At 44.8% G+C, this 53,539-nt stretch overlaps 1 protein-coding gene across 1 annotated transcript; it reads left to right on the top strand.

The window, feature by feature from the left end:
• Positions 1-25,032: 25,032 nt before the first annotated feature.
• TNFSF11 (TNF superfamily member 11) lies at positions 25,033-49,762 on the top strand. Its single transcript, XM_035103479.3, has 5 exons — positions 25,033-25,288; positions 33,720-33,887; positions 42,440-42,488; positions 42,576-42,674; positions 45,217-49,762. Exons 1-5 carry the CDS (start codon positions 25,076-25,078, stop codon positions 45,636-45,638), a joined length of 951 nt encoding a protein of 316 aa, XP_034959370.1. The 5' UTR covers positions 25,033-25,075; the 3' UTR covers positions 45,639-49,762.
• The last annotated feature ends 3,777 nt before the right edge of the window (positions 49,763-53,539 follow it).

The raw sequence follows: 53,539 nt of genomic DNA, 5'->3' as shown, positions 1-53,539 counted from the left end.
TTTAATTCTATTAGAGTTTCATTACTTTTTAATTATTATCTGTGTTTTATCTGTATTGTTGTAATTTGTATAAGTTGCTGTGAGTCCCAGTCTGGGGGAAAGCTGGGATTTAGATGACAACAACTGAGAGACGCCCCTAGCGTCATCAAAACCAACTAAAATTACAAGGGGGAAATGAATGAACCCTGTATACAATCCCTCCCAATAGTTTACCAAACAGAGAACCTGCAAGATAAGAATCATTTTCTTGTTAGCGTACATTAAGAATGTAAAAGGGAGCCAGAATTTCCATTCTGGTGGGTATTCATCATAATCAAGGCTGTTTCTGTCCCACTGCAATTCCTCTCCCCCCCCTTCAGATTCTTCAATGGCATTTCCCCCCACAGCATCTTCACTCCCTAGCTTTCTCAAAAATCACAGTTAAAGCTAAAAAGCACACTATTCAGGCTATTTCCATGTTGACTGCTGTTAAAATGCATGCATACTAAATTTGTCTGAACCATGACAGATATATTTGCAGCGTCTGTATGTTAAAGTGTGTGTTCTTGGAAAAGTATTAGCATACGTTTAATTTATAATTTTAAGTGTTTTGTTCTCATGGGGGTACACCCAGAGGACTCCTGTTTTGAGAGGTGATTTCATGCACTTAATATATTAACCTCACTTACCCTCCATTGAATTCAATAGAATTCAGAGTGGACATGGCACCAGGTCCAACAGAATTGGCTTGTCCCTGGGGCTACTTTCCCTTGACCAGCGTGCTCTGCCTTGAACCAATTAAAACAAATGAGTCCGACTTCCTTTCATGGCATTTATGATTGTCCTCTTCCACATTTTAACATAGGCCAAGGAAGCGGTGATTTTAACCCTGGTTTCCTACACTTTGTTAATTTCATATCCCTCCACATTATGGAAAGAAGGCACAGAAAAGTGAGTAAGTTGTGCCAGGGGTTGGGTTGGGTGGAATAATCTTTTTCCATAGGTCTGAAAAGGTTAGGGGGAGGAGCTTGTTAACTGTTCTGTGTGACGCCTTTAAAGACTAATAAATTCAGGCTCCAGTTGTATCTGGGACCCATCCCCGAGGAATTTAGTGGGGCTTGCTTCTGAGTAATGTATGGTTTTTGCAACATTAACCCATACCAGAAATTGAAACAGCAGCAACCAAGGTTAGACACTTTTCATGTTTAATTAGGTGCTAAGTAGGTGCTAAGGGACGCGGGTGGCGCTGTGGTCTAAACCACTGAGCCCAGGGCTTGCCGATTGGAAGGTCGGCGGTTCGAATCCCCGCGATTGGGTGGGCTCCCGTTGCTTGGTCCCAGCTCCTGCTCACCTAGCAGTCGAAAGCACGTCAAAGGTAAACGGCGTTTCCATGCGCTGCTCTGGTTTCGCCAGAAGCGGCTTAGTCATGTTGGCCACATGACCCGGAAAAACTGTCTGTGGACAAATGCCGGCTCCCTCGGCCAGTAAAGCGAGATGAGCGTCGCAACCCCAGAGTCGTTGGTGACTGGACTTAACGGTCAGGGGTCCTTTACCTTTTTAAGTACTTAAAGGAGAGTAATACCAGTGGCGATTCTGCATTCACTTTATTGTCTCCCTTGTGGCACATTTGTCAATGTAGAACTGAAGTTTTTTTGCGCCTTTGATTTCCCCCTTCTGTTCATTAAACTGCAGCCCCAGGTTGCATCCCTCATTCTTCAAAGGATGCAAAGGAAAGACCACATTGTTCTGTGGTCTACCAGGAATTCGTGTCCATGGCTACTTTCAGCTAACAGAAATGCTGCCCAAAGTCCAGAACAACAAAAGTGAATCAGCCCCTCTTATCGCATTAACCTACAGGTAAGTGCTAACAACTGTATAGCACATGGGTAAGCAAACTAAGGCCCGGGGGCCGGATCTGGCCCAAAGACCTTCTAAATCTGGCCTGTGGGCGGTCCGGGAATGAGCTGCCAAGTCTCCCGTATTCCCTGGGAAATCCCTGTTTTTCCAGCTGTTCCTAGCTGAAAAAACGGATCTTTTTGTTTCCCCCCGGTTTATTCTGGCGTGGCGGCCATTTTGGAACTGGGCGGAGCATGCTCAGAAGCGACTTTTGATGGTGCTCTGCCCAGTTCCAAAATGGCTGCAGTGCGACTTCTGGCGCGGCGGCCATTTTGGAACTGGGCAGAGCAGCATCAAAAGTCACTTCTGAGCATGTTCCGCCCAGTTCCAAAATGGCGGCAGCGCTACTTCCGGTCTGCTACTTCCGCCCGGTCCCTTATTTCTCCGACAGCAACTTGGCAGGTATGGAGTAGAATGTGTCCTTTATTTTAAAATGCATCTCTGGGTTATTTATGGGGCATAGGAATTCATTCATTTCCCCCCTTCAAAATATAGTCCGGTCCCCCACAAGGTCTGAAGGACAGTGGACCAGCACCCTGCTTAAAAAGTTTGCTGACCCCTGGTATACCGTAGCATGTTGCAGTGCCTGTTGGTTACCTCTTGATTTTCCTAACTCTTTGTGATTTAAAATTAGATCGCTCAACCTACTTTTTAGCAATGGAATGTTTCTCTTGGAAACCTTGTTCTTTTGGACTGCTGGCATTTTATAATTCCAAGCCGCATGCCTGCTTGGAGGTAGAGTACATAAACATTTTTTTAAATGTATATTTCCATTGCACTGGTTAAAAGAAATTGAGGAATTGTCGGAAGGAGTTGTATCAATTAAGTTCCCCCCACCTCTCTCCAGCTGATAATCAACATGAATTTTCAGCCATGTCTGCCAGGAGGGAGGATGCAGAGAGACTCCTAGTAGTTGTCTCCCACATTATTCCCATTAAATTCCAGTAGCAGCCTAAGTGCACAGGAAGGCACATAAGGAGAAGTTCCACCCACTGACTCCCTTCCAGCTGGCATTTACTATCCATTTGCTGCCTCCAGATCTAGCTCCCTGGTCTTCAGCCAGTGGATCAGGGCCTTCTGCTGAGTCTCAGCCTCACCCCAAGGTCCATCACAGCAGCAGCAGCCCCATACAAAATGAAAAGTGGCTCCCCAAGGCGTGTTTGGGTGAAAGCTATGCCTAAGCTTCGAAAGGTTTAAGATAACTGATGGAGCTGAGAGCCAGTAATTCCCAGCTGTGAGGAAGAAGCTGGCTGAGAGTTTGCTCCCAAACTTTCAAAAGTGGCACTTGGCTAATTTAGGGAGCACCCCAAACCAAGTACAGTGGTGCCTCGCAAGACGAATTTAATTCGTTCTGTGAGTCAATTCGTTTTGCGAAAAATTCATCTTGTGAATCGCGGTTTCCCATAGGAATGCATTGAAATTTACTTTTTTGCCCATAAAGGTAAAGGTAAAGGGACCCCTGACCATTAGGTCCAGTTGTGACTGACTCTGGGGTTGCGCGCTCATCTCGCATTATTGGCCGAGGGAGCCGGCGTATAGCTTCCAGGTCATGTGGCCAGCATGACAAAGCCGCTTCTGGCAAACCAGAGCAGCACACGGAAACGCCGTTTACCTTCCCGCTGTAGTGGTTCCTATTTATCTACTTGCATTTTGATGTGCTTTCGAACTGCTAGGTTGGCAGGAGCTGGGACCGAGCAACGGAAGCTCACCCTGTCACAGGGATTCGAACCGCTGACCTTCTGATCAGCAAGCCCTAGGCTGGGCTCAGTGGTTTATACCAACAAGCTCAGAACTGGACTTGTATTTAATTGCACTGAAAACCTGAAAAAAAAAACAGATTTAATTTAATAATGCTGTATACATTAATTATCATAAAAAAGAACCTGAGGGGATATATGATTTACTTAAGATATATAAAACTAATTACATAATTAATTGTGCGTGGAATTCTTTATATTGCAAGGTAATCAACAGTCGTGAGATTAAGTAATTGGAAATCTTATCAGCTCATTAGAAACTTGAATTGTGTGTTAAAAGTCTCCATTAAAAATGTGCCCGCAATTTCAAATTGACATAATTAATTGAATCTCCTGGCATTCCTGCAACACATAGCATAGATTTTGGGATGGGCTTACATTGTTCAGTGTGTCGTCCTGTAACCGCAGGACTTGCTGGGCCATTTCAGAGGTGTATAGCTTGTTGGAACCTGGGATGGAAAGCCAGCTGGCTTGGCCCCAGCCGGAACATCTCCCTTTTCAGCCTTCCCGCTGCGGAGATCCATCAGTCATCCTCCTCTGACGTACGTCTACGACTCAAGCTGCAGAGTAAACACACAACAGATCAGGCTCGAGGCGTGGATACTAAACTACACATTTATTATACATAAATCAGGACCAAGAAAAACATGGCCTCTCTCCTTGTTGTTCTTCTCGGGGAGAGAGAAAACAAAAGCAATACAGAGCGGAGGTTCTGCTCACAGGACTCCAGCAATCTGTGCTGGAATGTCAACAGACATGAGACATGTAACAATCCACATATCTGCAGCAAAGGGTGGAATGGCATTCCCAACATGGCTGACAATGCATGCCGATCATGCGACTGGAGTTACTTTATTTTAATATCCTGTTGTATAAAGCTTCACATGCCTATTTTGACAAGGCGATGATTAATACGTTCAGGTTGGCCCCTGCGAGAACAGGATGCTGCAGTAGAGCTTATCTATATTTCAGATTGCCCCTTTGCTTTCCTCCAGGCAAAGCTGAGTCGGAACAAATGTTTCTTCTGATTTATCGCTCAAGAGCAGGTTTTGGGGGCAAAAGCGGAAGGACAAAGGCAAAAACCATGTGGACTTTTGCCTAGAAAGCATGAGGAAAGTGGGAAGGGCTCGGACCCAGAAGTGTGGAGGAGTCCTCTGTTGGGCCCCTGTCTTGATCCAGAAGGCAAAGCTGCCAAGTCTCCCGTTTTCCCCGGGAAAACCCCTTTTTTACTTACCTTTTTCCGGTGGTCCCCCGTATCACTTAATCTCCCGTTTTTCTCCATTATTTTCTCCTGCCGGCAGCCATTTTTTTTCTTTCCGATTTGCCCTTCTATGGGCACCAAAAATGGCCGCCGCCAGCTTCAAAAGTCGCATCTACGCATATCCGGAAGTGCATAGACGTGACTTCCGGTGTTGGCGGCGGCCATTTTGGTGCCCATAGATGGGCGAAGCAACACCAGAAGTTGCGTCGGCACACTTCCTGACATGCGTACAAGCGACTTTTGAAGCCGGCGGTGGCCATTTTGGGTGCCCATAGAAGGGCAAAGCAACACCATCCGGTGTTGCAACTTCCGGTGTAAAATGGCTGCCGGTCCCAGATTCTGCAGTCCGGAACTTGGAAGGTATGCCAGAAGGCTCTTTTTTGTTCCTATTTTAAACTGTGTGGGGAATAGCCAAAGAATCGTCTTGTCTGTCATGATGCTGCCTCTCCCCAGATCTTAGGGGGAACTTGCTCTGTCCCACCACCGTCAGTCATGAGGCTTGGTAGGTAGGCAAGACGAGGCCTTATCTATCCCCATGCCCAAGGCATGTCACTCTGGACTTTTCTCTGCTGGGTTTAAAATTTGGTAAAAACAGCATCATTTCACCACACTTTTTCTGTATATATAAATGCATATTGCTCTCTTTTGTCTTGTTCCTTGAGGTTTCGTCGTTTATGTTTTAACTTTCCCCTACTGTGGCTATTCTTATGTTGTTGCTTATGTACATTTTTTTTTACCTAGCTATTATTTTAGCACTGTGCTTTTTAATTGCTGTTCAGAACTGCCTTGACACAGTGAGGGTCATAAATAAAGAAATATAAGCAATGGATATAAGCATCTTCTCCTTCACAATACCCTGAGCCTGAAATCCTCCCACCGAGCCCCCCTCCACATCTGTATTAAAAAAACTTAGCCCCCCCCCGGTAGGCATGGACATTAATCTTTCCATCAAAGTAATGAGATAATTACTTGGTCTGTCTTTTCAGTCTTACAGAAGATGGATGGAAACTAATGTGTGGGCTGAGTCTTTAGTTTGCAGCTTGTTTTTCTCCACTGAGTCACCCAAAGTTTCCAGTGTCTACCACACCTTTGGTCTTAGCTCATCCAAATTCTCAGTCAGTTCTCTATTAGATCCTGTTTATTTGGGTTAGTGTTTGGTTGAATTTTGTGTGTGTGTGTGTGTGCATGTGCACGCAAAATTGCTTGAGGCATTCAGAATTATCTTTTAACAGAGTTGGTTCCCTTTGTCTCTACATTCCATTGTTTTTAGCAACTGGTGTGATTTATTAATATTTTTTTGAAGGAAAGTCTAAGTTATCATTGAATTGTGAGTGCAGGCTGTCATTTGAATGGGGAAAACATTGTGTGAACAATGTGAGAAACTTGCACACATGAGAACTGTGGGAATGTTCAGGGTGGCAGGAGAGGATACATTGTTTAGTAATATCCTTCCTAACTTGCGGTAGCAAGTTCCTTTACTTAGCAGAATTTACATTCCCCTTTTACACGCACAGCAGATAGCTGGTTGCAGGCTCGTGTAAGCCTCTCACTATTATACAAAATAATAGTATAAAAAACTTAGTTGGTCTTTAAGGTGCTGCTGGAAGGAATTTTTTTATTTTGTTTCGACTACATCAGACCAACACGGCTACCTACCTGTAACTAGAACTATTATACAATTCAGTCTGTCTAAGATTGAATTGTACGTTCCTAGTAAGTTTCCTTGAATCCCTCTTAAAAGAATAAACAATCTTATTAATAGGTCAATAAAAGAAGTTTACTTACATCAGGCAGAGCACAGTGTGATTCCTGAAGGCAGTCTTAGTTACAAATATATACATGTAGATCTACCCCATAGCAAGGAATGATCCCAGTGCCTCTGTTAGCTGAGAAGCTAGCAGGGCAGAACTAGCTAGAAACTGGTTGAATGAAGAAGGAAGTGAAAAAGAGAGAGAGAGATGCGTGACTCGTCCTTTTGTTACCTGAACAGGTTAGGTCACGCCCAGCTTCTATCACATGCAACAGGAAGGAAACAGGAAGTTTTGACTGGCTGGACCAAACATCCCCTTGCATTTCCACTCTACCATTACAAGGAATGTTGTACTTGACTGCTCCCAGTGGATTACATCCCACAGGAATGATGCACCAAATCCACTTTAAAATGCTCTGTGTGTGCACTTTCTCTTACCAACTAGCAATCGGCACTTTTCATAATAGTTTCTGCTTTGTGTTCTTTTTCCCCCTTTTTCCCCTTCAAATTTTTATTAAGGATTTTCTTGGTTTACAAAGGTGGTACAATGTCTCTTATTTTTCCCATGTATCGTTTTTACACATTGTGAGGGACAGGAGCTACAGACAGCCCCCTCCCATCTTGAACACGAGTTCCTCACCCAGCGAAAGTGGGGGAGGGAGGGGGATAGTTCCAGCGGGGATTCAGGAAGTAGAAGCATGAGCTCAAGTAGGATAGCGGAGCCCAAGCACCGCCTGGGAACGGAAAGGGGAAGCAAAGAGACTGTGGGGAAAAGGCCGATCCCAGCCACCCCGGAATTGCGTAAAAAGTGCAGAGGGAGGAGATTCAGTATGCCAAGATTACTTTGCTGGAGGAAAACGCGGGAATCGCCATTCGGAGGTTCTGCGCCCGACTGAGAACATGTACCGACAACCTGTATAGAGCACTGATTCAGCACTGTAAATAGATTGCACCAATAAAAGAATAAAGTGCAGACCTGTGAGGCGTTGTTACTCTAGAGTAGCCACTCCGGACCCTGTGACACACATTAATCTTGATTGTTGAGACGTTAGGAAGAAAGGGGGGAGGGGTGGGTGGGCTGGGGAGGTGGGTAGGGTGGGGTGTCGATGTTTCTCTCTTTTTTCCTGGTATGCGTAGAGGTTCAGTATCAGCATTGGTCGTGCAGGTTCTCTGTTCGCTTGGCTCCTTTGTTGGTGAGAGAGGTCGGGGGTTGGCGTAGGATGCGCTTGTTCATTTGTGTTTGGCTGTGGTGGTCTTTGGTTTCTTGTGTGAGTGGGGTGGGTGGGTGTTTTGCTTAGGTTAGCCATATTGATTTGTATGCTGATGGTAGGTTTTTGTCGTTGCCTTGTTGGGCTGTGTAGGTGATGAAAGGGAACCATATTGGGGTGAAGGTGTCTTCTTCTGTTTGTCCCCGTGTCAGTTTTAGCTTACTGGTTAGTTTTTCTAGCAGGGCTGTTTCCCATACTACTTGATACCATTGGTTCATGTTTACCCCCTGACAGGTCTTTCCAATGTCTGGTTATGATGTTTCTGGTTGCTGACAGTAGGTGGGTCATGAGTTCTTTGTATTCTGAGTGGGCATTGTTGTCTTGGAAGATGTTTAATAAGGCCAGTTCGGGGGTGAGTTCTAGCACTTGCTTAGTTAGCAGAAAGGAAGTATCAAGTGTGCCCTGTTCCCCAACGAAAAAAAAAATAAGATGAGATCAAGGTCATAGTGGGAGAATGGGTGATTACTTTAGCGAAAGATGTGCATTTAGAGATTCCTTATCTAAATGTGATGGCGGATTTAGCGTGTGTGTGTGTGTGTGTGTGTGTGTGTGTGTGCTAGTTCCTGAAACAGATCCTCCATCAGTTGTAGCTGTGGCACAAATTTCAGGAACCAGACTGACCACTGCTTAAGTGGTTTGACAAAGACCTCGGGGCAGCCGGTATTCTGAATAAGTTGAACAAACAAGTGTGTGTGTGTGTGTACTTTACCCCATGGCAGCCTTGTCAGCTGGGCCTCCGGCAGCTGAGGGAAGACACTCTGTTTAATGAAATGGTGTGGCAATGGCAGTTGTGCACTTCCTGCTTGACTCGATGCCTGAATCACATCATGTACGAATTTCCACAGGCTGAGAGGTGCAAGGAAAACAGTCTCTTGTCAGCTGTGGTCACTTCAGAAATTCCATGACTGCTGAAAGGAAGATGATGGGAACCTGGAGCAGAAAGAAGGTTGTGACTGAGGGAAAGAGCTAAAACGGAAGCTGGGATGACAGGGAAGGGTGCAAAACACAGCAAAGAAACACCTTCATGGCAGAGGGGGATTTTGCATGGCTTAAAAAACCGCCTGGGGGAACAGCCAGGAAAAAAACACGCAACCTAACAAAGCAACAGTTTTTTGACCAAACTGCGGGATGCAGCGGAAGACGAGAGTGCCTGGCGTGCTCTGGTCCATGGGGTCACGAAGAGTCGGACACAACTAAACGACACAACAACAACAACAACAACAACAACAACAACAACAACAACAACAACGCAACAGCAGAGCAGCCTGTTTCATTTCTGCTGAAATCAATGGGAATACTTCTGACTTTTCTGTCTATTCTGCCCTTCCCTGTGATTTCATTGTGGTTGAGTCCCCACCTGGGCATTACCAGCTCATCATAAACAATCACCTGAACTTTCATAATTTGAAATTCTAATAATTTAGAGACTGTGCTTTCTGTACCATCCGCTGCTGTTCCCTCTTTCCACGCCATCTCACATTGCCTTTAGACATTTGTGTGGAAGGTGACAGATAACTAAACAAATGGGAAAAAATAAACAATACCACAACATGTAGGGAGGGGCCCTATTTTGGAAACTGCACCAGCCCCCCCCCCATGTACCTTAATCCAGTTTTGCTAAGCAGAACAGCCAGCCTGATTCCCACCTGAAATAACAAAAGGGCACCTCTGTTTCTGGGACACGGTGTCAGGAGGATGACAACTATTTGGTTATGCACATCTTAAGAATTTGACTCTCAAAATGCATATTCTTACTTGAAATTTTCAGCTAAGTCATTTTGATGGTAAGCAAAATACCCCGGCTCCTATTGAGTTTCTGTCTCTGTGCTACACACAGCTTTTGTGTCACAGAGTCTCAAATATTATTTTGGGAACTTCACATATGTAATGTTATCCATCCCACTTCCTGGAGAAACTCCAGATGAAGAAAATGTGTGTGCAAGCAAAAATAATAACAAAATGGAACAAGAGCATGCAATGCAATCGGTTGCCATAATCCTGCGTTGTTTGTTTAATTATGGTTTCCCTGCATTGTGGTCTTTGTGATTTCCTTGCTGGAACATCTCCAAGATAAATAGATGCTTTCTACAATGCAGTCACTCCCACATCTGGCTCTTCTGTATGGAGGTTTTATACATCACCCGCAGTTAGGTCATCGCCGCAGCTTTACATAAATAAATAATTATTATTATGATCCAATACCGTAACTTTCCAGAAACCCCAGTATTTCATCAGATTGCTTTATCTAAACTGATGGGGTTAAAGGTAAAGGTAAAGGGGCCCCTGACCATCCGGTCCAGTCGTGTCCGACTCTGGGGTTGTGGCGCTCATCTCGCTCTATAGGCCGAGGGAGCCGCCATTTTTCCGCAGACAGCTTCCGGGTCATGTGGCCAGCATGACTAAGCTGCTTCTGGCGAACCAGAGCAGCGCATGGAAACGCCGTTTGCCTTCCCCTATTTATCTACTTGCACTTTGATGTGCTTTCGAACTGCTAGGTGGGCAGGAGCTGGGACCGAGCAACGGGAGCTCACCCCGTCGCAGGGATTCGAACCGCTGACCTTCTGACCGGCAACCCCTAGATTCTGTGGTTTAACCCACAGCGCTGGGCCCATTTTCCTCTCCAAATATCATACTTTTATATATAAAAGAATTGGAGTGACACAGAGAAATATTGATTACTGTCGCTGGAGTTTTCCTGCCATCAGGCAGAGTAAGGCCGGCTAAGGCAGCCACCCCAGGTGGCAGATGACTCTCAGGGGTAATATATTTTTTTTTCTTCTCCCCTGTGTTGCCACCTGAACCTTATTCTCCCATTGAAATAAATTGACACATGGAAGATGCAACAAACTTCTTTTCTTCTGCAGGTAGGACTTGAACCAATGGCTTTGAGTTAAAGAAAGGGAGATTCAGACAAACTAAACAACAGTGGAACGGACAGCCTCAGTAGGTGGTGGACTCTCCTTCCTTGGAGGTTTTAAAGCAGAGGTTAGATGGCCATCTGTCTCAGATGCTTTAGCCGAGATTCCTGCATTGCAAGGGGTTGGACTAAATGACCCTCGGGGGTCCCTGCCAACTCTACAATTCTATGATTCTACGACTTAAAATCTCTATGTTTAGCAAGATTAGTTCACAAATAAGAATATATCTGAATCACTAAATGAACTTTTACTAAGAAATAAGTATGTTGTTGTTGTTGTTTAGTCGTTTAGTCGTGTCCGACTCACCATGAACGCCTCACTCGTTCTCTTATAATGGCAATGGCGCCCACCTGAGAAGTTCTGGAACTGAGTTCCGACTGCAAAAAAGCCCTGTCTCTATCTATCTATAAATATTAGTGAATGGATAGATAGATAGATGATAGATAGATAGATAGATAGATAGATAGATAGATAGATAGATAGATGATAGATAGATAGATAGATGATATAGATAGATAGATAGATTGTTGTTGTTGTTTAGTCGTGTCCGACTCTTCGTGACCCCATGGACCAGAGCACGCCAGGCACTCCTGTCTTGCACTGCCTCCCGCAGTTTGGTCAAACTCATGTTCGTAGCTTCGAGAACACTGTCCAACCATCTCGTCCTCTGTCATCTGCTTCTCCTTGTGCCCTCCATCTTTCCCAACATCAGGGTCTCTTCCAAGGATTCTTCTCTTCTCATGAGGTGGCCAAAGTATTGGAGCCTCAGCTTCAGGATCTGTCCTTCCAGTGAGCACACAGGGCTGATTTCCTTAAGAATGGATAGGTTCGATCTTCTTGCAGTCCATGGGACTCTCAAGAGTCTCCTCCAGCACCATAATTCAAAAGCATCAATTCTTCGGCGATCAGCCTTCTTTATGGTCCAGCTCTCACTTCCATACATCACTACTGGGAAAACCATAGCCAAATAAGTATGTAGAATTTAGCTTTTTTTTTTTAACTTGACTGCAAAATCTGTTACATGAGCGGTAACTGATCTTTGGAACATTTTATAAATTGTAATAATCACACCTTAAATTGCAAATTCACATTCCAGATTAAAAAAGGTGATTTAAGGTTTCGTATTGGATCTTCAATTCTCCCCATCTCTACCTCACAAAATATTAGGCAATGTATTAGAAGCGGCCAGGGAACACCTGCCTGCTCCCCTCATCTCTATTCCGCATTAACAATATATAAAGATGCTGTTTGGTGGTGTTGGGAAGTGTTTATTTACTAGAGCTACATCATCATGTACAAGTCATTTACAATTTAGATTAATGGCTTAACAAGGGTTGATAATCTGTTGGGTGGTTCTCCAGATGTTGATAAACTACCACTCTCTTTGTCTCTGGCAAAGCCAGATGTGGCTGATAGCATAGAAAAAGATAGAAGAATTGGGTGGGGGAGTGATTCAATACGTCCTTACATAATATTAAAAACACCCTTGAAGCAAACAGCCTCGAAAACTAAGCCCATCTCAAATTAATTAAAGTAATTAATAAAGCATTAACAAAAGGAGGGAAATTCTCCTAGGTTTCAGATGTATGCAAAAACCTTTATAGATCTCTTAGTTGTTTGACATGCAGTCTGCAGAGTAATAATGTTATTATCCATATAGACATCTATGTTGACTTGTTTCAATACAGTTTCTCACAGTTCTAAAGAAAACAGAAAAATAGCAGAGGCATCCTGAGTTTTTCCACCTACAGACAAGCCTGAGAAGATGCTATTTCTCAGACTTGTTCATTTTTGAGTCTGGGAACATTTTCATTCCCTTGGAAGATAAACTATATGAAACAGCCTTGAACAACTTTTTTTTTATAATGAAAACAAATCTTGATTTCCCCTTGCTAGAAATATATTGTCCTGGCAACAAGACTCTCTCTCTCTCTCTCTCTCTCTCTCTCTCTCTCTCTCTCTCTCTCTCTCTCTCTCTCTCTCTCTCTCTCTCTCTCTCTCTCTCTCTCACACACACACACACACACACACTTTTTTAGTAAATCAAATAATGGTTATGTTGCCTTCACAAGGGAGTGAAAACTTGCTGCATTCAATAGCTGAGCAGAAGTACTGAGAGGGTATTTCTTAAAAGCAAATGTTCAAGAATTTCCCTTTTTTAACAGTGCAATAATATTGATTAATTCTTGCAACAACAAAAGCCTCCTCTGAGTTGCACACAGTATGGTGGAGGGGGCACAAAATATTTTGTGTTCTGCCCTGTGCTTGCACATCACTGCCCTTCATTTCAGAATACATGGCCTGAGAAGTCGGGGGCACAATCCTGTGGGACGTTTTCCTGTGCAAACCCCATGGAAATGAGAAGTGTTCTTGCACAGGAGAACTTCCAGGTGGATTACGACCATGGTCATTTGATTCACTCCTTGCAACTCTACATCTTTTTTCTCTCACTATTGCTTGGAGTGGAGCTATTCAGATGCTGCATAACAGCCCACTGAAAAGCAATTTTCTTTCCCTCTTCAAGCCCCCTGCGCTAACTCTGAGGGCTGGCAAACATAGTCTCCCTCAGACTCTAAAACCCACATCCTCTTCTTCGTGGTGAAACTTTGAGTCATGCAGAATTATGTAAAAGAAAATAGAATTAGCTCGTTAACTTCTATAGAGGCTAGAAGTGATAGATGAAGACAAATCTTTTTGGAAATGTTGTGTGTCTCTTTCTGTAAAATATCCTAAGTTGTCCCAGTCATACTGGGAAAGAGTGTGTAGAGAGAGATCATTTCACATGTAGCATTTTTTCTTCTCTGGTTTTCATCCAAGACCTTTTACCAAGTTCCTTGCTGGGACAGCATGGGCTGTCTGACCACTTCCCCTTTGCAATTAAGGAGAGAAACCACTTGCTTACGCACAATGAGACCATCATGCTTCTAACCCAAAGCAGGACAGAGAATCCAAGAACACTGTTATTCCTAGTCCAGGACAGAAGGAACGCAAGTCCAGGATATTGGACACCGAATGTGGTTGATAGGTAATGTGTGCAAGGTTTAAATTAAGCTTACTTGTCTATGTATTTAAAACATTTTGATGCTTTCTATCTATCTACCCAGTATTTCAAAACAAACAAACCCAGAGTTCAGTTGTTAGTGCTTCAGTGCAAAACCTTACATCTAGAAATCAGAGGCAATTATATTCATTGATTGCATTTAAATAGCAAGTCGGCACCACCTTTAAATGTGAATAAGGGTTCTCGGATTTTGTACTTGAATACGGTCTGCATTTGATGCAGAAGACTGGAGCTTACAAAAGACGGGTGCTTGGAGTGTAGAGCACCTCCCCCTTTTCTACATTCCAGACCCCTGTCCCAAACATCTTGTTCAAAATAGCAAAAAAATTCCTGGATTTTCATTAATGTTTTAAATGGCAGTTGGAAAGGAGGCACGGTATGGAGGCTGGGGGGGGGGCAACAGAGACAAAAAAGGGGGGGGACATGAAGCCAAAATTTATTGTGCACTGGAGACATTTTATTTTATGTTCCATTTTGGTTTATTTGTCTTGGTTCTTCTCTGTATTGAAAGACTGACCCGCACAGACATAAAAAAAGACATCCTCTAGCTGCATCTGTCTGACCATCATTTGTGGTCCAAACATTTGTGGGAAGGGCACTTCCCCAGTCTGGAGGATGCTGCCAAAAGCAGTGATGGGATGTTGTGTTTTTTTAAAAAACAGGGCTTATTTAAGATAAGCTCACGTGACAGCATAAAAAGAGAAAAGTTGTGTAGGCATTACTGTGTTTGTGTGTGTGTGTTTGTATGTGCATGATTCCAAAGTGAATAGTAGATACCTATCTGGAATAGACTGTGGATCTGAAAAATCTGGCACAATATACTTGGAAAATCTGCCCGCCCTGAGACTGTGGTAAATAGTGTGGAGACAAGCTAGCCAACCTTGTTTTCCTAAGCTATTGACTAATCACTGAGTTTGTGTTCAGGATAACTGTGGCAAGCTAGTTCATGACCTTCATGAACTCTTTTGCATCCTATCGCCGAATGGTACGCAATGCTTAAGCAATGCGTTTAGACTGCGCATATACACAGACGTACAAGAACTTACTGCACTGAACAGTGCAAAAGACACATGTAGAATTGCACCGTTCAATGACGAGTGAATAAATGGAAGCACACTCAGTTGGCTTACCAAATGACTTGCCAGCTCAGAAGCATCCCAAACGCTGAGTTTGCAGGCCTCTGGTGATGTCCCTCAGCGTGATACATTAAGTCTTGCATACCCTCCAAGTGTCCCAATTTTCCGGGGATAGTCCTGGAGTTACAGAAGCCATCCCGCTCCCAGAATGTCACACTTTTCCTTTTCCCTCCCCCCCACATCTCGGAGAAGAATGGAAAGTGGCATGTTGTGGACTGTTTCACAGGATGAACACATTGGCTCTGCTCAGCTGCCCTCCCTCCCTGCAGTTTACAGGCAGCCCCCTCGTAGCTGGCACTCGGCTACAACTCCACCAGACAGCAAAAGGGCTTTGGAGAGGCAGCCCAGGGGTCCCCAGGCATCTGGCCCTGCCCCTGCCCTCAGGACCTCTCTGGTGACCAAGCAGTCCTTCCCAGCCCGAAGTCCACGAGCCGCCACTGGGGCCCCCTTCCAAGTCTTCTACTAACATTCAGAACTGCCTTCTATTGATTCACACCACAGTCTGTTGAGCCCAAGATTGTCTAACTGGCAGCAGCTCTCCAAAGGCCAAGTCCCAAAGGCAAAAAGCCTTCCCCAGCCTTGTTGTCAAAGCTTATTGAGTCAGAGAAAGCTGAACCCAAGATGGCTTGCCTGTGCCCTACAGCCCTTCCCTTCGCCCAAAGGTGAACTCCCTCAACCCTCCGGACAGAAGTGAAACCTTTGTAGCTGGCACTGAGCAGCAAGAGGTCATGCCATGATTTTATCTGTCCCTCTTTTGCATTTAAGCACACGTTTATTTGCACTATGGCACCATGCCAGCACCGTACTTTCACTTTTGCCGTTTCAGTGCTCAGGCCGCGATTGCTGTGCTAAACGTTGCAATGGGGGAAATGACATCAACAGGAAGTACGTGGGAGTAGCTACATCACAAAAGAAGTGACTTCCATTAGACACCTTGCCATGGTGCCCTGGTGTATCAAAGGAGGTAGCAAAAACAAACAAACAAACTTTAAAAAGAGGAACATTTCTGGTACCAAATGTTTCTGGATATTTGCTAGAAGATATTTGCTGTGGTTAAACCACTGAGCCTAGGGCTTGCTGATCAGAAGGTTGGCGGTTCGAATCCCTGTGATGGGGTGAGCTCCCGTTGCTTGGTCCCAGCTCCTGCCAACCTAGCAGTTCGAAAGCACATCAAAATGCATGTAGATAAATAGGAACCGCTACAGCGGGAAGGTAAACGGTGTTTCCATGTGCTACTCTGGTTTGCCAGAAGCGGCTTTGTCATGCTGGCCACATGACCTGGAAGCTATACGCCGGCTCCCTCGGCCAATAATGCGAGATGAGCGTGCAACCCCAGAGTCAGTCACGACTGGACCTAATGGTCAGGGATCCCTTTACCCTTTTTACAGACCACACATGAATGACTACTTCTGACATGTGATCACCCCAAACATTTTGAGGGTGAAAATCCACTAGAATGCAGGAATGGGCGTGGACACCTCCCCCAATACTATTAAGAGTACAAAACCAACTATCCTAAATGCACAAGAAAAAGGTTTCTGGAGGGCCTCAAAGAGTGAGTTTGGTTCCACCAATTGGCTTGGCACTCTCAACCTTAACAGGTTTGTTGTGAGGAACAAATGGGATATGTGCATGGGCGTAGCAGAGTGCTGCGGGGTTAGGGTTAGGGTCAGGGTTAAGATAACCAGAATATTTGAAATTGAAATTCTCGCTGATGTCATATGGATAATGTTGTGGTGCATTCCAGTGATGTAACTGGTAACCTGACTGAGCAGTAGACAGCCAGACAGAAGGCAGGTGGGTATTCTGCCCCCCGCCCCCAAAAACATAGATCCTGGCCACACCCCATAGACGAATGCCAGGCATCCTCAGTCTGCAAAAACACAGATCCCCATTCAAATTAATGGAGTTAACTTTAGTTATGATTAACTTGTTCCACTGATTTCACTATCAACTTTATTTGCAACAGGGCCAATATATAAAAAAACACAAGTTAAGATAACATTTTAAATGGCTTAACTATAATAATAATAATAATAATAATAATAATAATAATAATAATAATAATAATAATAATAATTTATTATTTATACCCCGCCCACCTGGCTGGGTTTCCCCAGCCACTCTGGGCGGCTTCCAACAGAAAATAAAACACAGTAATCTATTAAACATTAAAAGCCTCCCTAAACAGGGCTGCCTTCAGATGTCTTCTAAAAGTCTGGTAGTTGTTTTCCTCTTTGACATCTGATGGGAGGGCGTTCCACAGGGTAGGCGCCACCACCGAGAAGGCCCTCTGTCTAGTTCCCTGCAACTTGGCTTCTCGCAATGAGGGAACCGCCAGAAGGCCCTCGGTGCTGGACCTCAGTGTCCGGGCAGAATGATGGAGGTGGAGATGCTCCTTCAGGTATACTGAACCGAGGCCATTTAGGGCTTTAAAGGCCAGCACCAACTAACCCCCCCCAAAAAAGTCCCTGCCCCTCTAGCAATGTTGCTCCAGGGTTTGTAAATGTAACATATTTTCCAGGGACAGAATTATGAAAGCCACCCCGGCTTCTGATTTGATCCTGGAATGTCCTTATTTCCCCTGCCAGTGCCACCGCTGCTGAGCTCAGGGAAGAGGATGAGCCAGTGCTTGTCCTGAGCATTTGAAGCGGTGGCTGCGAGGAAGCACCCCATTGCCTCTCCATGGCTTCCACTGCCATCCTCCCTTGGGCAGCTCGTAGCAGAAGGGCTACCTTGAGTAGGAAGACAGGAGGAGCAGAGCCAGGGGCGTAGCCAGGATCAAAACTAGGGGGGGGCAAGCCATGGTCGTTCAGGGGCGGGGCCAAGGCACAGAAGGGGAGGGGGCACAAAGTGGGCAGGGCTAAAGGGCCAACGGGCCTGATGACATCGTGGCGGTGGCAGCAGCGGCCACCTTGTGCTTCTGGGGCTGGTAGCGTTGGCGGCTACCCTGCTTGGCTGGAGAGGACGGGAGGGTCGGGCAGGCGAGAGGGGGTGGCAGGGCGGGCGAGGGCGAGGCAAGACACGGCCGCAGCCACGACGGCTCCGAGGCGTTGCTGCATATCAGCAAAATATTTCAACCATGGTTCAAGCCCCACCTTAGGAAAAAAATCCTGCATTGCAGGGGGTTGGACTAGATGACCCTTGTGGTCCCTTCCGACTACAATTCTATGATTCTATTGATATATTACCATACATATGCATCATTCTGCTTTCTTGAATTGTCCTACTCCTAGGCATAGCATCCAACTCCTAGAGGCCTAGGTGCCCCCCCCCAATTACTGGTAAATACAGTATTTGAAAGAGTCATCCCCCCATGTTGATGGGCTTTCTATGTGGGGCTTATCTGCCCCCCCCCGTATTTTATTAAGGATGGAAGAGGGAGGGAAGGAAGGAAGAAATAGAGAGATAACTCATATTTGTGGGTGTCTCTGGATGACGCTGTGATGCTGGAACTCTGCAGCAAGAGGACAGGAGGGTTGGGCAGGCGAGAGGGGGTGGAAGGGCGGGCGAGGGCGGGGCAAGGCATGGCCGCAGCTACGACAGCTCCGAGGCGTTGCTGCATATCAGCATAATATTTCAACCATGGTTCAAGCCCCACCTTAGGAAAAAAATCCTGCATTGCAGCGGGTTGGACTAGATGACCCTTGTGGTCCCTTCCGACTACAATTCTACGATTCTATTGATATATTACCATACCATATGCATCGTTCTGCTTTCTTGAATTGTCCTACTCCTAGGCATAGCAGCCAACTCCTAGAGGCCTAGGTGCCTCTCCCCCCCCCCAATTACTGGTAAATACCGTATTTGAAAGAGTCATCCCCCCATGTTGATGGGCTTTCTATGTGGGGCTTATCTGCCCCCCCCCGTATTTTATTAAGGATGGAAGAGGGAGGGAAGGAAGGAAGAAATAGAGAGAGGGATAACTCATATTTGTGGGTGCCTCTGGGTGACGCTGTGATGCTGGAACTCTGCATGTACAGGAGCCTTGTAAGCAGCTTTCTCTCTGCTTGATTTACAGCAGGCACGTCCAACAGGTAGATTGTGATCTACCAGTAGATCACTGGATGTCTGTGGTAGATCACTGGTAGGTCACTGGCACCCCTAAAAAAAGCTCACCCAAAATTTTCCTCCTCCCTCAAAAAAATTGAACTATGACCTGAAGCCCTAAACAAAAATGGGCCTCCCTCCCTCCTAAAAGAAGCTCAACAAGTTTGACCTGAACCCCCCAAAACAGGGCTTCCCTTCCTTTAAAAAAAACTCAACAGCTTTGACCTGAACCCCCCAAAAGGGGGTAGATCACCCCCAGTTTTAAACTCTGAGTAGATCAGAGTCTCTTGGGAGGTGGCCACCCCTGATTTACAGTATACAGATGCAGGAGGAGGGGCAGACTGGAACACCAATGCTTTTTATAAACATCACTGTGTCTGTCAAAGCTACAGCCCCCCCCTTTCTTATTCACTTCCTTTTAGCCTTGCAGAGCCACCTTAGTCAAATTGAATCCTCTGAGTCTGCACCCTCATTAAATCGCCAATAGAACTCTTAATGCTCCTGAATGCTCATTAATAAGTCCCACTTAAGAACAATAGGGTGAAATGGTCAGCTATCAAATCTTGCCTGGGGATATATGCTCCATTGTCTTAACTGCTTAACTACTGGTAGCCACTTTGCTTTATTTATTTGATGTGTTTTTGTTACTGCTGTGCCCCCCCCCCAGCAAGCGGAGACTTAGCTGCTCTTGCTAAAGCAAAGCCTTTTCCACTTCAGTTTTTGGAGGGGGAAAGTGCTGGTTATGGTCTGTAAAATACATTATTTTTTTTGCTTCGGGGGGGGGGCAGCTGCCCCCTCCTGCCCCCCCTGCCTACGCCCATGAGCAGAGCAGAGCACAAGGAGTCTTGATTTTAAAATACTACTAACACTTTGTGTGTCCACATCTATTCTTACCCCTTTCTAAGATCTGTTTATTGGTGTGTGTTTTTCTTTTTGTAAATCTACCAAAGAATAAAATCAAATCAGGATGAAGGGTTTAAGTGGAGGATGTGTGTCCTGTTGGTGTGGTGGTGGAGGAGATGTTCTGTGGGGTTGGGGGGGTCAAGGAGGGTCAGAAACGTTCCTTTTTTCATCTGAGGAATGTTGGAGGGTGTGCGTTTACTGGTGGGGTTTGGCTTCTGGTGGGGTTTGGTTTGGTTTCTGGGAAGAAACTACCTTTTCAGAAATGGCTGCTTTCTGATCATGCTAACGCCCTCAGAACAGACCTTTTCCTTGCAGCAGGCTTAAATTCAAGGTTTTCTGTAGACACATATAAATGTGTTAGATCAGGCATCCCCAAACTGCGGCCCTCCAGATGTTTTGGCCTACAACTCCCATGATCCCTAGCTAACAGGACCAGTGGTCAGGGAAGATGGGAATTGTAGTCCAAAACATCTGGAGGGCCGAAGTTTGGGGATGCCTGTGTTAGATTCTCTCTCCCCTTTTCGTTGGCACAGACCCAGTGAAGAATGTCAAAGGGAGCAAGCTGGGACGTGTAGGCAGCAAAGAAAGAGGTTTACATATTTTTCTGGGACTACCATAATGTTATATTGGTACTCTAACCTTAGAGATGAACTGGGTTGAATGTTTTGCTGTGAATCCATCTCTCTTTCTACTGCCTGCTTATAAGCTTTTTATCATCTTTCCGTGTCCAAACAACAAACCATGATCTGTTCTTTCCAGTCCTATATATCTTTTTGCCGTTTTTGGTGATACATCATCACTAATTTCTGTTTGGTGGAGTGGAACTATGAAAAACGTGATTTGGGGAGTTTTGAGGATATTGTTTTATAGCGTGATCCTCTCCAAAAGCAAGTCCTTACTGCTAGGCATCTGGAAACAAGATTGTAGCTTTACTTAAGTCCTTTGTTGGGGCACAGATTAGTTCACTTTATTCTGCTTTTAAGTACTGTATGTCTGCCTGGTTACTAATACTATTTATCTTGGTATTAAATAAGAAGATAAGAGTTCAGAAGCCACATCTGACCAGACTCTGGCTAACATGAAGACGTGCCTTCATTCCTTTTAACTTTGTCACATGTAGGTTTCCTTTTGATGGACTGTCATTACAACCTAAGTTTCTTCAGGAACCCAAACATCATCCGATGAGTCAATGGTATTGAGCTGACTCAGCTTCCTTTCATTTTACATGGGTTTTGCTTAGAGGGTCAGTTGTTGCTATTATTATTAATTCAATTTGTATACCACCCTTCATCCAACAATCACGACGTAAAAATCTATATATATATAAATGTAAAAATCGTGAAAGTGCATGTTCCACTTTTCTCCGTAACCGCTTGACCGATCGTCCTGAAATTTTGACACAACGATCCAGGCCACTCCCCGAGCGTTGTTGGAAAAGAAAATCCCTCAAATCTCACACCTGGGCAGATATATACCTGGTTTTCCACTAAGTCAAACAGCGCCCTCAAGTGGCGTTATTCCCTCAGCTCCTCCTCCTACACCCCCTCCCTTCCTGTGAAATCTACACCACACCCACAAACCAAATAATGACATCATCAACCAAGCAACTGAAACCACCAAGGCAGCCATTATCAGACCCCTAGGCCCCTGCCAGGCACCCAGCAACACACTTGGGGGCACGACAAGGGGTTTTTACTTTAAAATTTAGCACCACTACCCCCCCAATCCCCCACCAAATAACCACAAGACAAAAATAAATTCCATCCTTCAAAACGTCATGAGATACGCCGGTCATGGAGGGGGGGGGCAAACAGAATAGATCAGAAGGAGGAGGCACACCTCAGGATTTGACCCTTGTAAACAGCATCTAGGCAAAAATTGCTCAAATGTGCATGAAAATCCGGACAATCTAACCCATGTCGGGAGTGAACATTTTGGCAAATTTACTTAGAAATAGCTCAAAACTTCTTTTTTTATGATTTTGCAAACAAACAGAAACAAAAATCAACAAGTTTGGCCCAAAATTTAAAAAGCTTGACAACTTTTGTGTCTACCCTATAATATATAAAAGAACAAAGGTGTACTGAGGCATTTGGGTGCCTGAGACAGAATATCCAAAGGACTCTGACCCACTGCCTCCCTCTGATGAACATGAAATATTGTCCACTGAGAAGTTCTCCTGCACAATCATCATGAAATGAACATGAGCTGGTGAAACAGCACTGCTCAGCTCTTGCAGAGCTCCTTCTGTTTCAGTGGTGCTTATGCAGGAGAACTTCCTAGCAGATTATCCCTCCTCCTGGCTCAAGTCTTTGTTTCCACCCTTCTACCCATAATGGAATTCCAAATCCCTGTTTGTGGCAGATTCATCTTTGAAAACGTGTGTTACAGGATCACTGCAGCAAATAATGAGTCCCAGGAGCTCCCCGTGGCTCAGCTCTAAGCCTGTTTTGGACGTCAGTGATCAGATGTGAGGCATACTGAGTAATTTTCACTTTGGTCAAAAACTAAACTAAAACCAACAGCAACATTCTTTTTATGCCGAGGAAAGGAAAGGTCAGAAATGTGTGTATATAGTTACCAGATAAAAACTTCAGAAATAACACTTATTAATTCCTTGCTTTGGCATCCTTTACATAACATTTTGATGCCAGGTACTGAGGAAGAGTTTATTTAATGTACTGCATTTCTTTTTAAGGGGACCCAGGTGGCGCTGTGGGTTAAACCACAGAGCCTAGGGCTTGCTGATCAGAAGGTCGGCGGTTCGAATCCCTGTGACGGGGTGAGCTCCCGTTGCTCGGTCCCAGCTCCTGCCAACCTAGCAGGTCTAAAGCACCTCAAAATGCAAGTAGATAAATAGGAACCGCTACAGCGGGAAGGTAAACGGCGTTTCCATGTCCTGCTCTGGTTTGCCAGAAGCGGCTTTGTCATGCTGGCCACATGACCTGGAAGCTATATGCCGGCTCCCTCGGCCAATAATGCGAGATGAGCGCGCAACCCCAGAGTCGGTCACGACTGGACCTAATGGTCAGGGGTCCCTTTACCTTTACCTTTATTTCTTTTTAAAGTGATTTCTGTGCCTTCCTTCACCAAGAGTGGCAACAAAATAAGGCAATATAAAACACAACAAGCAGGAAAACATTAAAATCATTATGAATAAATCACATACTTCGCCACACATTAAACCTCACTTTGCAGCCCTCGCCCAATAAGGCAAAGCTATTGCGAAGTATGGAGCTAAATGTGAGTTTGCACAATTAAAGACCTACACGGAGGTTGCTTTCCTCATCTGTATCCCATGTGGGTCTTTGAATGTTTGTGCTGAGCTCCATGTGGGGAAAACAAACTGTTGTCTTGAAAGTCTTCTCACAGGGCTATGCCTTTGAGGCTTCCTGTGTGGTTGCTGGTTTGTGTATCAGAAGTGCAGCCCAGTCCCACAGAACTGGAAAGGGTTTTCCCTACCTACAATGGAGAAGGCAGGCCTGGGCGTTTTCTGTGGCACTCGGCTTGTTTCTTCAAATGGATGGTGCTTTGTCAAATGTTCCGCCGATCCCACAGACAGCACCATAGCACCATGGAAAGCGAGAGATTTCAAGCAACACAACACGGCCTTTTTGAAAACAGCATGTTTCCAAAACAGAGAAGAGCAGAGATGCAGTTTATTCCCGCCACATTTACCTGGGTGTAAGTCCATGGGGTCACGAAGAGTCGGACACGACTAAACGACTAAACAACAACAACAAAAGTCCTGCCAAGTTGAATGATAAATATATATGTGCAAATTTTGCAAACTTGTCCAAGGCTCTTTCGCTTGCCCATGAGGCACACTTACAGCAGGCAACCTTGCCAGGCAACCTTGTGGTCTTTCTCCCAATTTCACCAGGTACCCAGGAACGACCTTTGACTAATTAAACCATCTATGCCAACCCAGCAGTTCGAAAGCACGTCAGAGTGCAAGTAGCTAAATAGGTACTGCTCCGGCGGGAAGGTAAACAGCGTTTCCGTGCGCTGCTCTGGTTCACCAGAAGCGGCTTAGTCATGCTGGCCACATGACCCGGAAGCTGTCTTGTGGACAAACGCCAGCTCCCTCGGCCTATAGAGCGAGATGAGCGTGCAACCCCAGAGTTGTTCGCAACTGGACCTAATGGCCTTTACCTTTACCTATGGCCTTTTAAACTCTCTCTCTCTCTGTGCACAGTAGGGGTTTATTTATTTTATTATGTTATGTACTTCTGCGTTTTTATGTCATCCTTGAATGAAGGGTGGTGTATCAATTAATAAATAGTAATAATAATGTAGAGCAGCAGAGTGGCCTTTTACCTTTTATTTGGAAGTAATTGTTTCATTTAGAAATGGTGAAGTCCCATACATTTTATAGCGTCTTAGGGTGTAATCAGGGCATCGGAATGTGACCATTGCTAACAATAAAGGTTCCGTTACATTCCCAAGGACCCCCCCCCCTCTCCTTCGGTCGGTGGTCCTCTGGGGTGCGGTAGGGGAGCCAACACGAAGCCGGGTTCTACGGAAGTTTCTTTGGACGTGGTTGCTACTATTGGGTGCGATGGGATTTAAACTCGGGATTACTGCTTGGAAACCTCCTGGCACGCGGATGCCAAGAAGGAACAGCGAAAGAGCATATACTAATCCAAACGGAAATAGGAGTGCAATCGAGCGGGCTGGATTTCAGCTTCCACACAAGCCCCCCCCCCCCCCCCAAGTGAAAGGAGAAAAGTGAAAGCGGGGGAGAGAAAAGGGGAGTCGATGTCCGCAGCAGAGAACCTCTCTCCGCCCTGGAGGGCGATTCTGAAGTTCTCCAGGCGGGCGCAGGAGCGGGTGATCCTCGACAGCGTTGCTGCTGCTCCTCGACGGCTCTCCGCCCGCAGCTGTGCAGCGTCCACACAAGCAGCCGTCGGCTTTTCCGCCGCGCGCCTCCCGGCCGGGCTTCCTCGACTCGAGCGCGCTGCCCTCCCTGCCCGTCGGGGAGGAGCCGAGCCTGGCCCGGGTGGGCGTCTCCGTCGCCGTCGGGCGAGCCTATAAAGGGCCCCCGTCGGGCGGCGCTGCGCTCCGGGCGGCAGTTTGGGCGCGAGCGCGCGGAGATGCGGCGCGCCAGCCGAGACTACTCCAAGTACTTGCGCGGCGCCGAGGAGCCGGAGGGCTCCCCGCCGCTGCCTTCCCTGCCCGCACCGCCTCCGCCGGCCGCGCAGACCCCCGCCGCGCCCGCCTCGCGCTCGCTGCTGGCTGCGCTGGCGCTGCTGGGCCTCGGCCAGGTGGTCTGCAGCATCGCGCTCTTCCTCTACTTCCGAGCGCAGGTAAGTCAGTAAGCGGGGCTCCCCGGCGCCGGTGCGCTGGGCGAACGCGGCGGCGGGGGGGGGGGGCTTGAGCGACGCCCAAGGGGAGCCGAAGGGGGCTGCTCAGGTCCCAGGGAAAGGCTGACTATCAGGTCAATGGCTGGCTTGGGCCAAAAGTGGGTGATGCGCCGTTGGGTGAAAAGCACATGTAGGTTTTTATTTTTAACAAGACGTTCAAATTCACTGCTTGTTGAGTAGCGCCTGTTTAACTGGAACGAAGATGAGGTTGGTTTCAGGCAACGTTACTCCGTGGTTGTGGCTGCCGTCGAACTTGAAGTTGGCAAGTTCAAGCTTAATATTTCGTAGAATCGTAGAATTGGAAGGTACCCTGAAGTTCATCCACGCCAACCCTCCGCAATGCAGGAATATGCAGCTGTCCCATGTGGGGATCGAACCTGCAACATTGGCGTTATCAGCACTGCGCTCTAACCAACGGAGCTTAGAAAGATGCATCCGACCCACAAGCTTCACAGCTTTCCATTAAGTCGGGAAAGGGCAGAGGGAAGAAGGAGCCGCTTTTTTTATCATTCTGCGACTGAGAGTTTAAGGATGCCCGTGCATGGAACTTCAGCTTTGATTTTTGCTGAACAGTTTGGTAACTCATGATTAGAAACTTGAAGGGGATCATGACTGCCATACAGTTGGAAGCCAGTTGCTTAGATATTTTGGAAATTGGAAAGACAGAGATGTAAACGTCTCATGGAATAATAACAACCAGGTGATTGCTGGTGAACCTTAGTTCTGAAACCGTGTGGCTGTCAACACAAGCTCAAAGTAGCAATCCACTTTAATACAATTGTGATTGATTACTGTAGGGGCTGGGATTGTGCCTGGACATGAAGCTAGTAACTTTCTTAATGCAGAGAGAAAGGCAGTTGAAACTGATTCTTATTGCATTTACTTTAGGAAAGAGCAGGATTTTTATGACTGGTGTCTGTTAATTTTTTTTTAATCTCTCAATCCTGGGAAAATAATAGATACTGCTGAATAGATTCAAGAGGGGTGCCAGAAATGCCTTATCACATCTCTGAAAGAGAGAACCTTACACCACAGAAATCTACAAAATAAACAGGAATTTGTTGTGGGCAGCGCAAATATATCTGCATTGCCGGGGTAGAGGAGGCTGCTTGTAGCGTCGACTTTCTGGTGGTTTAGGCTGTGGTGCTGAAAAGATTTTTCTATCTTTCTTGGAAATTACCCTGTGAATTGGTTAAGTTCACTTTTTTTTGTTGTTTTGGTTTAGCGTTCTGAAATTTCTCAAAGGAAGTTAGAGGCTGATGTTTGCTCTTATCTCCCCAGGGGTAGAAGCAAATTCTGGTTTTGGGTTTCTCTTCTCTTCATGATGAACGAAACATTTCTTAGTAGCGCATGACAATAATGCTGCGCTGTAGAAACATTTGTACAAATGTTATAGAAGAAATGCAAGGGAGATTTCCCCCTTAGGATATTAAACAGCTTGCCTTACAATAAGACAAAAAGGATAAATATTGAGATTCCACCCAGATGGCTCCTTTTAAGCTTCAAACAATCACCCCAATGGGCTTGCCCTGGAACCTAGGGCCTGGTTTGAGGTCACAGGATGCAGCCATTCTGCTGAATCTCAGTAGTCTGGGTCTGGTCAGTACCTGTATATTTCAAGGAATGCACCTTGATCTTCATGATGGAAGGAGCTCAAAGGGGGTGTACATGGCTCTTCTCCTCCCCATTTCATCCTCACAACTACCCTGTGAGGTAGTCGAAACAAAAAACGATTAAAAAAATCCTTCCAGTAGCACCTTAGAGACCAACTAAGTTTGTCATTGGTATGAGCTTTCGTGTGCATGCACACTTCTTCAGATACACTGAAACAGAAGTCACCAGACCCTTATGTATAGTCAGAGGGTGGGGAGGGGTATTACTCAGAAGGGTGGGGAGATTGGCTGATAGGAGTGGTAAACCTGTTGACGACAGTTAACGACTGCAATTGGTCTTGCAGGAAAAAGCAAGAGGTAAGATGGCTAAAGATAGCTTTATCATGTATAATGAGGTAAGAATCCAATGTCTTTATTCAGACCAGGTCTCTCCATGGTTTTAAGCTTGGTAATGAGTTGCAATTCAGCAACTTCTCTTTCCAGTTTCTGAAATTTTTCTGTAATAAGACAGCTACTTTGAGATCTTATATAGAATGTCCTGGGAGATTGAAGTGTTCTCCTACTGGTTTCTCTGTCTTGTGATTCCTGATGTCAGATTTATGTCCATTTATCCTTTGGCGTAGGGTTTGGCATGTTTGTCCAATATAGAGAGCTGAAGGGCACTATTGGCATTTGATGGCATACACAATGTTAGAAGATGAGCAGTTAAATAGTCCTGAGATGGTATGTTTGATGTTGTTGGGGCCAGTAATGGTGTTGTCCGGGCGTATGTGGCAGCAAAGTTGGCATCTGGGTTTATTGCAGGCTCTGGTACCAGTGTCCATGTTAAGTCTGGTGGTGATATTATTGTGGGTGAGGAGTTGTTTAAGATTGGGTGGCTGTCTGTAGGCAATGAAACGTCTTCCTCCCAGAGCTTGAGAAAGAGAACTGTCATTGTCTGGTCAGTACCTGTATATTTCAAGGAATGCACCTTGAGCTTCATGATGGAAGGAGCTCAAGGGAGGTGTACATGGCTCTTCTCCTCGCCATTTCATTGTATACACGATAAAGCTTTCTTTAGCCATCTCACCCCTCTCTTTTTCCTGCAAGACCAATTGCAGTCGTTAACAGTTGTCAACAGGTTTACCACTCCTATCAGCCAGTCACCCATTCCCACCACCCTTCTGAGTAATACCCCTCCCCACCCTCTGACTATACATAAGGGTCTGGTGACTGCTGTTTCAGTGTATCTGAAGAAGTGTGCATGCACACGAAAGCTCACACCAATAACAAACTTAGTTGGTCTCTAAGGTGCTACTGGAAGGATTTTTATTTTATTTTTTGTTTCGACTACGTCAGACCAACACAGCTACCTACCTGTAACCTGTGAGGTAGGTTAGGCTTAGGGATGGTGGCTGGCCCTAGATTACCCAGTGAGCTTCATGGCTGAGTGGAGATTCGAACCCTGCTTTCCCAGGTCCTAGTCCAACACTTTAACCATTATGCCAGGCTGGCTCTTGTATATCTTGGGTATTCATCTGTGAACTCATGTAAATCACTTCACTGAAACTTGCGGTCTTCACAGATGCGTTGCTATATTAAATGAAAGGTTTCCCCCCTGCAGTACTGGATTTCTGAGGATGATAATGTTGACTGTCTGTTCAACTGCATAGAACAGACCAATGAGATGTATTAAGGAAGTTACCTGATGCCTCATCCAACTCAGTGGGGTTTACTTTTGAGTAAGGCTTCCCTTATGTTTATCTGCCATGCTTCGGATTGGGCTGCAAGTATTTCTTCATCCGCTACGGCTTCCACTCACAAAACCCCTTGTAAGCTGCCACGTGTGCAATTACACCAGAGTCAGCTGTGCCATATATATTGCATCTAGATTAACTGGCGGCCACAAACCCAGAGAGTCAACATCTGGGTCCTGGATAGGGTTGCCAGACTCAATAGAGGACAGGACTTCTGTGCCTTTGATTGCCCTGCTCTCTTTTGAGTCTGGAAACCTTAAAGAGAAACCAGCAGACCCTTTGCTTGGAAATTAAACAAAGGGTCTGCTGGTGGTTTCTCTTTAAGGTTTCCAGACTCAAAAGAGAGAAGGGCAATTAAAGGCACAGAAGTCCTGTCCTCTATTGAGTCTGGCAACACTAGTCCTGGAAAGGCAGTTCAGTTGGGTAAGATAGCCTTGTGAATGTGGAATTTTCAAGTAGATAATATTTTCTCATTGACAAAAAGGCATTTGATAACTTAAAGTTGGAGTCTTTTCCTTTGGGCTTTCATTTAGTGCCTCGGAACACATGCAAACTAAATGCCTGGTGTCACTTGCGTTCCTGTAGCCAATCGCTTTGGATGATGGCATTTCTAACTCCAGGCTGGCTGAAGCTGACGGCAGCTTTTGTCCAAAATATCTGCAGGGCATCATGTGGGCTCCCTCTTCTGCAGCTCGTTGGTTTTAACCCGCAACTCTGCACATCAGCATTCTCCAACTTTGTGCCCACAGACATTTGGGCCGCAACTTCCACCCTCGCTGATCCTTGGCCACACTCACTGGGGTGGAGGGAGCTGCAGTCTAATAAATATCCGAGTGTTTGCAGAGCTCGGGGCAAATCAATCTCCGTTGCTTTTGTGCCCCCCTGCCCCCCTCTTCTTGGGGATGGTGGCAACACCCTCACCTGCCTCCCAGGCTTGTTTGGGCTGTTGCTCCTTTTGTTGAAGCCCCACAGTTTCCCCCTTTTTTCTTTTGCTGGGGCACTGCCACCAGGGTCCTCCTTTGGTTCAACAATTCCCACCTTTTGCTATATTCCCTGTTTCCCAGCCTGCAGAAAGTTTACACACGTGGCCTTAAACTGGTTGATGAAGTTTGGTAGTGTTATGTATTGGTTCAAATTGTGTACATGAATCTCACTGCTAAGTTCTGTAACTCCCTTTCCCGCTCCAGGAGAATTCAAACGGGTGTGGTGACAGTTGCTATTGGTTAACTTGTTAGTACACAATTTGGATCCTTGCTATGATTGGGTCCCGCCAAAATCTAAATGTATCCTTTCCCCAACTCCTGTTCCTGAGAGTATAAAAGGAGCTCGTCTTTCCACTCCACCCCAGTTAAGTTCCTACTGCAATAAAGAAGATTGTTCTTGTTAGACTTGACTCCTAGCATATCCTTGCTTAGCATGCTGGATCACTACACAGATCTGATCACACAAGAGCTGACATCTGCACCCACGACTTAACAGGTAGCTAGCAAGCAACTTGTGAATCTTAATAAATTTCTCATAAACATTCCTTGTCTTGCTGAAGTTGTTAGCTAGATTGTGTTGCACAGATTTGTAGGCACATTTGCGATGGCATCACTCACACATCCTTCTGTTGCTGTCGCCTCCTGCCTGCCTGCCTGCCCATGCTGGGCTTCCATTCAACACGACCTCATATGGATCTAGTAGATCTGATTTTAAGAGTTTGAGCCACAACCCTCCCCACTTTTTTCCAGCTAGTTTAAAGCCCTTCCCTCAGCCAGCTGCAAAGTTGGTGATATTGTTTTGAATGTATAGCGCTATTAAACTTTTAAAGCATTGCAAATATGGGTTCCCCTCCCCTTCCAGGATTTTTAAGCCCAGATTTTGCATTGAATTCACTCTGCGTTAGAGCTTAGCTCCCTTCTTCAGGGCCATCTTGTAGCTTGAGGTCTTGGTTTATGAAAATCCTAACCACATGTGAAACCATACACCAGAGTGAAAAGTGCATGTTGTTATCTCAAACAGGAAACAGAATGGCCCTGTGAATCTCAACCAGGAAGCTGTGGTTGCTTACCTGTTTTTGTATTTTGCATGAGTAAGAGTTTTTGCTGTGCTAGGGAAAGTGGGACATGGGTGAAACTCTGACGACTGGTTCACACAGTTGTTTTCATGGGTCAAAGCACACTACATGGTTGACTTTGAGTAGCCTACACCTGTTCGGTGATTCCCACAGCAGTAGACGAATGCACTGCTTTCCATTGTTTTGTTTTATTTGTGAGTTACTTCCTATGACAGCGTTTCTCAACCTTTTTTGGGCCAAGGCACACTTGTTCCATGAAAAAAATCACGAGGCACACCACCATTAAAAAGTTAAAAAATTTAACTCTGTGCCTATATTGACTATATATAAAGTAAAACCACCCTCCAGTCGTTTGCACTGAGCTTTGGGAAAGAGGAGGAGAAATATTGCCATAAAGATGTGTCCTGTAAAAATATCCATTGGAACCCGCGTGACCCCCCGGGAGCAACGGGCCTGCCCCTCCTCAGTCCAGGCCAGGCGCCTCACCTTCTGCAGGGCGCGCACGTGCTCCTCGCCGAAGAGGCCGCTCACTCCCTCGTAGACGCTGCTGGCTGCCCTCCGGAGGCTGTTCTGCTTGTCGGCCCGTGGCCTCGCGCCGACCAAGCCCCGGGCGCCGCCAGCAAGAGCAGCGAGAGCGACACAAACAGCAGCAGCAGCACCCGCCGGCCGCCTCTCACGTCCGAGGCCGTGGTGGTGGCTGTTGAGAGCTGCGCTCGCCCCGCGTCGTGACCCAGCCGGCATCCTTTCCGGCGGGTCAGTGTTATGTATTGGCGGCCGCCAGGCACGTGACAATGCAAATCGACCTTCTCGTCACGGCACGTCGCGGCACACCAGCCAGTGTCTCGCGGCACACTAGTGTGCCGTGGAACAGCGGTTGAGAAACGCAGTCCTATGAGACATAACAATAAATATATATAGAAAACAATCACTTATCTAAAAACAGTCAAAATAATTACATATATAAAAACATTTTAAAACAGATAGATAGATGATAGATAGATAGATAGATAGATAGATAGATAGATAGATATAGAGATACAGGACCATGGCAGTAGGTTTTTTTATGCCTGTGGGAGCAATTCTTTGCACAAGAAAACAAGCTGTTGCAGGTTAAGGATAAAGTACACCAGTCCAACTACCTTGGCTCCCAGTACATTTCCGAGCACAATTCAAAGTGTTGGTGTTGACCTTTAAAGCCCTAAACGGCCTCTGTCCAGTATACCTGAAGGAGCGTCTCCACCCCCATCGTTCTGCCCGGACACTGAGGTCCAGCTCCGAGGGCCTTCTGGCGGTTCCCTCGCTACGAGAAGCCAAGTTACAGGGAACCAGGCACCCACCCTGTGGAATGCCCTCCCACCAGAGGTCAAAGAGAACATCGAATTACCAGACCTTTAGAAGGCATCTCAAGACAGCCCTGTTTAGGGAAGCTTTTAATGCTTGATGAATTTCTGTATTTTAATATTTTGTTGGAAGCCGCCCAGAGTGGCTGAGGGAACCCGGCCAGATGGGCGGGGTATAAATTATTATTATTAATTATTATTATCATTATTACACAAACAGTATAGAAATTTATTCATGTATGCGACTACAGTGGCAAGAAGTCCCAGCAAAAGAAGAATGGATACAATTACTTCACGAATATGCAGAAATGGCGAAACTTACCAGAAAAATAAGAAATCAAGATAACAAACTTGTTATAAAAGAATGTAAATTCTTTATTGAACATTTACAAACAAACTGTAAACAGATAAGAACATTGGCAGGGTTATTGTACAGTGGTACCTTGGTTTACAACCATAATCCGTTCCGGAGGTCCGTTTGTAAACCAAAACAGGTTGTAACCCAAGGCACGCTTTCGCCAATGGGGCCTCCCCAAAACATTTAATAAAAAAGGGGTTGTAATCCAAAAAAAGGATCTCGGTGGGTGGAGAAATCATTTCTGTGAACAGCCCCTAAGACATGCAGAATTGTAGACGCCATCCAGCTTGCATCTCCCTGGGATCCCTGTCCCTGGGGTTTCTCCAGACCTCTTATCCTTCTTTGCCTCAAAACCTTCAATTCCCTCACCAACCCAAACGCTGCTTTTCCTTTCTCTGGCAGCTGCCGGTAACCTTTCTGATGCTAAGCCTTGAGTGAGGTTTTCCCAGCAAAATTGATGTTCAGTCACACACACACACACACACACACACACACACACACACACACACACCCTGCATTTATAACTAATTTTCTTAAGTCTGATTTGCATACCCAATGAAAAAGAAACATGTGTGCTGCGCTTCACACATATCCTTGTGTATATTCTCTTTCCTGAAAGGGCTCTCTAGATCAGGTTATCTCTTAGAAGTGTGGCTGCCATCAAGTTAACGGCCAGGACTCCCTTTCTGTGTGGGTCTGATCACGATAAAGTTTCTGTTTTTAGTTTGCATGCTTAATACCTGCTGACAGGCCTGCCCACCATGACTTTAGCTGCTCCTTTTAAGAACATAGGGACCCAGGTGGCGCTGTGGGTTAAACCACAGAGCCTAGGGCTTGCTGATCAGAAGGTCGGCGGTTTGAATCCCTGTGACGGGGTGAGCTCCCATTGCTTGGTCCCAGCTCCTGCCAACCTAGCAGTTCGAAAGCACGTCAAAATGCAAGTAGATAAATAGGGACCACTCCGGCGGGAAGGTAAACGGCGTTTCCATGTGCTGCTCTGGTTTGCCAGAAGCGGCTTTGTCATGCTGGCCACATGACCTGGAAGCTATACGCCAGCTCCCTCGGCCAATAATGCGAGATGAGCACGCAACCCCAGAGTCGGTCACGACTGGACCTGATGGTCAGGGGTCCCTTTTCCTTGCTGCACCAGGGCAATTTTTTTTTTTTTGACATTGGATACCTCTTGGATGGCCTCCTTTCTGCTTTTGGGTGCATGAACAATCTGTGAAATAAAAGCAGTGAGATTGTCTTTGAATATTTTCTTTCAGATGGACCCTAACAGAATTTCGGAAGAAGATACGCATTGTCTGAGAACCTTTCTGAGACTCCAGGGGAATATAGACCTGCAGGAAACAACCTTGGCAAACCAAGAAACAAGGCTGCTGTCTGAATCGTGCAGAAGGATGAAGCAGGCATTTCAAGGAGCGATGCAGAAGGTCAGTGCAGCCCAGCTGGTCCAAAGCTTACAGCTAGCCGAAGCTTCCACATTAACCCCAGTGCAAAGTGAATTCCTGGCACCCACAGATCCAAAACTGTCAGTCAGTAGCTGGCCTGCCCTGCTTAGCCAAGAAGCCGATTTCTTCTTGGTGTGACTCCCAATCTACATCGGGGACGTAATACCGGTTCAGGGTCCCAGAGCTGTTTTTCCATCCGAATACAAGTGGCACCCTTGTTATTGTTTAGTCGTTTAGTCGTGTCCGACTCTTCGTGACCCCATGGACCATAGCACGCCAGGCACTCCTGTCTTCCACTGCCTCCCGCAGTTTGGTCAAACTCATGTTCGTAGCTTCAAGAACACTGTCCAACCATCTCCTCCTCTGTCGTCCCCTTCTCCTAGTGCCCTCCATCTTTCCCAACATCAGGGTCTTTTCCAGGGAGTCTTCTCTTCTCATGAGGTGGCCAAAGTATTGGAGCCTCAGCTTCAGGATCTGTCCTTCCAGTGAGCACCCAGGGCTGATTTCCTTCAGAATGGATAGGTTTGATCTTCTTGCAGTCCATGGGACTCTCAAGAGTCTCCTCCAGCACCATAATTCAAAAGCATCAATTCTTCGGCGATCAGCCTTCTTTATGGTGGCACCCTTAAGCATACTTAAAAAAATAACAACATGATTAACCCAACCTGCAGTTTGTTTCTTACCCGCAGCTCATTTTATACTTACAGTTGCTTTGGAAAACTGTTATTCCTGACATTATGTTCATCTGGGGCATATAACTAATTCTATGATCAAGATCAATAAATTATGGTCCACAATTCTTTGTTCCCTCTTAGTGGGAAAAGTTTGGAGTTCAGGCGGTACAGAATATAAATACTGCATGTCCCTCAGCAGAAAGTGCTTGGAGTTTATCCTAGTGGTTAAATGACACGGTAATACCGTATTGGCCTGACTACAAGCCTCCCTCCCCCCCCCCAAATTCCAACCTTACGGTATGCAGCCAGGAGCGTGGCAAAGCGGCACATGTCCCGCGCATAGTCCTGCACATAGTCCCCCATTGTCTCCCCTCAAGGCTAGGAAGTGAGAGAGCATACCTGCCAAGTTGCTGTCAGAGAAATAAGGGACCGGGCCGGAAATAGCAGACTGGAAGTACCGCTGCCGCCATTTTGGAACTGGGCGGAGCGTGCTCAGAAGTGACTTTTGATGCTGCTTTGCCCAGTTCCAAAATGGCCGCCGTGCCAGAAGTCGCACTGCAGCCATTTTGGAACTGGGCAGAGCAGCATCGAAAGTCGCTTCTGAGCATGCTCCGCCCAGTTCCAAAATGGCCGCCACACCAGAATAAACCGGGGAAAAACAAAAAAATCTGTTTTTTCAGCTAGGAACAGCTGGAAAAATGGGGATTTCCCGGGGAAAACGGGAGACTTGGCAGCTATGGGAGAGAGTGAGGAAGGAAGGGGAAAGGCTGCCGACAATGTGGCTTATATTCGGGTATTTTTTCTTTTTTTCTCCCCCTCCAATTTTTAAAGGTGTGGCTTATATTCAGGTGCAGCTTATATTTGGGCCAATATGGTAGATAAATGACACAGCTCAGGACTGCAATACCTCAAGGACTACCTCTCCCCATATAATCCATCCTGGGCCCTGCGATCACCTGAGGCCCTTCTTTGTGTGCCTCCTCCACAAGAGGGCCGGAGGGTGGCAACACGAGAATGGGCCTTTTCTGTAGTGGCTCCCCGTTTGTGGAATGCTCCCCCCAGGGAGGTTCTCCTGGTGCCTTCATTTTTAGGTGTGAGGCGAAAATGTTCCTCTTGTCTGAACCTGGCCAAATTATGACTTGGGACGCGGGTGGCGCTGTGGATTAAACCACAGAGCCTATAGGGCTTGCCGATCATCAGAAGGTTGGCGGTTCGAATCCCCGCAACGGGGTGAGCTCCCGTTGCTCAGTCCCTGCTCCTGCCAACCTAGCAGTTCGAAAGCAGGTCAAAGTACAAGTAGATAAATAGGTACCAGTCTGGCGGGAAGGTAAACACCGTTTCCATGCGCTGCTCTGGTTCACCAGAAGCGGCTTAGTCATGCTGGCCACATGACCTGGAAGCTGTACGCCCGCTCCCTCAGCCAGTAAAGCGAGATGAGCGTCACAACCCCAGAGTCATCTGCGACTGGACCTAACGGTCAGGGGTCCCTTTACCTTTATAGCTTGAGAGGCTTGTTTCAACAAAGGGATCAGATACGATGAAGAACAAGCTAGAAATATATTCAATACATAATTGAACTGCAGATCACAATCTAAAACAAGCAGGGCTTTCTTTCAGCTAGATTTTGCTGGAACTCAGTTCCGGCACTTCTCAGGTGGGCGCCATTGCCATTCTAGGAGAAGGACGGAGGTGTTCATGGTGAGTTTTGGCACCTCTTTTTTCTAGAAAAAAAATAGCACTGCATAGAAGTGATAATTTCCAAATTCCTGCAAGAGAAAGAAAAACCAAAACAAGTAATGGTTGTTGTTGTTATCATTGCCTTGTTTCTATAATCTGTAGTTTCAATTTGCTTAAAATCTAATGAATATATATATATATTTAAAGTTTCCAAAGTCCTTTGCACAGCCACGCTGGAGGAGAAGTGAGAAACAGGTGGCTCACTGCAGTTTGTTGTTATAAAGCTGAAACTTTCACTTTTGAGTTGAGCGATGCCGGATGAATGAAGCCGGAGAGGGGTTTTGAAACCTATGTAGGTCTTCCCAGTCTGACCGCTAGACCACATGGGCTCTCGTGAAAAGCTGCTGTTGTTTGCAGCAAGTCTTTATGATAAAGTGATCCATAAATTGAAAGGAAAAAAAATATAAGCCTAGTTTGGATGACCACCCCAAGCTCCATAAATCATAAAGGTTGATGAAACTGGGAAGGAGGCCAAGCACTCCACATTCGCCTTCCCCTCCTCTCCTTGTGTGTTTGCTTTGGCACAAAGATCTTGCCCAGGGTTCAGAACAAGCATCAGATGCAAGGAGATTTTGACATACAGCCCCATTTGAATACTGTGTGTCTCAATGAACACTGGCTCTCAATTTTCCTTTTGCCTGACTTGCAGACTTAGCAAGTCCTCGAAAACTGAGCACAATACGCTTGCTTCACATGGAAGTGTCTGGCAAAAAGTGTCAGGCAAATGTCTAAGGGATGGGTAGAAGCAAATACCAGAGGGTCTTTAGAGCATTTGATCTCTTACACACCACTGCATATTTAGCTCTATTTAAATGTAATTACAATCTAATCTAGAGCCGTTTAAAAGCTGACAGAGTGCTGGCACTTGATATGTTCTGCCTTTTGTAATTGCCCCTTGCGTAGGAAGTAGAAAACTCTTGGTTCGTTTCCTCTTTATTGCCTTTGAGGGATTCTAATGTCCCAACAGTTCTGTTAATAAAAATTACTGCAATAGGTTTTAATTGGCCTAGTTCAAAGTTTAAGGAAAAGCTTTGTCTGAGTTGTGCAGAAGAAAGTGGGCTTAATAGAGCCCCGTGTAATGCTGTACACTGTAAAATTATTCATATACAATTTTGCATGGGTAGGGTAGGTCCTGGTTTTCACATTTTGAAAGGTGTACATAATATACACAGTGTGGGATGCGGGTGGCGCCCTGGGTTAAACCACAGAGCCTAGGGCTTGCCGATCAGAAGGTCGGTGGTTCAAATCCCCGCGACGGGGTGAGCTCCTGTTGTTCGGTCCCTGCTCCTGCCAACCTAGCAGTTAGAAAGCACATCAAAGTGCAAGTAGATAAATAGGTACCGCTAAAGCGGGAAGGTAAACAGCCTTTCCATGTGCTGCTATGGTTCTCCAGAAGCGGCTTTGTCATGCTGGCCACATGACCTGGAAGCTGTACGCCGGCTCCCTCGGCCAATAGAGCGAGATGAGCGCCGCAACCCCAGAGTCGGTCATGACTGGACCTAATGGTCAGGGGTCCCTTTACCTTTACCTTTACATAATATACACAACTGAAATACAGTGGTACCTCGGTTTATGAACACAATTGGTTCCGGAATTCTGTTCATAAACTGAAGCGTTCATAAACTGAAGCGAACTTTCCCATTGAAAGTAATGGAAAGTGGATTAATCCGTTCCAGACGGGTCCGCTGAGTACTCAACTTGAAGCGTACTTAAGCCGAAGCATGGGTGTAATTGGCTCCAGAAGTCTGTTCATAAACTGAAGCGTTCATAAACTGAAGTGAACTTTCCCCGTTGAAAGTAATGGAAAGTGAATTAATCCGTTCCAGATGGGTCCGCGGCGTTCGTAAACCGAAAATTCATAAACCGAGGTGTTCATAAACCGAGGTTCCACTGTAATGTGCTGAAGTTGTCTAAACTGTTTTCTCAGAATGGCATTTGGAGGGGGAATCAATTTTAAAATGCTCTGGCCTCTTCCTGGTCATCTGCAACAGAGCATTGTCCAAAGTCTGTGGCAGCCGCCTCACATGGAATGACTGCCTCTGAATTGGACCCTCCCGGCTTTCTCGGATAGTGACTAAACTCAGAATGCCGTCTGCAGCCTTTTCGATTCTCTGCTGAAATCTGTGGCTCCAGCTTCCATTTAGACACGTGCAAGGTTCGGGTGCCACTTTTCTCACTTGGATCTTGGCCATTGTCGGTGAATTCCCCAGCTTCATTCAAACCATGTAGCAAAATTACATTTTTTTGTTCTTGTAGTCTGCTTGTTGATTTCCTGCTTGAGGCGTTAGAAGGCCTTTGCCACTCCAGAGCTGCAGAACTCGCTCTTTAAAAAGCGGGGGGGCAAGACGGGCAAACAGAAAACTGCGAGACAGTTTGTGGAGTGGTACTTTTCTCTGTCCCTGTCCCCTTGGCTGGGCTCCAGACCCAAGTCACCTTTGGGAAAACTCAGGCCTGGACTCGTCTCGCGCATGGCAACAAAGCACTTCATCGGCTGGACCTCCAGGGTGGCCTTGCATGAGGAAACGTTGGCGTCTGAGAGGGTGCTTGAGGAGAGTCTGGCCTGGCAGTCCTGGGGCGGAAGGAAGGGGAGAAGTTGAAGCAGGGAGCTGAGAGTCAGGGATGCCCTATGGTTCAAATGCTGCTTCTGCCATGAACCCTGGAGGTGACCGTAAGCAAACCACGTTCTCTTCAGCCCACCCACCCACTTCTCTGCAACAAGGGCATAAAAATACTACCTCGCAGAGGCTGTTTTCGTTTGGTTTAGAATTACGCAACGTTGTGTAGCATTTGGAAGACTCTGCAAAGCCTTCGTCAATGTTGCTGCTGTTTTTGAGTCGGCGGTGTGAGGATGCAAAGTGCTTTTCGTAGGGTTAGAATTAAAAACTGTTTGGCGTCAGGATAAATGTGACTTGTGTGAATATTCTTCAGTGTGCCCATGGCTAGGGCCCACCTAAGCTGCAACCTGCAACAGGGACCACTTTAAATGTTGTAACTATATGTGGAGTGCATGGCTTCTCATAATTGCAGAATAGAGGGGATTTTGATAGTTGCAACTTGTCGTGCAGGAGTGACAGAATCTGGCCTTCTGGAATTCACTCTTTTACCCAGTTGTGGATGATGTGACCGGGGGTTGGATGAAGCCTGTAGGGCTGCCCCATCTGGTCCACAATCTCCATTCCTCACCTGCCCCCCACCCCACCCCGGTTCAACCTGGCAAATATTGTCAGATATTGGGATATTTTGCTTTCAGTGGACAGTCCCCTTTTCCATGTTGTGCTATTTGTTGTTATAAAGATTCACTGGACCAATTTCTGTGGCTTCAACATTCTGAACCAGTTTGCTTTCTCTGCAGTTTACTTCCTGAGCTGCAGAGATAGAAACCAGAGAATTTCCTGGAAGACAATGATTGTGATCTTTTCTCTTTCTCACACAGTCACTTCTAGGCAGCCTATCTGCTCAGATAGTGCTACTGACACTTTTCTTGAAATTAAAACAATGCCCAAACACTTCTTAAAATATTCAAAAGCTTTTCCTTGCAGAACTTATAGCTAAAGAAGAATATGGGCAAAGTACCTATTCACAAAGCATGGGCTTAGTTTTACTTAGTTGAAGATGACAGCTTCTTCCTTAGACCAGTGTTTCCCAACCAGTGTGCCTCCAGATGTTTTGGGACTACAACTCCCATCATCCCTAGCTAGCAAGACCAGTGGTCAGGAATGATGGGAGTTGTAGTCCCAAAACATCTGGAGGCACACTGGTTGGGAAACACTGCCTTAGACATTCAAAGAAACTGTGTCTTTCTCTCTTTCAGTGTTTGCACCCATGTAGGCCATGCAGTTCCTTCTGAGAGGTTTCCACTTTCTCCTTCTAGCAGATTTCTCCTTCCTGCTTCTTGGGGAGAACATCAACCTGTACTTCTTTCTGTTGCATGCATTCACACAGAAACACGAGCACTTCTCTCTGTTGCGTTGAGAGAGAAAGAGAGTGTTATCAAACACGGTCTCTTCTCATACCTGCCAAGTTCCTGCCTGAAAAATAAGGGAACGGACCGGAAGTAGCAGACCGGAAGTAGCGTGGCCGCCATTTTGGAACTGGGCGGAGCATGCTCAGAAGCGACTTTTGTTTTTTGTTATAAATATTTTTATTGATTTTACAACCAAAAAAGAATACAAAAAATACATAAAAAGCAAAAAATACAAAGAAAAAGAAGAAAAAATAATAATTATTTCTTTAACAATCATCAAACACACAAATTTCTTACACTGTCGACTTCCTCCTCCCCCCCTTCCACGTTTCTAGTTAAATCTATAATCGCACTCTCTACTTCTTAACCCATTTCTTATTCTAATATACTTATCTATTCACTTTTTTCTTGGTCCATTTTAAACACTCATTCCCAGTATAAAATCTAAAAATCTTAATAACTATATTTCATTTAAACTTATTCCCTTATAACAATATCTAAATGCTTCGTCAGCCTCTTTATACATCCATTTCCCTTATTATCTATTTTTAATCTTATAATTCTTTTCCAGATAAATTTTAAATTTCTTCCAATCTTCTTCCACCGTCTCGCTTCCCTGTTCTCGGATTCTCTGAGCTAACCTCAGACAGTTCCATATATTCTATCAGCTTCATCTGCCAGTTGTCCACGGTTGGTAGATCTTCAGATTTCCAAGTTTTTGCTAGTAGAATCCTTGCTGCTGTTGTGACATACAGAAAAAAAGTAACATCTTTCTTTGGCAATTCTTTCCTTGTAATTCTGAGTAAAAAAGCTTCCGGGTTCTTAACAAACATCTTTTTAAACACTTTCTTCAGTTCATTATAAATCTTATCCCAGAAGCTCTTTACTCGGGGACAAGTCCACCACATGTGATAAAAGGTCCCTTCTGATTCTTTGCATTTCCAACATTTATTATCTTTTCTATGATATAACTTCGCCAGTTTCACTGGCGTAAGATACCATCTATACATAATCTTATATGAATTTTCTTTCAACACATTACATGCTGTAAATCTCATGTTACTTTTCCATAACCTTTCCCAATCATAATATTGTGGCCTAGGTCCTTTGCCCACTCAATCATTACTGATTTTGTTTTTGTTCTATTAATTCTGTTTCCAACTTTGATTTTTCAGATTGAAAACCTCTTTTTTTATCCATTATATATAATTCATTAATCTGATGGTATTGCAACCAATCAGTCAACTGATGTTTAGGGATCTTTTTAATGTTTGGTGTTTTATCATGTTTTTAATATTCTGTTGGGAGCCGTCCAGAGTGGCTGGGGAAACTTATGAAGAATTTGATTTGTGGGTGCCATTTTTTGCTAAACTCTGTTTAATTTTAACAATGGTTAATTAAAACAAGCCAGCTTGATAAATGATGGTTTGAATTAGCCCCAAATCTGTCCAAGTTCAGACAGCACTGCAGGCCATCTAAAACGCTAAGTAGAAAGTTCCAGACTCCTCCTCGCAGCCATGGCAAAGAAGGAGAGGGAACCTTATGAACCTGCAGATTTGCTACAGCTCTTTTATGTAACACTAAACACTATGGTTTAAACTTACAGCATTACATACAAATTAGCCCAAAGTGGGCAAAGCCGTTTGCGATCTTGCTGCCTCTTTAACTAGATGGTATGGCTTGCAGGGGACCCAGGTGGCGCTGTGGGTTAAACCACTGAGCCTAGGGCTTGCTGATCAGAAGGTCGGCGGTTCGAATCCCTGTGACGGGGTGAGCTCCCGTTGCTTGTTCCCAGCTCCTGCCAACCTAGCAGTTCGAAAGCACGTCAAAATGCAAGTAGATAAATAAGAACCGCTACAGCGGGAAGCTAAACGGCGTCTCCATGTGCTGCTCTGGTTTGCCAGAAGCGGCTTTGTCATGCCGGCCACATGACCTGGAAGCTATATGCCGGCTCCCTTGGCCAATAATGCGAGATGAGCGCGCAACCCCAGAGTCGGTCACGACTGGACCTAATGGTCAGGGGTCCCTTTACCTTTACCTTATGGCTTGCAGACTGTTGCGAACTTCAGCATCACTTCGTTTTTCAGGCTTTGTGAGCATGCGACAAATTTAGCTGTAGCTTCACTATGCAAAATTAAGCTTGTTTCTCCCATTTTTAGGAAGTCCAACGTATTATTATTGGCAAGGATCAGTCAAGATCAGATAAATGTAAGTATGATAGTGGCTTCATTACTTGATATTATTTAAATCTTATGAGATTTCTGTGGGGATTTTAACAATATGTCTTGCTTTTAGCTACAATGGGAGCGTCATGGTTAGATTTGCCCAAGAAAAACAAGCCTGACAGAGCACCCCTTGCCCACCTCATAATCGATGGCAATAAAATCCCAGCTGGTAAGCTCCTTTTTCATCTTGTTTCTATCAATATTATGCTGTCTGAATTGGGCCAGTTTATGTTATTGTGCAAAACCATGGTTAAGAAAACTCAACTATGGTTTGGTGTGATGTCTGAATTGATAAACCATTGTTTGAAGTTGGCTGGCAAAGTAGAATCTGGTCATGATTTGAAGCTGGCTTGAAAACCTGGTTTACATTAACTGTAGCTTCATGGGAAATCTGAATTGACAAACCATTTTAATGACAATTGTCTCCTTTCATTGGCTAGAATGGTGAACTGAGCAGATGGAAAATGGAATGAGACAAGCAGCTCTAACCTGTTGTTTTATCTGTAAATTTGGGAGGCCAAGCCACAGGTTGAATTGAACTAGGGTTTATGCAAATAATTGGTTTGCTGTAGCTGAAGTTGAGCCAATATGTAACCAAGTATGAAAATGAATACTTTAAACTTCTAAATTAAGCTTTCATTACGTCCGAACTGTCGTGGAGTTTTCGTAAGACGGCAAAACTTCTGTGAGGCCTCCTGATTTCAGATCTCCCTCACCCCCATTTGTAAGGCATGTAATTATTCAACTTTGCATAAAGTTGGTTAAAATCTTGCAATGGAAATTCTGGAAAGCAAGGAAGCATTGGTCAGCAGCGGTCATGACCACAATTCATGAAATATTCCAAGCTAATACGATAGTTGATCCACGAGCACGTCTCCTAAATTATGTCAATAATTTGTAGGGCTGGAATATAAGGGCATACTTCCCATTATCTGGGGTTATCTTGGCTCTGGTGTGTTTCCAGAATAGAGGATGGGTGAAAAGGGAAATGTTTTTAAATGGTCTTTCCCTTTTAATGCAGGCTTCTGTTGAGTCAATTGTATTGTTAGTTATATGGTGGCTTCTGTTGATTAAATTGTAAGTTATGTTACACTTCCTTCAACAACTCCAAAATACATACAGGTATATACTCAGTTTGGGTAATATGAATGTTCACTTAGAAGGTAAGGTAAAAAAGATAAAGGCGACTATGAGGTTGTGGCGCTCATCTCGCTTCAGACCGAGGGAGCCGGTGTTTGTCCACAGACAGCTTTCCAGGTCACGTGGCCAGCATGACTAAACCGCTTCTGGCGCAATGGAACACTGTGGCGGAAACCAGAGCGTACAGAAACACCGTTTACTTAAAATGAATTTATGATTAATTGGCTAAAATCAGCTGACAGTTATGATTCTGTTCTGACCACTTCCTTCTGTCCAAGTGTTGTTGTTGTTTAGTTGTTTAGTCGTGTCCGACTCTTCGTGACCCCATGGACCACAGCACGCCAGGCACTCCTGTATTGCACTGCCTCCCGCAGTTTGGTCAAACTCATGTTCGTAGCCTCGAGAACACTGTCCAACCATCTTGTCCTCTGACGTCCCCTTCTCCTAGTGCCCTCAATCTTTCCCAACATCAGGGTCTTTTCCAAGGATTCTTCTCTTCTCATGAGGTGGCCAAAGTATTGGAGCCTCAGCTTCACGATCTGTCCTTCCAGGGAGCACTCAGGGCTGATTTCCTTAAGAATGGATAGGTTTGATCTTCTTGCAGTCCATGGGACTCTCAAGAGTCTCCTGTCCAAGTAGAATCCAATATTCTTAGCCCACAGTTCACTGAATAGATAGCCTAATACTGTGGAAAACCTATAATCTGTATAATATGCTCTCTGTGCAGATTATGCCATGTCCCCTACCCACACCCCATTTTTAAACAGCTGCAGAACATGGTAACCCTTTGGCTGGGACCGAGAGATTAGCATCTCTGTGCATAACTAGAGTCATGGGCGTTGTTAAATGGCCATCTGAGTTTGCTTCCCCAGTCATAGCTAGAAGAGTCATTGAATCATAGACTTGTGGAGTTGGAATGAGACCAGAGAAATGGAGGAAATTAAGTTAAGAGAGATTTAAGAGTAAAGTCAAGTTGAAGGCTCTAGACCTTACACATTAAAACACTTCTCTTTGCAGGGCTGCCTTAATAACAGTAATAATAATAACAATAACAACAACAACAACAACAACAATAATAATAATAACGACAACAACAACAACAACAATTTATTATTTAGACCCCGCCCATCTGGCTGGGTCTCCCCAGCCACTCCGGGTGGCTTCCAACAGAAAAATAAAACACAGTAATCTATTAAACATTGGTTACAGGTAGGTAGCCGTGTTGGTCTGGGTCGAAGTAAAATAAAAAAATTCCTTCAGTAGCACCTTAAAGACCAACTAAGTTTATATTTTGGTATGAGCTTTCGTGTGCATGCACACTTCTTCAGATGCATGCACACGAAAGCTCATACCAAAATAAAAACTTAGTTGGTCTTTAAGGTGCTACTGAAGGAATTTTTTTATTTTACTATTAAACATTAAAAGCCTCCCGGAACAGGGCTGCCTTCAGATGTCTTCTACATACCAATTCTAGGTATACACCAACTCATGGCTGCAAAAACAATATATTATCCACCTGTGACATTAAACTTAAAATAAGATATGCATTTTCTTATCTGTTTCCCCCACAGGTACCAAAAAAGTGAACCTTACATCTTGGCATCACGACAAAGGCTGGGCAAACATACTGAATATGACATTCAGCGATGGAAAATTGGAAGTCAATCATGATGGCTTTTATTATCTGTACACCAATGTATGCTTTAGACACCATGAAGCTTTGGGAAACCTAACTGGACAAATTCTGCAGTTGATGGTATATGTCATGAAAACAGATGCTAAAAGGAGAAACCCTGTAGTTTTGATGAAAGGAGGAAGTACAAAGAATTGGTCCGGAGACTCAGAATTTCATTTTTATTCTGTAAATGTAGGAGGGTTTTTCAAACTGAAATCTGGTGAAATAATAAGTATCCAGGTATCATACCCATCATTACTGGATCGCTCTCCGGAAGGTACTTACTTTGGGGCCTTTAAAATAAGGGATATCGATTGAGTTTTGCTACAGGATTTTTCAGAGGGGAAGTAGCCTATTCATTCAACTGGACCAGATTACGGGAGATGTGATGGAACAGCTTTTAGGATCCAATTGTACAGGAACGAACATTTCTCCGTAGACCAGGGGTAGTCAATGTGGTGCTCTCCATCTCTTCTTGGACCACAACTCCCATAACTACTGGCCATTGAAGAGGCTGACTAGGGGTTGATGGGAGTTGTACCCCGAGAACATCCGGTGAGCACCACATTGGCCATCCTTGTTGCAGACATTCTTCTCTACAGCTCAGTTGCACTTAGGATACTTCATTTCCCAATTCTTAATTTGAAATTTATTTGTGAAGATTATTGGGTTATGGATTTGGGATATGTGGATATAAATTGGCAGCAGTCCATAACAACATCTAAACTATTTTTTTTAGAGACTTACTTGAAAATCCGAGCACACTTTTCGTGATGCTCGAGAAACAAAAGGTGGAATCCGGACTAAGTTAGTTGCTTGCAAGTTCCATTGAAATCAATATTTTGGGGGAACTAAATGCAACTAACTTACAAAACCATCCTGTACATATCTACTCAGAAGTAAATCCCAGGGAGTTCAATGGGGTTTACTCCTAGGTAAGTGTGTAAAGGATTCCAGCTTTCATTTTGATGGGAGATTTAGAAGTGCGGATTTTTAACATTTGTTTTGTTTTGCATGTTTGGTCTGCAAAGCAACCTGTATACTGATGGCACTTTTAAATAAACATTAGTACTATTTCCCCCCATAACCAAAGCATTTGAAAAGCCAATTTTATTTTGCCCATTTTAAAAGTCTCTCTAGACCTGGTTTCAGGGAAAATGTTAGAATCTTTAATTAAAAACAGAATTGCCACTTCTCCTTGTTTGTTTTCCAGATGATGAAAATATTTGTTCTTCTGCAGGCAGAATTGCATCTGGTGTGTGTTGTATTTTGTACCTATGTGCCTTCATTTGCTTTCTTTTTGTCCCACTCCCCCCAACCCCCTCTGGCCAAGGGATATGGCGCCAAAGGTTCCAGTGTTGTACATTTTGTAACTTCTGGCACTGAAGTTGTTCCTCATGAATTTCTCCTGCAATGTAAGAGTGCTTTTCCTGTTGTGATGGAAGACCAGCAATGAAAGAGGAAGAAGCTATTGCTTATCTAGGTGACACTGCAAGTGGGGGGTGATTGACTATTCGACAATGCAGTGATTGTTGTTGTTTAGTCGTTTAGTCGTGTCCGACTCTTCGTGACCCCATGGACCATAGCACGCCAGGCACTCCTGTCTTGCACTGCCTCCCGCAGTTTGGTCAAACTCATGTTCGTAGCTTCGAGAACACTGTCCAACCATCTCGCAGTGATAATTTTTTAAAAGGTTATATACATCTACCAAGGGACCCAGGTGGCGCAGTGGGTTAAACCACAGAGTCTAGGGCTTGCTGATCAGAAGGTCGGCGGTTCGAATCCCTGCAACGGGGTGAGCTCCCGTTGCTCGGTCCCAGCTCCTGCCCACCTAGCAGTTTGAAAGCACATCAAAGTGCAAGTAGATAAATAGGGACCGCTCCGGCGGGAAGGTAAACGGTGTATCCCTGCGCTGCTCTGGTTCGCCAGAAGCAGCTTTGTCATGCTGGCCACATGACCCGGAAGCTGTCTGCGGACAAACGCCGGCTCCCTCGGCCTATAGAGTGAGATGAGCGCCGCAACCCCAGTCGGACACGACTGGACCTGATGGTCAGGGGCCCCTTTACCTTTATACATCTACCAAGAGTTTAAGTGCCTATCTAAACATACCATATTTTTTCTGTCTATAAGATGCCCCTATGTATATAAGATGCCCCCTATTTTGGGGGAGTCAGATTTAAGAAAACGGGGGAGATGCATCCATGTATAAGACGCCCCCTGATTTCTGACATTATTTTTAAGGGGGGGAAACGTAGTCTTATACACAGAAAAATACGGTAATTGAGTTGGATCCAGATTAAAGTTAGTTGAACTTTGACTCCATTGAAATCAGTGGAAAATGTTAATCATAACTTTAGTCCCATTGATTCTGGTAGGAATTAAATTCAGCTAATTTAATCTTGATGTAACCTGTAATGTCTAGAAACACATTTAACATGCAGATCCTCCCATCAAAGGTCCAGGGTTGTCAGTGTGTCACAACCTGTGTTTGCTGCCATCAAATGTGTACGGCATAGTCAGCGTGCTGAGCAATGGTTTTTTCGGAAAACAACAACCAGGGTTTAGCAAAGGAGATGTTCAAGGTTGTAACGGCAGACCCAAGGGATGTTCCCACTTGGAGTGTCAAGAGGTGCTAATAAAATATAGTTAGGTGTGGGAAGGCGTTGATTGTTCCTTGCAAGAAGTAATCTTTAAAGCATGAAGCATTTGACATGAGTCCATCAAAATGAATTCAGCATGCTTTTTTTTTAAATTAAGAAAACTCCTTAAATTGCTCAATAGGAGCTAGAGCACAGGTGGGCAACTAGTTTGAATGCAGGGACCCCCCCATTTTCTAAGCTTCCAGCCTTCTTTGTATGTCACAACTGCCCTGTAATTTCATGTGCTTTCAGTAAGAAACACCTTCCCTTCTGTGTGCCACCGTGTCTGGTGTGAGGCTTGCTACAGAAATGACTAAGCGCTGGAATTATGCTGGCTTGGTTTATGTGCAACAACCAAGCCTCAGGTTCATACACCCCACCCCCACCCCACCCCACCTGCCCTTCACATACAAGAGAAGGAGATTTAAAGCTTCAGTGCTTTGTCTAGAACAGACATCCCCAAACTTCGGCCCTCCAGATGTTTTGGACTACAATTCCCATCTTCCCCAACCACTGGTCCTGTTAGCTAGGGATCATGGGAGTTGTAGGCCAAAACATCTGGAGGGCCGCAGTTTGGGGATGCCTGGTCTAGAAGAACATGCAGTTTGTAAACCTGGTCTTCTTAACCCAGCACAGAAGCTTTTTGATCTATGTTCCTGGAGATGTCCCTTCTTCCCTGCAGCCATGCCACGGAAAAGGTTCCTGTGGCATGTACAATATAACCCCAGGTTAGAGTCAACTTCTTAGTCATTAGCTGATAAAATTATTTGAGGCTGGCCTGATCTGTTAAGCTTCTTGAGATTCTCTGGTTCTGCAGTTGGCTTGCCATTGTACAAGAAAGAAGATAGGAGTCCCACACATTGAGCACTGAGCCTTTTTTAATTTGAAAGGAAGCCCTGCCAATGGATTCTCAGCCTCACGCAGAACTTGCAAATCCATAAGTCCCCCCCCCCCCAAAAAAGGCAAAATGGGTATTTTTATATTCTGTAATATCAAGTTATATTTCAGGTGTATGTTTTGTTTGAAAAAAATCTTTAATTTATATTTGTCCTAAAGTATTTGATACAAAATATTTAAAAAACTTACTGTATGTGTATTTAATGTTTGAAAATTGTATAGATAACTGGTGCACTTTGTTAATCCCGTTGGGGGGAAAACTGCAGCTAATATGATCATTTGCTACTAGCAAATGTGATGTTTCTTGGTGTTTTATTAATTTAACAGCTTCTCTTCGATCTGATCAGTGTTACTGAGAAGTCAAGGGCCAAGTATCATTAGACGACTGTTGATAATTTTAGGTACTTTTTGCATCTCCAAAAATTCTTCATTCTAGCAAAGTCCTTCCACGTCATGTTGGAATTCTTGAGGGAGAAAGAATTGGGTTCTTTCAGGAAGGGCTGAGAAATGGCAGTAATGTTTTCAAGATTGTGCCTTTGAAATAGATTAACACCGCACAGCTGGGAATATGGAAAAGTATGCGGCAGACAAAGCGATTTGTTAAGAGTATTTATGTAATTGTTCAACAGACTTTTTATCCTATTGCAAATGTTGTTATACTGTAAATGCTGTCATAGATTTTTGCAATACAAACCTATTCCCAATAAATGCATAGAGGCCCATGTTACTATTATTTTATATTGTATAATAAGCATTGCTTTTGAATGCTATGACTTTTTTTTTAATAAACACATTTCTAAGAAAAAGAGTTTGTGGTTTGCATTTCTTTTCTGCCCCCACATCCTTTCTCTGTAGATTTCTTATCTTAGTACTAGCACTATGCCATGTTGGAGCAAAGGTTTATAACAAATGTGATTGCTATTAGTTTGAGACATATGGAATGCAAATTCTGTTAACTGTGAGCAGCATAAATTCAAACAATGTCAAACCTACACAGCTAGTCCTGCTGTCTTTAGGTTAGTGGCGAGCTGAGCAAATTATGCCAGAATATGTTCAGCAGAGTTGGGGGTCAGGAACTGAATACTATCTGAGCCATAGTTCTAGTTACAGGTAGGTAGCCGTGTTGGTCTGAGTCGAAGCAAAATAAAAAAATTCCTTCAGTAGCACCTTAAAGACCAACTAAGTTTTTATTTTGGTATGAACTTTCGTGTGCATGCACGCTGGTATCTGAAGAAGTGTGCATGCACACGAAAGCTCATACCAAAATAAAAACTTAGTTGGTCTTTAAGGTGCTACAGAAGGATTTTTTTTATCTGAGCCAGGAATCCCTCAGCTACAACTGAGATCTGCTGCTTCCTAATCTCCTCACCTGGTGGATCTTGCCATAGGATTGCCCCCTACACGACAACATTACGGTATTAAGTGGGATGATAAAGCAAGGATTTTGTTCTCAAGAAATTTACTTCAGGAATTGAACAGTGTAATGAAAATTCATTTTTTCCCCCAGGTGGTGGGTCTTTCCCATTTGAGATATGTTTGTGTTTTTGCTCCCCCCCTCTCTTTTTTTTGTCAGTTACAGCATGTGTACAGTCAATCTCCCTCTCTGCATTTTGTCAACTGGATCATAGTTTGGGTAATGGCTCAAAGAAGGAAACCAGAGGGTCTAAATTGAAAACAACAACAACACTATTTACGCATTGTTATCTGCTCGTGAGATTATTCCTTTTTTGGCATTTCAGCAAATTTTGCTACAAAAATGATATGTCAAACTTTGGAAATCAGTAATTAAACCAAATTGAATTATCTTAGATAGACTGTGTACTTAGCCATACAAAACACAGGGTAATTGAGAATTCAATCTAGCATTTTCTGTTTGTGTCTATATAAAAGACACAGGGTTTTTTTTTAAATAGCTGTAGGTCATCTTAGGTTAGGAAGGAATGAAATTTGGTCAAGTGTGGGCTGGCTACCAACATGAGACAGTCTGTATCAACAATGGGAACGGGACAGTTACCAAAAGAGCAGCAGGATCTTCAGGCTCCCATTTTCCTTTCCTGGAGAGAGGACAAAAAACAAAGGTTTATAAGCCACTTAAATAAGCAGACTGAAGAATGTGCTATGAAATGTCTTCCATTGGAGTGTAATTGTAATTGTAGCTGCCTGATTGTTGGCAATAATCATTCTGGCACTCTGGCCATCTTTTTATTTAATAGTCTACAGAAGTCTGAAATGGAGTAGCTATATTTTGCACATTGGGAAAGTTGAGTCACTTTTCATAAAATGTATGCGGGGCATGCCCCCAGCCATAGTTTAAGCACATTGAGGTGTGATTACTTTGAATGGGAGAATGAGGGAGCAATCTTATGCACAAGAAGCTGGCGTAGAGTTACACAGGATCCAAACGCTGTTCAGCAGCGGGGCTGTTGCTCCTGCTTTGCCTAAGCTTGACGGAAGGAAATTTAGCCTTTGAAATAGTGTTCTACATCAGGTTTCCAGGTCATGTGACTGAGCTGAGCATGCTTAGGATCCAGCCTAAGTACCGTGGTACCTCTACTTACGAATTTAATGCGTTCCGAACACACATTTGTAAGTCGAAAAAAATTGTAAGTCAGATCCCATAGGAATGAATTGGGAGAAAAAATTCGTAAGTCGAAGCAACCCTATCTAAAAATTCATAAGTAGAGAAAATCCTATCTAAACCGCATCCAAGATGGCGGACGGAGCTCCATTCGTAAGTAGAAACATTCGTAAGTAGAGTTATTCGTAAGTAGAGGTACCACTGTACCACTCCCAGAACACCCCTTTCAGACCCTCCAAGTGTCCCTATTTTTCAGGGACAGTTCTGGATTTATAAAAGGAATCCCAGTTTCTGATTTGATCTAAGCATGTCTTGCTTTTCCTTAGGATGTCCCTATTTTCATCGGAGAAATTTCAGAGCGTTTGGAGTTATCCAACCCCTTAGCCATCTGTACAGTGGTACCTCGGTTTATGAACACAATTGGTTCTGGAAGTCTGTTCATAAACTGAAGCGTTCATAAACTGAAGTGAACTTTCCCATTGAAAGTAATGGAAAGTGGATTAATCTGTTCCAGACGGTCCGCGGAGTACTTAAACTGAAGCGTTCATAAACTGAAGCGAACTTTCCCATTGAAAGTAATGGAAAGTGGATTAATCCGTTCCAGACGGGTCCGCGGAGTACTTAAACTGAAGCGTTCATAAAATGAAGCGAACTTTCCCATTGAAAGTAATGGAAAGTGGATTAATCCGTTCCAGACGGGTCCGCGGAGTACTCAACCTGAAGCGTACTTAACCCGAAGCATGGGTGTAATTGGTTCCGGAAGTCTATTCATAAACTGAAGCGTTCATAAACTGAAGCGAACTTTCCCGTTGAAAGTAATGGAAAGTGAATTAATCCGTTCCAGATGGGTCCGCGGCGTTCGCAAACCGAAAATTCGTAAACCGAGGTGTTCATAAACCGAGGTTCCACTGTATAGGGAAGTTTTTTTTAAATGTGCAATGTTTTATTGTGTTTTTATATAGGCTGGGGCAACCTGGTCAGATGGGAGGGGATAAATAGTAAACTTATGGTTATGGAATAGGACGTCTCTATTTTCATCGGTGGCATGCTGGAGGGTATGCCATTTGTGGGGTGCTTACACCAGTCTTGGCTCAGCCAGGATGAACAATTTATGTCGGTGTATCTTCTGTTGAGCCAGGATTGGGGACTTTATGCTGACACACAAAGTATTACTATTTTAAAATCAAGACTCCTTGTGCTCTCTCCTTCCTTCCTTCCTTCCTTCCTTCCTTCCTTCCTTCCTTCCTTCCTTCCTTCCTTCCTTCCTTCCTTCCTTCCTTCCTTCCTTCCTTCCTTCCCAGGGTGGCCCTGCCGCTACAAGCTGCCCAAGGGAGGACAACAGCAGCGGCAGCCATGGAGAGGCAATGGGATGCTCCCTAGCAGCCATCACCTCAATGGCCCAGGACAAGCGGTGGCACTGGGGGAAGAAATAGGGACATTCCAGGATCAAATCAGAACCCGGGGTGGCTTTCATAATTCTGGGACTATCTTGGGAAATAGGGACACTTGAAGTTATGGGGAATGTCCTCTCCAGTCCTCTTTTGCACTCTGTGCAGGAAGGCGGAGATATTTTGGGGTGGGTGTGGGTGGGGAAGCCGTGCTCACAACACAGTGCTCACATGGGTTAATTCATATTTCCTGCTTAGGGCTTCCATTGAAACGGTACCTGCCAATTGCATGCCCATCTGACTCAAAGCTGTGAGTTCTCAAGTTGAAGAACAAAATACCTGAGAAAACTGATGGTTGGGAGAAAATGAGTGAAGATACTGAAAGTTCCTGGAGGCAGTTTTAGGAATGTGGGGTGGGGGTGGGGAGGCAGACCCCACTCCAGGGTTATTTGAAGGACCTGGAAATGACCTGGTAATTTAACCAGAGCCAGTCCACCACTAGCAGTCTGAGGTTTTGTGAAGATAAACACATTCTTTACCTGTATATAACTGTTATTTGCAATGGTTGAGTTGATTTAAGCTCAACTGTAAATTTAGTTTCAATAAAAATATGTTCCCTCACCACTATCGCTCACTGGAAGGACAGATCGTGAAGCTGAGGCTCCAATACCTCATGAGAAGAGAAGACTCCCTGGAAAAGACCCTGATGTTGGGAAA

The sequence above is a fragment of the Zootoca vivipara genome, chromosome 8 (assembly GCF_965207765.1).
Source record: "Zootoca vivipara chromosome 8, rZooViv2.hap1.1, whole genome shotgun sequence".
Lineage (NCBI taxonomy): Eukaryota > Metazoa > Chordata > Lepidosauria > Squamata > Lacertidae > Zootoca > Zootoca vivipara.
Note: the sequence above shows the minus strand (reverse complement) of the source record. Positions and strands in the feature narration are given on the sequence as shown.

Excerpts from the sequence above, each read along its gene's own strand:
- TNFSF11 (XM_035103479.3), top strand. The coding sequence starts at position 25,076 with ATGCGGCGCGCCAGCCGAGACTACTCCAAGTACTTGCGCGGCGCCGAG. Across the intron at positions 25,289-33,719 it reads TCCTCTACTTCCGAGCGCAG|ATGGACCCTAACAGAATTTC; the intron begins GTAAGTCAGTAA and ends ATTTTCTTTCAG. Across the intron at positions 33,888-42,439 it reads TTCAAGGAGCGATGCAGAAG|GAAGTCCAACGTATTATTAT; the intron begins GTCAGTGCAGCC and ends TCCCATTTTTAG.